General features: G+C 42.6%; 3 protein-coding genes across 5 annotated transcripts; all 3 read right to left on the reverse strand.

The window, feature by feature from the left end:
- Window positions 1–616: 616 nt before the first annotated feature.
- Kng1 (kininogen 1) lies at window positions 617–24,353 on the reverse strand. 3 transcript variants are annotated; one of them, XM_042669052.1, is made up of 11 exons: window positions 23,929–24,344; window positions 20,044–20,150; window positions 16,697–16,781; window positions 14,236–14,408; window positions 12,112–12,219; window positions 9,071–9,155; window positions 7,032–7,201; window positions 5,519–5,626; window positions 5,041–5,127; window positions 2,996–3,073; window positions 617–845 (listed from the first exon to the last, which is right to left on the reverse strand). In XM_042669052.1, the coding sequence occupies exons 1-11, from the start codon at window positions 24,125–24,127 to the stop codon at window positions 735–737; spliced, it is 1,311 nt and encodes a 436-aa protein (XP_042524986.1). In that variant the 5' UTR covers window positions 24,128–24,344; the 3' UTR covers window positions 617–734. The 3 variants fall into 3 exon arrangements, with proteins under 3 accessions (XP_042524986.1, XP_042524970.1, XP_042524979.1); XM_042669036.1 differs by lacking the exon at window positions 617–845 and having other exon boundaries at window positions 1,574–3,073; window positions 20,044–20,154; window positions 23,933–24,353; XM_042669045.1 differs by lacking the exon at window positions 617–845 and having other exon boundaries at window positions 1,574–3,073; window positions 23,929–24,352.
- A 12,782-nt stretch (window positions 24,354–37,135) lies between these two features.
- On the reverse strand, window positions 37,136–50,480 carry Hrg (histidine rich glycoprotein). The gene is made up of 7 exons (XM_042668822.1): window positions 50,298–50,480; window positions 46,618–46,731; window positions 45,482–45,572; window positions 44,879–45,045; window positions 43,600–43,680; window positions 41,131–41,232; window positions 37,136–38,148 (listed from the first exon to the last, which is right to left on the reverse strand). The coding sequence occupies exons 1-7, from the start codon at window positions 50,478–50,480 to the stop codon at window positions 37,354–37,356; spliced, it is 1,533 nt and encodes a 510-aa protein (XP_042524756.1). The 3' UTR covers window positions 37,136–37,353.
- Window positions 50,481–57,182: 6,702 nt separating this feature from the next.
- Window positions 57,183–68,102, reverse strand: Fetub (fetuin B). Its single transcript, XM_042669001.1, has 7 exons — window positions 67,840–68,102; window positions 67,419–67,529; window positions 65,970–66,057; window positions 62,806–62,969; window positions 61,958–62,056; window positions 59,453–59,536; window positions 57,183–57,668 (listed from the first exon to the last, which is right to left on the reverse strand). Exons 1-7 carry the CDS (start codon window positions 68,086–68,088, stop codon window positions 57,306–57,308), a joined length of 1,158 nt encoding a protein of 385 aa, XP_042524935.1. The 5' UTR covers window positions 68,089–68,102; the 3' UTR covers window positions 57,183–57,305.
- Between the last annotated feature and the right edge of the window lie 2,514 nt (window positions 68,103–70,616).

A 70,616-nucleotide genomic window follows, 5' to 3' on the forward strand; every position in this document is an offset into this window, starting at 1 on the left:
CTTCCCTCCCTCCTTCTTCCTTCCTTCCTCCCTCCCTTCCTTCCTCCCTCCCTCCCTTCCTTCCTCTCTCCTTTCCTTCCTTCCTTCCTTCCTTCCTTCCTTCCTTCCTTCCTTCATTCCCTCCCTCCCTCCCTCCTTCCCTCCTTCCTTCCTTCCTTCCCTCCTTCCTTCCTTCCTTCCTTCCTTCCCTCCTTCCTTCCTTCCTTCTTTCCTTCCTTGTACTAGTACTGGGGCTTGGCTCAGGGCCTTGAACTCTTGTTTGGCTTTTTCACTCAAAGCTGGTACTCCACCACTTGAGTCACAGCTCCACTTTCAGCTATTTGCTGGTTAACTAGAAATAAGAATCTTACAGATTGGTCTGCCTGGGCTGGGCTTCAAACCAGGATCCTTAGATCTCAACCTCTTAAGTGTCCAGGATTACAGGTATGAGCCACCAGCACCTGCCCCCTAACTTTGCATTTGGGTAGTAAGGCAGTCTCATTTAAGGACTTCTGCCCATATTAGAGAATATTCCAGATTAAGGTTGTGAGTTCCAGAGGCATAGCTACGGCTTTGGTGACAAGCTGGAATTTGCTACAGGATGTTGGGCATGGCTGAAAGAAGACACCAGTAAATGAATCAAGTCTAAACTTTATTTTGCCTAGGAGCAGAATGAAAAATGGCATCCTCTATTTAAATTTTATCCCATGTGTCTTCATGTCCTTCTACTCAAAGCTGCTGCAGAGGTTGCTGGGTTATTGCCTGGTAGGAAGATTCTGCTCACTGTTCGAGACCTCACTTTCAGGAGTTGGCTCTGTCCCTGCCTTCGGGGCATGGCCCCTGTACACACAGGGCTGGAGCTGCTTCTGTAAGTATAGTAAAACTCCATTAATCTGATGTTACTGTGCAATTTTTAAATAAAAAGTAATGCAGTCCCAGTTGACAAGGTAACTTTATTTCCTCATATAATTGCTTTTTTATTTAAAAGTAGGAACAACATTTGAAATGAAGTACTCAGGGCTAAAATGCATCCAATTAATTGAAATAGAAGAGACTCATGTATCCACAGGTAGGTGAAGGTGTTTAAAGTCCTATCTTTGTTTGCCTCAGTAAAAACACAGCATGGGCTATAAAATCTATGCTTTCCTTATGATAGTATAAATCACATATATTGCCAATATTGCTACTTAAACTCACACTCCCTCAGCTTTCTTTTTCAGGGGCTGGCACTCTACTATTTGAACCATACCTCTAGTTTAGCTTTTTATTTTTTGCTGGTTAATTGGAGATGGAGTCTTGTAGACCTTTCTGCCTGGGTTGGCTTTGAACCTTGATCTTCCAGGTCTCAGCCTTCTGAGTAGCTAGGATTCCATGTTTGAGACCCCAGTATCTGGCTTATAAATTGTATTTTGCAGAGAGTCAATGGCTTTCAGTATCATAACAAAGAGATGATGTGTCTTTAGCTTGAGGCTACAGAGAAATTTTCCCATAAAGTTTCTGAAGAAAGTTTGCATGACATTCCATGATCTTCCTGTATCAATTTTCTTAAAGATGCTTTGCATAAATCTACTTTGATATTACTTCTTTTTTTAAAAAAATCAGTCTTATCATTAAATGCAGAGTTTCTGGAAATTGAGGACTATTCAATGCAACCTTAGCAAAAAATAAACAGAAACCTATGAAAGCCTGTGGACCAGAGTAATGGGCAAATAGAAATGAAAGACTTAGGAGAAACTCTTGGTCAAGTGAGAGTATGTATAACTAGAAAACAGAAGGTCAAGTAATTTACTTTACCCTTTCCTTCCTTTTGGCTAACCTGTATTTCTTTCTAGTTAGCCAATAATGGAAAGATTTCCTTATTATTTTCACCCCATTTCCAAGTTCAACATGCAGTCTTTAGACTTCCCATATTTTCACACACTGTGGACTAGAGGCTACCATTGGAATGGCTGTATAATCATGAACCATTGGAATCACTGTATGTGTACACTTTAAGGTACACACATTCCTTATCAGAGGGGCTAACTGCAGTAGGTCATGAGGACATTAGGTTAGTTTGTCTGTCTTCTGCTACTTTAGGAAGCTATTGAGAAAGACTCAGGATTTAAAATTCAGGTACAGAGTTTCACACAGGCACAGAGATCACTGATGTCCTCTCTCAGAGGCTCATCACTCTCTAGACTGTTCTAAAACTTCATAATGTTTGGCGCTTTCACATGAGGATATTTGGGCTGATGAAGGGGTAAAGAAACCCCCATGGCTGCATAGGTTAAGAAAGAGCATCAATGAGATCGAAATCATCCAATTCTTTCACTTCCATGGTTGGATTCTTTCCATTAACTGGTTTCCAGGGACGTCCAGGACATTTAGGGGAGGATGTTTCTGGAAAATCAGATATCAGCTTAAATGAAAAGCTATCTGGTTCTATCTGGATATCAGGGATCCAGTCATCATCATTCTCTGTGGGAGCTGTTGGGATGATAGTCGTCCAGGCTTCAAGGAGGTCTGAGTCCTGAAAGCCAGAAGAGGTAACTGCTACCTCTGGCTGGGCCAGAGAAGGAATGGGTGCTGGCCCTTCTGTCTTTTCTGGTGTCTGTGAAGATGTAGTACTATCTTCAGAAGAGCTTGCCAAGGGCTCTGTTTTCCAATCACTGTGCTTCCCATGTTTTTTTCCTTTATGTTTATGTTTTCCATGGTCATGACCATGTTTATGCTTATGTCTATGTCCATTGGCTAGGTCATGTCCAATTTGATGCTCATGGCCAAGGCTATGTCCCCTTTGGTGTTTAAGATTATGCTGGTTAAGTTCATGATCATGGCCATGCTTTCTTTTATGTCCATGGCCAAGGCCATGGTGTGAATGGCCTTGGTCATGCTCATGTTTAGGATCATGACCAGTCTCATGTTTTATCTGTTTTTCAGGGTCCCAGTCATGCCCATGAGTGGGTCCTTGTTCATTTTCTGGATCCTGCTCTTCATCTTGTACAGGTACCATGGAAGTGTAGGGTGGACTTACAGTTGTTTCTTTTCCTGTTTTCTGCACATCTCCTGATCGGAAAGGTGAAAAACCTGGAGGCCTTTTCATCAATGCAATCTAAACAGGAAATATTAAGATGAATGCATTACTGTGAAAACCGCACTATCAATGAAGAAAGAAGAGACTGAGATCTGGCAACACTATGCTGGTTTGCAACGGAGCAGGTATCTGCCAGATTTAAAATACTATATAAATTACTGGTTTTATCTTAAAAGGCTCTGAGGGCCTTAAAACACTGATTCCATAAGAGGCTATAGTCCTGTTGAGCGTTATTCACAAACTTGAAATGCAACTTCTGTGTAATACTATGTTAGACCATATATATACATACACACGATAAGTACCTAGACCAGGAAATGGAGATGTGGTTCAATTGGTAGAGTGCCATCCTTGAACAGAAAAAAGCTAAGGGACAGAGCCCACACCTTGAGTTTCAACCCCTAGTACTGGCACCAACAAAGCCTAAACTAGAAAAGAGGAGCAGAGGTAGCTTGTATTGAAGATTCAGACTCAAAGATTATTTCTATCTATTCTATTCTATTTCTATTCTATTATATCTATCTATTACATGTGAGTCTATGCTGTTCAAAGGTAAAATAATATGGGCTTTGGAGTCAAACCAGCCCTCTCTAATAATCAGCATCATGGTGAAAAGGGTAGACTCTGATATGACCTGCAATTATTCTGAGCACCAGTAGCACCAGCAGAATAATATTAACAGTACCTGTGGGTATTAACAGTACCTGCCTCACAGGGTTTCTAAGTGGATGGATGGAAAATAAGGGCGACTCTTTCTGAGAAGTGCTTGGGACAAAAGGAAGTCCTGAATAATGTTATTATTTTTTCTAGGACTTCAGAGTCTTTATAATTTTTCTATCTCCTCTTTAAAGACAGAGAAAGTATTACTTACCCTCTAGGATTCTTTTCATTTATTTATTTATTTATTTTATTTTTTTGGTCGGTCATGGGGCTTGAACTCTGGGCCTGAGCGCTGTCCCTCAGCTCTACAGCTCAAGCCTAGCGCTCTACCACTTGAGCTACAGTGCCACTTCCGGTTTTCTGGTGGTTTATTGGAGATAAGAGTTTCACAGACTTTCCTGCCTGGGCTGGCTTTGAACTGCGATCCTTAGATCTCAGCCTCCTCAGCTAAGATTACAGGCGTGAGCCACTGGCTCCCAGCTAGGATTCTTTTAAGACTTAAAAAGATGGTAAAAACAAATGCTTTTTGCTGGGTACTGGTAGCTCATGTCTGCAATTGTAACTACTCAGAATGCTGAGATTTGAGGATCACAGTTCAAAGCCCATATGGGTTGACAAATCGGTGACACTCATCTCCAATTAACCACCCAAAGTACAGAGGCTTAAGTAGTAAAGTACCAGATATGAAAAGAAAAAGCCATGCAAGAGCACCTTGAAGTTAAGCCGCAGGCTGGGAGGGATAAAAACCTAAAGCTTTTCAGACAAGAATGATGTGTGTGAGGCGCTGGGAAGGTGGCGCAGTGGTAGAGCGCTTGCCTCGCATGCGTGAAGCCCTGGGTTCGATTCCTCAGCACCACGTAAGCAAAAAAAAAAAAAAGGTCGGAAGTGGCGCTGTGGCCCAAGTGGTATGGCTCTAGCCTTGAGCTGAAGGCTCAAAAAAAAGAATGATGTGTGTGAATCCTTTGGGGATCTTTTAGACATGTAGATTTTGATTCATTAGTGGGGAACTGTTGTGAGTTTGTATCTCTCACTCAGCCCTGTGGACATAAGCATAGCACCAAGAGGTGTTGTTATGTACTCAGGCACAACTTGTAGGGGAATGCCTCACAGTGGAGACTGCCTGGCTACCAGCCCAAAGACGGAGCAAAGACCAGTCCACCTGGTGTATGGTGTACAAAGCAATAAAAGCATTGCTCTGACCTTTCTCTCCATTTAGAAAAGACCTCCCTATTCATTGCAGAAATGGCTTCTTATCAATCCCAACACGAGTCTTTTCAGATTGAGCCGAAATGACCCCCACAAGCTAGCTGCAGTTAGAATTATACCATTCCTAGTGGTTGACAGTTGACGGTGGACTCAATTTTTTTCTCCCAAGGTACCATATAAACTTGAGCATGGCAGCTTAGCTGTTGCTAAAAAGAAAAGGCAAAAGAGACCTGAGTTACTCATGAGACACTTAAACATATGATCATTAAAACATCAAATAGGGAGTCAGGCACTGGTGGCTCATGCCTATAAATCCAAACTACTTAGGAGGCTGATATCTGAAGATCATGGTTCAAAGCCAGTTCGGGCAGGCAAATCCATGAGACTTTATCTCCAATTAACCATCAGAAAACGGAAAGTGGAGCTGTGGCTCAAAGTGGTAGAGCTGTAGCCTTGAGCAACAGAGCTCTGGGATGGTGCCCAGGCCCTGAGGTCAAGCACGCTCCATGACTGATAAAAAACAAAAAAACAATACAACAAAAAGAAAACATCAAACAAGTTTTCAGTTGAAAAGGACAACACTTCATTACTACTCACTCCGATTTTCTTGGGCTCACAGCTTTTGGAGAACGCCTTGCTAGTTTCCTTAGAACATTCAGTTTCCTTGGCCAGGAAATCAATAGAATATGCCATCCCAGCCACCACCTGGAAGAGTGAGCAGCACAAACAAGTACTTAATGAATAATAGTGTCTGATAAACCATACTTTTATTTTTTTTTTGGTCGGTTGTGGGGCCTGAACTCTGGGCCTGGGCACTATCCCCCAGCCCTTCAGCTGTAGACCAGCACTCTACCACTTGAGCCTCAGCCCCACTTCCGGCTTTTTTTGCTTATGTGGTGCTGAGGAATCGAACCCAGGACCTCATGCATGCAAGGCAAGCGCTCTACCACTAAGCCACCTTCGCAGCGCCTAAACCATACTTTTTACTCTATGGTTTTCTGGTGATTAATTGGAGACAAGAGTCTTATGGACTCTCTTCCTGCCTTGGCTGGCTTTGAACTCCAACCTACAGATCTCAGCCTCCTGAGTAGCCAGAATTACAGGCGTGAGTCACCAGCACCTAGAGTCCTTGCCAAACCTTGAATTAGTGAAATACTGAGTTAGCATTACTATAAAGATTATATGGATTAAGTATTTGTATTTCCCATGGTTCCACTAATATTTTGAGTATTAAGTGTTTTATGGTCTGTGCATCTAAATCCATGTCACCCCTGTCACCAGTGTCCCCATCCCTCCCAACCCAATCCCTCCCATTTAACAACAGTTCTAGTCACTATACAAATGCTGTCATCCAGTAAACATTTTCTTAGCTCAATTTGTTGACCAAATTAGCTAGCATTTAATCATAAGATTTAAGTGTCTGTGTATATTTGTAATATCATGTAGCTATTTTGGGGGGGGAGGGTCCGGTTGTGGGGCCTGAACTCTGGGCGCTGTCCCTCAGCTCTTCAGCTCAAGGCTAATGCTCTACCACTTGAGTCACAGCACCACTTCGGGCTTTTTTCTTTTTTCTTATGTGGTGCTGAGGAATCGAACCCAGGGCCTCATGCATGCAAGGCAAGCGCTCTACCACTGAGCCACCTTCCCAGCCCCTCATGTAGCTATTAAAAGCAATGTATGACATGTATACCTAATGACCTAGAAGAAGAGTCATTATTGAAACAAAATGAGTTACAAGATGATAGTGTAACTCCACTTTTGAAAATACAAACTATAGTCATCTCCATCTCCTTATGCATCTTAAAAACATGGAGAAGAGCCAGGAACCAGTGGTTTGCTCTTGCAGTCTACTCACACCTAATCACACCTGTAGTCTGATCACACTTAACCTACTTACATCTAATCACACCTGTAAGCTACCCAGGAGGCAGACATCTGAGGATCGCAGTCCAAAGCCAGCCTGTGCAAAAAAGTCTGAGAGACATTTATTTCCAATTAACCATCAAAAACCCAGAAATGGAACTGTGTCTCAAGTGGTAAAGTGTTAGCTTGAAGCAGAAAGATGACAATAAACAGACTATTCTTCCACTACTTAAAGTTATTTCCAGACCTGTGATGTAGCTCTTTTAACAGTTTCAATCGTGAAATAGAAAGTTGCATTGTTTTCTGCATTAAGCTTTTCAATGGAATGAGTCAGCGCCTCCTCCAGCTCTGGGCTGTCCACAGGTATCTCCTTGGGGCAGCCAAGACATCTCAGGGGAACTTGTGATTCGTCCTCCGCTGAAAGAATCAGATTTCCAATCAACATGTGCACTGCACACAGTGCTGTGTATAGCCCTGGTCCAATGCTGAACAACAGACAAGATTCACTTCCTACTTCTCTTCAGAGCTCAGTGGGTAACATTCAAACAGAGGCAACTGACTCAATCAGTATGCTACACTTCTTCTGAATTCCTTCATTTGTATATGTATGCCAAAACTGGATCTTGAACTCAAAGCCTTGCACTCTCACTTAGCATTTTTGCTCAAGACTGGCACTCTCCCATTTGAGCCACACCTCCACTTTGGCTTTTTTGCTGGTTAATTGAAGATAAGAGTCTCTTGGATTTGTTGGGCTGGCTTCAAAATTGAGCCTTAGATCTCAGCTTCCTGAGTAGCTAGGATTAGAGGAATGAACCACAGTACCCGGCAACTTTCTATGCTTTTGGTGCAAACTGTAAAAAGCAATGTTTAATGGAATGAGTCTCTTAATGAGAGAATTTTAAAGTCTGTAGTTCTGGGGAACATATAGTTTTAGTAAAGCTGCTCACTGTGCAGCATAAAACAATTTTCAAGTATAAAGAAAGTCAACTTTTAAAAATAAAATACTGATTTGTATTGACTGAATAAACCATATTAAATTTACAAAAATGAAATAATGATATTTTTGGTCAGTTGTGGGGCTTGAACTCTGGGACTGGGTGCTGTCCCTCAATTCTTCAGCTCAAGGCGAGTGCTCTACCATTTGAGCCACAGCACCACCTCTGGTTTTTGAGTGGTTAATTGGAGATAAGAGTCTCTGGGGGGACTTTCTTTCCCAGGATAGCTTTGAACCATGATCCTCAGATCTCAGCCTCCTGAGTAGCTAGGATTACAGGTGTGAGCCACTGCTGCCTTGTTTACACCACCAAATTTTAAGAACAATTTGAATATAAAGACCAGCTGGCTAGGTGCTGGTGGGTCATGCCTGGAACCCAACTGCTCAGGAAGATCATGGTTCAAAGCCAGCCCAGGCAAGGAAGTTCATGAGACTTTTTTTTCCCGTCAGTCCCAGGGCTTGAACTCAGGGCCTGGGCACTGTCCCAGAGCTCTTCTGCTCAAAGCTAGTATTCTGCTGCTTTACTTCCAGCTTTTGTTGGGTTAATTAGAGATAAGAGTCTCAGACTTCCCTGCTGGGACTGGCTTCAAACCACAATCTTTAGATCTTAGTCTCCTAAGTAGTTAGGATTATGGGCATGAGCCACTGGCGGCACGTATCTTGTGCTTTATCTCCAATTAAGCGCCAAAAAAGCCAGAAGTAAAGGTGTAGCTCAAGCAATGGAATGCTAAACTTGAGCAAAATAGTCCAGGGACAGTGCCTAGGCTGTAAGTTCAAGCCCCGGGACTGGAAAAAACCCACCAGTGGCATTGTACCCAAAAGTTATCTTTACTCAAAATCACAAATGGTCCTTTCTGTCACAGTATTGCCTGTGGCCACTTACAATCAATACCAGTTGCAGCTGTTACAGCGTAATCAGGTATGGGAAGATATCTTCAGACCAGCTTATAGGACCCGGATGCCAGTGGCTCATACCTATAATCCTAGCTACTCAGGAGGCTGAGATCTCAGGATGGAGGTTCAAAGGAAAAGGAAAGACCATTAGACTCATCTCTAACTAGCCAGCAAAATGCCAGAAATAGAGGTGTGGCTCAAGTGGTAATGTGTCAGCCTTAAGCAAAATAGCTTAGGGACAGTGCCAGGCCCTGAGTTCAAGCCTCAGAAACTGTACACACACAAAATATCCTAAAAGTTACATAAACTTAGTGAATGTATCATGGAAACAAAAGCATAGCTTCTATGAAAAGATTTGCTCACTATCCACAGCTAGGGCATAGGGTGCTATCTCTCACCTGGATGAAGTTCACAATTCTGTTGGAATGAAGCAATTCTCTGATGAATATTCACAAATGCACGGTCTGTACACTCACCAGCATCCTAGTTTTTAAAATGGAAACATTAAAATCATTTTAGAGAATATTTTAAATACTAATAAACTTAAGAGATACAACATTTACTTTCCAAATCACTGCATAGAAAAAAATGAAAAAAAACATAGGTTAATTATAAAAGAAAAATAAGAAACATGTAATAGAATCAATAAGAAAAACACACAAGTATAAACACACACAGAAAACAAGAAATGACAAGAATTCCTTGGATAGAAATAATGACTATGTAATTACATGTCTAACAGTTCACTGTTTATATATAGAGATAAAAAGTCTGAGCTCTCCCAAGGTTAAGATAAAAGAAAACAGTAAAAATAAGAATTGTATATATGTTGCCAAAACACCATAGAAGCCTAATCTATGCTTTTATGATTTCATAATTTAAAAAGATGGGGTAAATAAATCAAACTACCCTCCTATCTCAAATCTAAATGTTTAACTTAGGAATTAAAATAGCATAACAGGCACCAGTGGCTCACACCTGTAATTCTAGCTACTCAAGGCTGAGATCAATCACAGTTCGAATCCAGCCTGAGCATTAAACCTTGTGAGATTCTTATCTCCAATTAACTACAAAATATCCCAACAAACATACAAAAAAACTGGAAGTGAAGCTATGGCTCAAGTGATAGAACACTAGACTTGAACACAAAAGCTCAGAGACAGTGCCCAGGGCTTGAAGTCAAGCCCCGGGACTAGCACCAAAAACAAAAACAAAAAATATTAACAAAAAACATTCAACTGATCCTTTTGAACAAAGAAAAATACCGAATGTGTAAAAACAACATAACAAACATACAGAGAAATATAAAAATATGAGAATATTATCAACAAGTACACGTTATTTAAATCCCTGTGAAATGGATACTATCCTGGAAAAGTATTCATGATAGACATTGACTGAAAATCAGTAAGAAAACTTGACTGAAACAAAAAAACTGTTATAGAATCAGAGAATTTTTTTTTATGTTTTTTATGTTTTACTCTCAAATTTCATCCCAACTCACACATCTTGGCTGCATGGTGTTGGTTTGTTTGTTTGGTTTTTGGTGGTCATGGGGCTTGAACTCCTGGGCGCTGTCCCTGAGCTCTTCAGCTCAAAGTGAGCACTCTATCACTTGTGCCACAGCGCCACTTCCAGTTTTCTGTAGGTTAATTAGAGATAAGAATCTCATGGATTTTCCTGCCTCTGCTGGCTTTGAACTGTAATCCTCAAATCTCAGCCTCCTGAGTAGCTAGGATTACAGGCTTGAGCCACGGGTGCCCAGCTGCAAGTATTTTTAAAGTAAATGCCTTTTTAAGAATTAGAGAAGGCTGGGAAGTTGGCTCAGTGGTAGAGCGCTTGCCTTGCATGCATGAGGCCCTGGGTTCGATTCCTCAGCACCACATAAGCAAAAGGAAAAAAGCCGGAAGTGGTGCTGTGGCTCAAGTGGTGGAGCGCTAGCCTTGAGCTGAAGAGCTGAGGGACAGCGCCCAGGCCCAGAGCCAGGCCCAGAGTTCAGGCCCCATGACTGGACCCCCCCCCAAAAGAAAAAAAAAAAAGAATTAGAGATACATTTCTATACCATGTGAATTATTTAGAAATATAAAAAATAATAGCATTTATTTATTTAATTTTTTTTTTTGGGGGGGGGCGCGTTGGTCGTGGGGCTTGAACTCTGGGCCTGGGCGCTGTCCCTGCATTCCTCAGCTCAAGGCTAGCACTCTACCGCTTGAGCCACAGCACCACTTCTGGTTTTCTAGTGGTTTATTGGAGATAAGAGTCTCATACAGTGTCCTGCCTGGTCTGGCTTTGAACCTCGATCCTCAGATCTCAGCCTCCTGAGTAGCTAGGATTACAAGCATGAGCCACCGGTGCCTGGCTAGCATTCTTTTATAAAAATGTATTTGCTTGCCTAGCAAGTATAAGGCCCTTAATTTATGCACAAACAAAACAAAACTGAACACTGTAACTACCCTGAGAGATACCATCTAACATAATTGTGGTTAGGAAGATACAATATCCTCCTAGGAAGAGTCACAAAGAGGCAAAATGTGTTTATTTTATTATTTATTTATTTATTATTTTTTGTGCCTGTCCTGGGGCTTGAATTTGGGGCCTAGATACTGTTCCTAAGATTCTTTGTCTCAAGGCTAGTACTCTACAAATTGAGCCACAGTGCCACTTTCAGCTTTTTCTGAGTAGTTTATTGGTGATAAGAGTCTCACAGACTTGCCTAGGTTGGCTTTGAACTGTAATCCTCAGATCTCAGTTTCTTGGGCAGCTAGGATTATATAGGCATGAGCCACCAACACCTGGATTTTTGTTTGTTTGTTTTTTTGTTTTAAAGAAAAAAAACCTAGCCCAGGGAAACTAGAAGTGAAAAGCTGTCTTGAGTAGAGCTGTAGAATACTGCAAGACATGGTGCTATTGGGAAGAAGAGGAGAATTCAAAGTATGAAGACACAAGCCAAAGATAAGCCGTTCTTTGCTTCATCTTTGCTCAGGCCATAGGCTCTGCTCTACTCTGACAACACTTACGGCTAGCTGTGCAGCAATATGAACTTCAGGATTCCAAGCAAATGTAAATTTTCATTTCCATGTGATTTTTGCATCAAATTTGAGTTGCTAATGTCATCTAAATTTTTCTTTTTTTTTGCCAGTCCTGGGGCTTGAACTCAGGGCCTGGGCGCTGTCCCTGAGCTTCTCTGTGTTCAAGGCTAGCACTTTACCACTCAAGTAACAGCACCACTTCCAGATTTTTCTGTTTATATGGTACTGAGGAATCAAACCCAGGGCTTCATGCATGCTAGGCAAGCACTCTACCACTAAGCCACACTCCCAGCCATGTCATCTAAATTTTAGCAATGGTTTTCCTACACAGTTTGATAGTTCCTGTGCTTGTGAAAACTAAACAAAAGGCTAGGAGCTTTATTATTAACGATTAAATTTTGGCTACTTACACCATTTGAAAGGGTCTTGCAGTCTTCAGTTAAGAACAGAAAATTCTCCTTGGAACAATTAGTTTGCAAAATGGTGTACGTAATCTCGAAGTTCAACCCGGCCACCACCTGAAACAAATTTAGATTGCTTATTAAAAGTACAGTTTAAACAGTATTTACAATGAAACATGAACATTATGTTGTATTTAAAACATTGAAGGACATATAAATACTCAAGCAATACAAACTATTATTATTATTATTAGACATTAGTCACCACTAAATAAAAATTGAGGCTCTTGCCAGCCCCTCCACATCTATCCATCTTCAAATGAAAAGCAATAGTATAGGTGGAGTTATTCTATTTTCCATATAAGACCAAGCAAAAGTTGTTCTTCTGGGCTGCAGAGAGAAAAGCGTTTGCTGAACTTAGTGAATTACAATGGTCTAGATAAGAAGACTTCCAGCTGGAGTGACCTTGCCTAGTAAGTCCTCAAATTCTCACATCACTAGTTAGTGAGATTTCTTGCCTTATCCTAAGCAGGCCCCATCCTGAATACTATACTTGGTCATAATGGAGTAATACACATGTCTTACATGGAAGCAATAGAAGGGTGCTAGCCAAAGTAGATCACCCACAAAAAGGCTGAAATACAGGGACCCACTAGGCTATTAGAAAAGTCTGGATAAGCTGGGCAGCAGTGGCTCACACCTGACATCTAGCTACTCAGGAGACTAAGATGTGAGGATTACCATTCGAAGCCAGCCTAGCAGGAGAGTCGGTAAGACTATTACCTCAAAAAGTAAAGCTGTGGGGGCTGAGAATGTGGCTTATTGGTAGAGGGCTTGCCTAGCATGCATGAAGCCTTGGGTTTGATTCCTCAGTACCACAAAAACAGAAAAAGCCACAAAGTGGGGCAGGGGCTCAAGAAAAACAAACAAACAAACAAACAAAAAACAGCTCAGGGATAGTGCCCAGACCCAGAGTTCAATCCCCAGGGACTGTCAAAAAAAAAAAGTGTTTTGTTTTGTTTTGCTGGTTAATTGGAGATTAGGCCACAAAGTGGTTAGAGTACTATCCTTAGAAGAACACCCAGGGCCTGAGTTGAAATCCTAGTACTAGCAGGTGCATGCGTGCATGCGTGCACATATGCACCATACACACACAAGCATACATCCATATACCATACAAAGATTGGATGAACTGAGTCAATAAAAAGACAAAGTGATTAATGATGATGATAATGATGATGATTGGTGCCAGTTTGGGGCTATTCATATTCTCATTTAGCCTTTTCAATCAAGGCTAGCCTTCTATCACTTGAGCCACACCTCAATTTCTAGCTTTTTGCTGGTTAAGTTGGAAATAAAAGTCTCATAGACTTTTCTGCCTGGATTGGCTTTGAGCCTAGATCCCCAGATCTCAGCCCCTTGAGTAGCTAGAATTATAGGTATGAGCCACTAACACTTAGCTAAAATGAAATTATTAAGTATTTATTTCCCCTCACCCCAGATGACATGGGAACTGTACTTTAGAGTGTACCCAGAAAGTAATTTCCACCTTTCCTTTTGGATGGTGGTAGGGCTTGAACTCTGGGCCTGGCTGCTGTCCCTGAGCTCTTCAGCTCAAGGCAAGCACTCTACCACTTGAGCCACAGCGCCACTTCCAATTTTCTGGTGGTTAAGTGGAGATAAGAGTTCCTATCTGGGCTGACTTTGAACTGCGATCTTCAGATCTCAGCCTCTTGAGTAGATAGGATTATAGGTGTGAGCCACCAGCACCCAGCAGTTTCAACCTTTTTGAAATAGTTTGATGTTTTGGGGGCCATATTTAGTAAGAGGGTGATGTCAATTTCTTTAACCCCAAGACCAGAATAACTTTTCCATTTCCTCATCTGTGGGAAGAACACTAATACTGATTACTGGTTCATGAAAAACAAACTTCAAGGGAAGGGAGTATGATTAATCATCACAGGTTGAAGAATCTATTCACCTTCTGTACTAGTTACATAAAAATAATACGAGCTCCCCCCTACAGCATGTGAACATTTGCTTTCTTTCTTTTATTGTAGGTGATGAAACTCTTAATGTAAAGAGTAAATGGAAATGTATAATCTTATCATATGAAAAAGATTTAAAGCAAACCTGTCTTTGAGCTCTTTTTACTTCTCCAAGAGCAAAGAGATGGGAATGCTGGGTGTTGTTATTAAAATGTTCGATGGCATGTTTCAAAACAGGATCCAGATCCGGGTTATTTGTTGATATGGGGTGCACACACCCACGGCAATTGTACTGGGCCATCATCACAGGGCCATTGGCTGAAAGAAGAGCAGGCAAAGAAGTAGCATTAACAGTGGAAAGCAGCATTCCAATACATGGTCCTAAATCAAGATCATTTGGAAGACCTCAATAAGCAAACTTTCCAGTAAACCCTATGCACATTAGAAAAAAATGAGAGCACATCCGGGTGCTGGTGGCTCATGCCTGTAATCCTAGCTACTCAGGAGGCTGAGATCTAAGAATTGTAGTTCAAAGCTAGGCCAGGCAGAAAACTCTCTGTGAGACTTTTATCTCCACAGATCAAAGTGGTAGAGCACTAACCTTGAGCAAAAAGGGTCTAGAGATAGTGCCAGGCCCCATGACTGACACACTAAAAAAAAATTAAGAAAAAAGAAACAGAAAAAATAAAACACACACACGTGTGTGTGTGTGTGTGTGTGTGTGTGTGTGTGTATGTGTGTGTGTGTGTGTAGCGGGGGGGGGGGGTGGCACACATATGTGATTCTGGAGCTTGAATTCAGAGCTTCACACTCTCACTTGGCTTTTTTTTTTTGGGTCCGGTCGTGGAGCCTGAACTCTGGGCCTGGGTGCTGTCCCTCAGCTCTTCAGCTCAAGGCTAGCGCTCTACCACTTGAGCCACAGCACCACTCTGGCTTTTTTCTTTTTGCTTATGTGGTGCTGAGGAATCGAACCCAGGGCCTCAGGCATGCAAGGCAAGCTCTCTACCACTGAGCCATCTTCCCAGCCCATCTCACTTGGCTTTTTCACTCAGAGTTGGTGTGCTCTACCACTTGAGCCACATTTAGGGCTTAGGGATTTTTGCTGATTAATCTGCCTGGGTTGGCTTTGCAGTAGGATCCTCAGATCTCAGCCTCCTGAGGAGCTAAGATCATAGGTGTGAGGCATCAGCCCCTGACTAGTGGAGCTATTCACGTGTTAGAATGATCACTTGTGTGAAGAAAATGACCATCAAGTTGGAAAGAACCAGAGGCCAATCATTTCAGTATGATTTAGCAGCATGGGTATAAGAAGACAGGTCCAACATGAGGCCAAGGAAGACTTTAACAATAAGATGCCTGGACTGGGAAGGGTGAAGGTGACAAGAGGTTTGAACATGGGGTGTGACGGCTTGGGGACAAGAAACAGATGGCTCCTGAGAAAGGGGGATGTGGTGTAGGATGTGGCAGACACATTTCACCAGATCTCCACACACAATGCTGACAGGGGTAACTAGAGGAGGACAGTGGATAGAGAAATTCTATGCTCTCAAGTTTGTTCCTCGCTCTTTAGCACAGGGGCACTGACTTTATTCAGAGGTCATATGCTCTATTTGAAAGGTCATGGTGAATCTGATCAAAGCAATGGACCCTCCCCAGGGAAGTACATGGATGCCAGGCTAGTCACCATATAAACCTTCAGAAGTGCTGTGGGAATGAGCACCTCTGAGGGGAAGCGATGAACTGGTATAAAATATTACAGAAGCAACTGCGCTGTTAAGTCATGTTCATAGCCGATCTTCTGACCTGCATCAGTAAGTCCCATGTCTCAGAGAGGACAGGTAGATCACTTACAGGTGAGGGTGTATATGGAAAGGACCCCGCGTGAGAGTCTGAGACTTCCTCACCAAACAGATCACACTGCCTGCACACACACTGTAGTTGGATCTTAAATGCCTCCCGAAAGATATGTGTTATAAAGTTTCCAAGATGGCTCTTCTGGGAAAGGGCAGAGGTGGGAAGTCGCTTCAAGTTTTACATCCTGAAAGGGATGTGTGAGACGCCTTTTTTCCCTCCCTCCCATTCCCTGCTCCATCCTCTCTCTTCCTTTTTCTTTCTCTCCCTCTCCCTCTTTCTCTTGCCCTCCCACACTCTCAGGGCCAGTTGTCATGAAGTGAGCTGCCCGGTCACATGCTTCCTGCCATGATGTACCACCCCGCCACAGGTCAAAAAGCAAAGGGGTCACTATATGATAGATGACAGCCTTCTAAACGATGACCTAAAACAAGCCTGCTTTTCTTTCTTTTCTTCCTTCCTTTCTTTTTTGAGTTGATTATCCCCAGTATTTTCCTGCAGTAACAAAACGAACTTAACAGTATATAATATGGAAACACAATCTGGAGACCATCGGTTTTAGATTATGCCACTTGTCACAGCTCTCCTTGCAACTATTTTGTGGCGTTTCCTCTTTAGACATGTGTCAGAACTGTAGAGACATATGCATAGCTTCCTCCCCCTGGCAGAAGATGGTGATCAGGAGAGTGAACTGGCCCAGTCTCGATTCTGTAAATTCCCTCCCCACTCCCATTGTCACTCAATATATTTGCTACCTGGAGTGATCTGGCAGGTCTGGGTAGCTACAGAGAATTTCTCATTTTCTCTCTTTCCCACAGTCGCTGAGCATTCTCCCGTGGCCTGAAAGAAAAGAAACAAAGATGCATCCTAAACTTCCCAATGGAGAAGTCTTCCTGGTACTGTCACTAAAGGAAGAAAAAGTGAGCAGTGTTTCCTAACAAAGTTTGTTTGTTTGCTTGTTTGTTTGTTTCTGGTCCTGGGACTTGAACTCAGGGTCTGGACACTGGCCCTAACCTTTTGTGCTTGAGGCTTGCACACTACTACTTGATTCACAGCTCCATTTCTGGCGTTTTTGTGGTTAATTAGAGCTAGGAGTCTCCCAGGTTTTCCTGTCTAGGATGGCTTCAAACTGTGATCCTCAGATCTCAGCTTTCTCAGTAGTTAGAATTATAGACTTGAGCCACCTGCACTTGGCTCCTAACAGAGTTTTGAGATAAGATAATAAATATTTTTGGAGTCAGGTGATTATTTTTACAAGCCATTACTATCCATGTGTCAGAGGAAGGCCAAGCCAGTGGTAAGAACTGTTCATTTCAGTCTTTGCTTAGAATCCTGGAAACAGTTCTTTCTCATTAGGGGTTGATAGTGCCTTAGAAACAGCCTGTGAAGCATCCCTCTTGATTTCCTCCTCAATTTCAGTAGACCAATACTATTTACATAGACGTGGATTTAGCCTGTTAGAAACAAGTTGGTCCTGCAGGACACAGCAGCTAATTAGTTCTACCTATTGGACAAAATCAAGGAGAGGCAGAACCTGGTCTCTGGCTCAGAGTCCAGGGCTCTTTATAACTGCCAAGTGACTGTCATGCTCAAAACACACAGAGGATACTGATGTCCTGACATCAAAGAGAGGAATAAAGTTGGAAGCCAGCCCAGGCAGAAAAGTCTACAAGACTCCATCTCCAATTAAACAGCAAAATGCCAGACTGCAGGGGTAGCTCAAATGGTAGAGCATCAACTGGGAACAAGGAAGTTGGGCAAGAATAAAAAACCCCTGAGTTCAAGCCTTGGTACTGGTAGAAACGAACAATTGTGGACTGGAGAAAGAAAATATGCTACATATACACATTGGAATCCTATTTAGTCACAAAAAAAAAAAAAAAAGGAGAGCTCGAGGGAAGGAAATCCTATCATTTGCAACCATGTGAATGGAACTGGAGGTCATCAAGTGAAATAAAACAAAAACAAAAACAGCCCCATGACCTCATTCCCATAAGGAATCTAATAGAATGGCTCTTATGGAAGTAAAAAGGGAAATGGTAGTTGCCACAGGCTGTAAGAGCTTGCAGAGAGAGGAATGGGAGACTGGCCCCTGAGTTTGTGGTTACAGTAAACTGGGAGGGAAAGTTCTGGCATACTTCTGCACTCTAGAGAAACTGCAGGTAACAATTATGGGCTACATATTTCAGTGTAGTGTAGTGTGTGTGTGTGTGTGTGTGTGTGTGTGTGTGTGCGCACGAGCGTGTGTGTGCGCACACGAGCGCGCGTGTGCGCATGCACGCTTCCACTAGTACTGGGGCTTGAACTCAGGATCTCCATCTATGATGTGGGTTATCACTTAGTTCACAGCTGATGTTCTACTTGGGCCATGCCTCGAGTTTAGCATTTTGCTAGTTAATTGGAGGTAAGTGTCTCTAAGATTTGTCTGCCCAGGCTTGCTACTACCTGTAGTTCTCAGATTTCTTTTTTATTTCTCTTTTTTGTTGGTCATGGGGCTTGAACTTTGGGCCTGGGCACTGTCCCTCAGCTCTTGAGCTCAAGGTGAGTGCTCTACCACTTGAGTCACAGCTTCTGGTTTTCTGGTGGTTAATTGGAGATAAGAGTCTCTTGGACTTTTCTGCCTAGGGCTGGCTTTGAAATTTGATCCTCAGATCTCATCCTCTTGAGTAGCTAGGATTACAGGCTTGAGCCACTGGCACCACACCTCTCAGATTTCTTTTTTCTTTTTTGGTCGGTGGTGGGTCTGAACTCTGGATCTGGGCGCTGTCCCTCAGCTCTTCGGCTCAAGGCAAGTGCTCTACCACTTGAGCCATAGCACCACTTCTGGCTTTTTCTGCTTATGTGATGCTGAAGAATCGAACCCAGAGCCTCATGCATACAAGGCAAGCACTCTACCACTGAGCTACCTTTCCAGCCCCTCTCAGATTTCTTGAGTAACTAAGATTACAGGTATGAACCATTGGTACCTGGCTGTACTACACACTTGAAAAATCCAGAAGAAAGAATTTTGAATGTTGTAACTGTAAGGTCCACTCCTGGATGGGGAGCAGACTCCACCCTCCTCGCAGCAAAGTCTCCACCCAGTACCTGCGTTACCTAGGCAACTGGGACACCTGGAAGAGGTCACATCTGCATCCGCTGAGGTCACATCTGCATCCGCTGAGGTCACATCTGAATTTGATGTGGCCACACCTTTCTCCGCCCATACCCTAGATAAGGGCTAGCGCAGGCGCAGATTCTCTCTCTGTTCTATTCTAACTCTCTCTCTCTGTTCCTCTCTGCTTTCTCTGTTCTATTTTAGCTCTCTCTCTGTTCATTTCTAGCTCTCTGCTCTCTCTCCCTTTTCTAGCTCTTTTCTCTCTCTTTCCTTTCTTTCCTCTTTCCTTTCCCAGCCACGTGGAGTGCCACCCTTGCCTGGTCCCATCAAGGTCTACTGAATAAACTTACCCCTTACCTGAATACCATGTGAGCTGCTGCTGTTCTTACCTCTCTCTCTGCTCTTTTCTAGCTCTTTCCTCTCTTCCCAGCTCTCTCTCATTCCCAAGCCTTTCCCAGCCACGTGGAGTGCCAACCTTGCCTGGTCCCAGCAGGTCTACTGAATAAACCTACCCCTTACCTGAATACCACGTGCGTGCTGGTGCTGTTCTTACTCCGTCACCTCTTTTTAGAAACCTAACAGTCACCATAAAAATTGTTGAGTGAGGAGATTGATTTAACCTGGTTTAAACATTCCACAATGAAGCAAAACATCACATGGGACCCCATGAAAATGTACAGTTTCTGGGTTGGGAATGTGGCTTAGTGGTAGAGTGCTTGCCTAGCATGCATGAAGCCCTTGGTTCAATTCCTCAGTACCACATACACAGAAAAAGCTGAAAGAGGTACCATGGCTCAAGTGGTAGAGTGCTAACCTTGAGCAAGAAACAAGTTCAGGGACAGTGCCCAGGCTCTGAGTTCAAGTTCCAGAACTGGAAAAAAAAAACCCAGAATGTACAATTTCTATGGCTTTCTGTGCCTATTTACAAACTAATTTAAATTCAGTTTTGTCAAGCCCAGCAAAGCTGGATGGGAAAGCGAGGCCTGGGAATCAGCACAGACTTACCGCATTTTCCGCCTCCTGGTACTCACAGTCTTGCCAGGTTTTGCCACTTTCCACGGGACAGTTTCCCTCCTTGATTTCATACTTGACAGAATAAAACAGTTGAGGGCCTACCTGAAAAAGAGCCACCAAAGACATTCAGATTCACTCAGCTGAGCAGCAAATAATTTAAGCAGGTTATTGTCTCTTCATGACTATCAGTCTTAATTTTATTTGATTCAGTGGAAAACAAGCACACATTAAAAATATTTACAGGGACTGGGAAGGTGGCTCAGTGGTAGAGCGCTTGCCTTGCATGCATGAGGCCCTGGGTTCGATTCCTCAGCACCACATAAGCAGAAAAAGCTGGAAGTGGTGCTGTGGCTCAAGTGGTAGAGCACTAGCCTTGAGCTGAAGAGCTGAGGGATAGTGCCCAGACCCAGAGTTCAAGCCCTACAACAGACAAAAAAAATAAATAAATAAAAAAAAGGAAGGCCAGGCGGTGATGGCTCATGTCTGTAATCCTAGCTACTCTGGAGGCTGAGTTCTAGGATCACAATATGAAGCCAACCCTGGTCAGAAAAGTCTGTGAGACTCTAACCTCAAATAAGCTACCAAAAAAAAGCTGAAAATGGAGTTATGGTACAAGTGGTAGAATGCTAGCTTTGAGCAGAAAAGCACAGGGATAGCACCCAGGCCTTGAGTTCAAGCCCTAGGACCCCCCCCCCCCGCCCCCACACACACACACAAAAGTCTGGAAGATATTCAAAAACTTCATTTGTGATGGAATTGTAATTAGCTTTCACTTTAGTCTATAAACAAGCATTTTCTGTAAACAAACATCTTCTTTCCTTCCTTCCTTCCTTCCTTCCTTCCTTCCTTCCTTCCTTCCTTCCTTCCTTCCTTCCTTCCTTTCTTTTCTTGCCTGTACTGGAGCTTGAAGTAAGGGCTGAGCTCAAGTTGGCACTCTCTCATTTGAACCACATTTCTACTTCCAGCTTTTTGGTGATTAATTGGAGATAAAAGTCTTTTAGACTTTCCTGTCCAGGCTAGCTCCTAAACCTAGTCCTCGAATCTCAGCCTTCTTAACATCTAGCATTACAGGCTATGTTTTTCCTAATTAACACATAGTGCTTTTAGAATAAGAAAACCATAAATATGAGAACAGTATTTTTTAAGTTCATTATATATAGTAGAATTAATTATGAATGATTTCATAGTATATTTGCTTTGTCTTGCTTTCTAATTCCTTTCCTCCTTTAGACAGTTTTATTGATTTCAGCACATGTCATATACTTTACTCATATATTGTATATAATAAAATGTTTTTAGCATATTTATAATCATTGCTACAATCTACAATCTATTTTAAGCCATTTAATCACCCCCAAAAGAGGTATCCTTTACATTTTGAAAGGCTCTATCTCAAAAACAGCCAGCAAGGTGGGAATGTATCCCAAAGGGAACTCTACTACACTGTTGGTGGGAATGTAAACTGGTTCAACCACTCTGGAAAGCAGTAGGGAGGTTCCTCAAAAGACTAAACATAGAGATCTTCTATGATCTAACAATCACAATCTTGGGCAAATGCCAAATGATCACAAACAAGGCCACACTAATGCTACCAGCACAACAATGTTCATTGCAGCATTATTTACCATAGCTAAGATACAGAATCAACCCAGATGTCCCTCAGTAGATGAATGGATCAAGAATGTAATTTATGTACACAATGGAATTCTATGCTTCTATCAGAGCGAATGACATCACCCCATTCATAAGGAAATGGAAAGACTTTGAAAAAAATCATACTAAGGGAAGTAAGCCAGACCCAAAGAAACATGGGCTCCATGTTTCCCTCATTTGTAATATTAGTAATATCTAGCATAGTCCTAGCAGAGAATTACAATAGCTCAGTAGCTATGTACCTATGACAATATAAAATGATGCTAATTGAAATGAACTCCAAGATATGGAAACAAAAGGTTTCTTGTTTTTGCTTTTCATTGGTCATAGGGCTTAAACTCTGGGCCTAGACACTGTCCCTCAGCTCTTTAGCTCAAGGTGAATGCTCTACCTCTTGAGCCATAGCACCACTTCCGGTTTTCTGGTGGTTAATTGGAGATAAAAGTCTCACAGACTTTACTGCCCTGGCTGGCTTTGACTGTGATCCTCAAATCTCAGCCTCCTGCGTAGCTAGTATTGCAGGCTTGAGCCACTGGCTCTTGGGTGTTGTTGTTGTTTTTAATGTACTGTGTGAAGTTATTTCTTTTTTCTTTCATTCTCCCACCCATTTGATTTATCCCCTGTCATCACTGTTTTTTGTTTTTTGTTTTTTCTCTCTCTCTTTTTTTTTTCTTCTTCTTCTTCTTCTTTTTTTTTTTTTGTCAGTTGTGGGGCCTGAACTCTGGGCCTGGGCACTGTCCCCCAGCTCTTCAGCTGTAGACCAGCAGTCTACCACCTGAGCCTCAGCCCCACTTCCGGCTTTTTCTGCGTATGTGGTGCTGAGGAATCGAACCCAAGACCTCATGCATGCAAGGCATGCACTCTACCACTGAGCCACCTTCCCAGTCCCTCATCACTGTTTTTGATTCTGATACCCTGTGTCCTGTATATAAGTTTATCTGATTTGGGGAAGGAAGGAGAATAACAAAATGGTGAGACAAAGAACAAAGGGTGAACCAATGCAACAGTGATACCCACAAGACACTATATTGGAAATGAACCATATAACTTGTGAGGCAAGGGAGTTGAGGGGAGAGAAAGTGGGAGGAAAACAAGGGAGGGAGTAATAATGTTCGATAAGAAATGCTCTCATTGCCTTACTTATGTAACTGTAACCCCTTTGTACATCACGTTTACAAAAAAATTTAAATTTAAAAAAAATTGAAAAAACCCAGCCAGCAAAAATAGAGCTAGAAATGTGGCTCATGTGTTAGAGTGCCAGCCTAGCAAGCATGAGGTCCTGAATTCAAATTCCAGTACCACCAAAAGAAAAAAGCTCAAAACAAATTTATTCATTCATTTATTAATTTAGGTGAACAAATTTTTAAAAATAGTAAGCATTTGGGCAATGGCTAGGCAGTAGAGTGCCTGTCTAATAAGGATAAGGCCTTGCCTTTCAAACTCCAGTACTCCTGCGTGGGAATGTGGGCACCAAAATAGTAACAAAAAACTTCTGTGTGTGTGTGTCAGTGGCTCAGACCTTGTTAATCCTGTCTATTTGGGAGGCTGAGACTAGGAGGATATAGGTTTCAGGCAAGCTGGGGCAGAAAAGCCCATATGATTCCCTTTTCAACTGAAAGCTGGGCATGATGGTGCACACAGATGATCCTAGCTATGACAGGAATCCTAAAATAGGTGAATCGCAGCCCAGACCCATCTTAACAATAACCAGCACAAAACAAGGCTGGGGATGGGGGCACAGAACACCTGGTTAGCAAGCACAAGTTTCCAAGTTCAAGTTCAAGTACTGCCAACAAACAAACCAAAAGAATAAAAGGAAAACAGCTAAAATGTGGTATTGGACTTGATTCATTTGGTAGACAGACTTTATGGTAGATATTAAGTCTAATGCAATAGAACCAAGCTAATCTCATTTCTGACTCCTCTTAGACGTACACCACATACAAACTCCCTCTCATTTAAAGTTGGGAGTTCTTTATATCTTAGGCTAGAGACCCATTAAATCCTCTTGCTGTAGACTGGCTGAGTTCCTGGATAAAGAAAGGAAAATAAAAGGGAGGAGGAAAAAGAGGAGCAGGAGGGGGAGGAGGAGGAGGAGGAAAAGGAGAAGAAGAAAAAAAGAAAGAGGAGGAGGAAGAACAGGAGAAGAAGAAGGGAAGAGAAAAGTCCTGGGTGCTAAGCCCAAGCAAAAGTCCCAGGTGACTTCAAGGTTAAAGAGCTCACTCACCGTCTTATTGACCTCAGTTACGCGGTACAACAGGAACTGGTTGCCGGTTTGGTTCCTTTTGTTATAGTTCTGCAGAGCAGCATCCACCGCCTTAAATACATCTCCATCATTGCAGTCAGTTTCCTGGAAGACTGCATCCTGGGTTAAACTTGGCAGCAGCCTGGAACAGAGAAGAAGGATGGTAAGTAATTTCATGATTTAACACTCCCCGTCTAGAATCTGGGGAATGCTTTTGCCAAGTTTCAGGAGCCAACTTGGATTCAGATTTTTACAATCCCTATTCTCTTGTCTCCTGTGTTCTCTCCACTCTGTCCTCAGCACTTAGAACCTTATTTGAATTCCTTCTGTTTGTCTTCTTCTAAAAAGATTGTGCAAGCAGAGTTCCAGCAAGAATATTACAACATTAGGTTTGTTGACCTGACCATTTGCTTTTGGAAAGCACGTGGGAGCCTAGAGCATATTTCCAAGTGATTGCACAACTTTGTACAGGGAATTGGAGCAGAATCCAATCAAGAGTGGTGAAAAAACCACCAGCTAGCTTTATTATTCCCGGTGACTTCCCCAAAGCTAATTATGAAGGCCATTAATGTATAAACATTAAATGTGCAGACCCTGTTCACAGACATCTATGGAATGTTTATCTGCACATAAGAAGGCCGCTTTCAAGTCTAATTGCATACCTAGGCAGCCAGAGCCATCAAGTGAATAGTGTGAGGTCCACAATTGAAAATAAACTATGGGTAGCCTCTCTGGTCTCTGGCAAAGCTGACTTCTTTTGCCCAATTATAAATTCTATAAAGGAAAATGAATGTTCACTAGGATGTAGTAAACAGGAAAAACTTAAGAAGAGCTGGAATGAGTGAGATCCTGTCTCTGTTTCTTGTTGCTGGTTGGGTGGGTATCTGTTACTGACTGAGCCTACGCAACTTTTTAGACAAAGGTAGACTATTTGAGCACAGGAGATCTAATAGCAGGTTAAAGACATTCTTAGACCTCAAGTCAAGGAAGGAGGAAGGAAAGAAAGGGAAAGAGAGAAGGAGGAGGAGGAGAAGGAAGGAGAGGAAGAGGAGGAGGTGGAGGAGGAGGAGAAAAAAAGAGGAGGAGGAAGAAGAGGAAGAAGAGGAGGATGGAGAGGAAGAGGAAAAGGAAGAAGAAGAAGAAGAAGAAGAAGAAGGAGGAGGAGGAGGAGGAGGAGGAGGAAGAGGAGGAGCAGGAGCAGGAAGAGGAGGAGCAGGAGCAGGAAGAGGAGGAGCAGGAGCAGGAGGAGCAGGAGCAGGAGGAGCAGCAGGAGCAGCAGGAGCAGGAGGAGGAGGAGGAGCAGGAGGAGGAGCAGGAGGAGGAGCAGGAGAAGAAGGAGGAGAAGAAGAAGAAGAAGAAGAAGAAGAAGAAGAAGAAGAAGAAGAAGAAGAAGAAGAAGAAGAAGAAGAAGAAGAAGAAGAAGAAGAAGAAGAAGAAGAAGAAGAAGAAGAAGAAGAAGAAGAAGAAGAAGAAGAAGGGAAGGAAGAAGGAGAAGGAGAAGAAAGGAAGGAAGAAAGAGAGGAGGAAGAGAGGAAAACAAGAAGGAAGGAGAGAGGCAGAAAAAAGGTGAAGAAACAGAAAACCAAGAAAAAAGGTTGAATTCTTTATTTTTGTTGATAAGATCTCTAGTTTGACCATGAAGTCTCTCTGATGGCTTTTGGAAGTGAGGTCAGACCTTGACATGGAAGGATCAATGTTAGCCACATGGTAGTCTTGAGTGGCAGGGATATGTTCTTGGCTGTAAGTCCTACTTGGAATCTTATCTAGCCCTATATTTTAACTTATGTGGCTCTGCATGTGTATAAGAGTATATGCATGTGTGACCATGTGGATGTGATCATGTGGGCATGGATGTATGCTGTTTTTCTGTGCCTGTGTGTGAATGAGTATAAATGTGTTTGTGTGTGTGCACGTACACATGCTTGCAAGTCACATTCATATAACATTTCTACCTTGTCTTCTTCACTTGTAAAATGCAAATCATAATAATAAAGTTTTTCTTTTGAGAAGTGAATGAGTTGACATATGTTCAAGGCCTAGTAATTAATTCTAATGAATTATATATAGCATTAGTTGGAATGGTTAAGAGTATCTATTTGTGCCGGGCGCTGGTGGCTCACGCCTGTAATCCTAGCTACTCAGGAGGCTGAGATCTGAGGATCGTGGTTCAAAGCCAGCCCGGGCAAGAGGGACTGTGAGACTCTTATCTCCAATAAACCACTAGAAAACCGGAAGTGGCTGTCAGTGGCTCATGCCTATAATCCTACTCAGAAGGCTGCGATCTGAGGATCACAGTTCTAAGCCAGCCCAGGCAGGAAAGTCTGTGAGACGCTTATCTCCAATTAACCACTCAGAAAACTGGAAGTGGTGCTGTGGCACAAGTGGTAGACTTCTAGCCTTGAGTTGAAGAGCTGAGGGACAGCACCCAGGCCCAGAGTTCAAGCCCCACGACCGACAAAAAAAAAGGGGGGGGGGAGAATGCTGGTTTTACATCAGTGTATTAATCTTGACCTTATTTAAATCATATTCAACTTAGTTACATACCAATGCTACTCATAAACTCTATCTTTCAAAACATGCTCATACAATCTGCTACATATCCGAACCTTCTGGGTTTTATCTCCCTCCCTTTTAACAAGCAGCACACTTGATAATTAATTTCTTTAACACAAAGTTCACATGAGTTACAAATTGCAGTTGAAAAGCAAATATATATATATATATTGCCAGTCCTGAGGCCTGAACTCAGGGGCTGAACACTGTCCCTGAGCCTCTCTGTGCTCAAGGCTTACACTCTACCTCTTGAGACACAGTACAGCACCACTTCTGGCTTTTTCTGTTGATGTAGTACTGAGGGATCAAACCCAGGGCTTCCTGTATGCTAGGCAAGGCCTCTACCACTAAGCCACATTCCCAGTCCCCATAAGCTTTACACCATTGTGACAGTTTTCATGCATTATGAGATTACTTTGGACATGTTCACACACATACACACGCACATACTTGTGCACAAAGTTTTAAGGCACCCCTAGGTTTAAAAAAAAAGAAAATTGGCCATCACTTTAGAACTTTAGGTCAACACTAGAAAAACAGGCAACACCGAACAAAATAATGAGAACAGAAAACGTGTGAGACAATTTTGGTAAGGCTCAGTGGGAGAGTGGTCACATGAAAACCTACCACTTGGCCTTTGTCTCTTCCAAGGTAGTTATCAAGCTCCGGGGCCTGCAGAGAATTGGGAGAGGGAGGGGCTCCTATAGCCACCTCTTAGAGGAGATTTACCTCAAGGAAGAAATAAAAAATCCAGGTTCTGAAGTGAGTAGACTCAGGAAAGAGAAAAGGAGCAGATTAGTGTCTGAGTCCTAAAGACAAAAAAAGGGTAGTTTGTTTTGGATATGCTGTCTGTCTAACTGCTCCCATTATGGGATTTGGGGAGTGGGAAAAGGAGAGAAAAGTAAGAGAGAAATCTCGCCCTAGTGTGTTTGCTGGCCAGCCACTGTCAGTGATGGAGTTCAAGCAAGGCTGTTAGCTTTTGGCTGTGACTACATTTACAAGACAAGAAAGTCCCTTTACCTTTGGAGATTTTTCAGTTAGGTCCAGAGTGGAATGTCCTGCTTGGAGTGATGAAGACTTTCACTGAGCCTAGGTCTTAGTGATCTGCCTGTGGCCAACCTGTGAGCATGCACACCTGGTGCTTTGCTTTACCTGAGGGATAAGACAGGAGTCATTCTTTCAAGAGGCTTATGTAATGATGGTAGAGATATGTTTATCGTGTAATAAATCCTTCTTGAATTGGAACAGTTGAGGCTTTAAATATACACAAATATTTCCACCAAATGAATGTTCATCTTACATCCAAATAGACTTAAGCAGTTAAATGTAAGTGCTATTAGCTATGTATTAACTTAAAAACCACATAGAAACCAAAAAATATGGAGAGAAAGAGGATAAAAGGAGAAAGGCTGAAGGACAGGAAGATGTAAAAGAGTTGGAAACAAAGCCTATCACCGTTTATTACTAACAGCCCCAATCCATTTAAATGTCAGTCAGTTAGACAGGTAGGTAGTTAGACAGGTAGGTAGGTAGTTAAATCTGGTTTGTCATTGTCAGGAAAATGGAGGAGAACAGAAAAGGAACAGACAAGACTTGATTCTTAACAGGCTAGGACTGTTTATTGCCAGCAAGGGGCATAGACCTCTCCATGGGAATGGAGGTATGTGAGGGACTGGACTTCGGGATGGGCCAATCTGGGTCTTAACAAGTAAGAAGAGCATAAAAAATAGGCTATGGTTTTTTGGGGGCAAGGGTAGTGTCCTTGGCCAGGCTCAGAGTGGAATACTCTACCTGGGATGAGGAGCTTTCAGCTAAGCCAAGGTTGAAATTGAAAACACCCATGCCAGAAGACCACACAGACACAGTCATGTACAGGAAAAGGAGGTTTATCAGAGGGGCTGGCAAGGCCATTTCTCTCAAGGGAGGGGGAGCAAAAATGGCACTTGTCCCTATCCAGGGGGATAACATTGGGGCTAAAAGTGGGAGATACTCTGCATGCACAGCTAGGTCTGGGTGGAGAGTAGGAATGCTGGCCTATCCTGGATAAACTGGCTGGAGCCTTGGGAGTCTTTGTGAAGAGCAGGATGGAGTTTAGGTTTGAGTGGAGGGCATTCCACTAACGCAGCTGGTATGTGTGTGGGTGCTCTGGGAAGTGAAGTGGGAGGAGCTAAGGACCTGAGATGGAGGGCATGCAAACATTCCCCGCTTTGTTGTTTAATAAGTATGAGTACCAGGCTGGGAGGTGGTTTCTTCTGAAGCTACTTCCTGCTGTATAAGGGCAAAGTAGTCATGGGTCCCTGATTTGTTGTTTGGGTATTGTCCAAGAAGTATCTGCTTGACAATTTGATTGGTAAAGGCCCTCATCTTTTCCATGAGAATAGTTATCCAAAATGCAAGGCACAGTTAGCAGAAAACAAAAAATTACTGCTAGCAGATCCAAGAGAGGAATAAGCCAAGGAGGGATTGATTCCCAGAAGGGGCTGTTATAAGATTTTAGGCAAGGAAAGAACACACAGGAGGAGGTAAGGGTGAAGAAAGGAAAAGTTTAATGGGGTACGCTCCCAGGCGACTCCCTGGTCAGGATCAGAGAGGTCACCCAGAATCTGGTTGTAGCAGGGTTTCTATGGCTAGGGTCAGCAGGAACTTTTAGCATGTAACTTGTTTTGCAAGTTTGAGCGGTTTCAGGCTAGTGCCCCCAAAGAATAATTGGGACAGGTGGTGTACAAGGAAGCGGATTTTCTCACTGCCTCTGCTCTCCAGCAGCCTGTCAGCTATCAAAGACCAGAGATTGCCTTCCCCATCTTGGAGACATATTGCATGGTACCTGAGCACCCATATCTTAGGATCACAGGAGCCTGATGGAGAGGTAGCAGAAATATTTAAAGGTACCAGAGCCAAAGGGAATCGTAGTCTTTTCTGGCTACTTCCTGGACTGGGGGCATCCAGGAGTCACTGGGGCTGGGTCTTCAGGGACCAGGTCTGCACTGGTCAGGACAGGGCAGGGCAGTGTAAGTAAAGCCTCTAGTTGCCTGTAGTAACAGGATAGCCTTGACTTGTTCCCAGGTGGTATCCTGAGTGACAACTCCTGTTAAAGAGAAACTTTTGAAAAGGTGAGATCAGGCAAAGGCTGATGAGGTGGCAGGACCAATTAACATGAATGACACAGGGGAACACACCCTGGCCACAAGCTTGAAAAGTTCCATTTGGAGCATAAGCATAACTGGCAACTGGTAGTGGAGAGAGCATAGTGGATTGGTTGAGAATAACTAGTCAGAGCCTAGGGATGGATTGCAGTGGTTAAGGGCCCAACAGGAGGCGTTGATAGATGTCTGGATTATAGACTATCTATGGGAAGCTGCCAAGGCTAATAGTCCTAAGTCCAAGACTTAGCAGTTAACTAAGGCAAGAATGTAGGTTCCTGTCCAGTTCGAAGGTAGACAGGTATGGACATCAATGGGCAAGGTTATTAACTATTTTTCTTGATCTCCTGGCTCTGATTGATTTGAAAGTACAAGTTTAAAGTGACTCCATTTAGGATGTGACATTGTCTCCTCTTACTGCTCTCCATGGCTCCTCATTGTGAGGACTGGCCTCATCCTGGGGGTCTAGATGCTCATGGCTGGAATGGCTCATCTCAGTTGGCATCTCTTTCACTGAGTTTGAACTCAAAGCCTGGGCACTGTCCCTGAGCACTCCTGTTCAAGGCTAGCACTCTACCACTTAGAGTCACAGCACCACTTCCAGTATTTGACTGGTTAATTAGAGTCTCAAGCCATGCTTCCAGTCTGGGTTTTTTCTGGTTAGTGGGGAGATGGAGTTTCAGAGGGATTTTTCTGGCTGGGATGGCTTTGAACTGCAATCCTCAGATCAAAGGAGTTCGTCACAAAACCCCCTTTTTTAAAATTTCCAATTAAAGCAACAAGGAGAGCAGTAGAAATAATAAGCAGAGCTCACCTGTAACTTAAGAATTGACTAACAAATACTGGTTCTTCAATGACAAAACTCAGTAGATATTATGAGTCTTCAAACAGCAACTGATTAACTATAGCACTTTAGGATTCCTTGGGCTATAGCATAGCCTGTTTAGAACTTTGTAAAAGTGTTTTCCTAGCTTCCTGGGGAACCTGATTTCTGGTAACCCTAGCAATGCCTAAGGTAACTGAGTCACTTTGACCAAAGTTCACAAGAGGGTCTCCTGGCCTACACCTGTTTCACCAGCATAACAAAATGACCAGCCTTTTCCCACAATAGTGTTAGTCCTTGCAAATCCAAAGCAGTATTTCACCAGGAATCAGTTGCATGTGATGGAGTTGTGCAAGAGTCCTGTTTACTTTTACCACTGGGCATGCAGGTGGTCCGGATGACAAAGTAGAGTCCCCTCCAGATGACTGTCAGGATGCCCTTGGACTTTGCCCAAACAGAATCTTTAGGTTGGAAAGAATAGGCAGGATCTGGGTTAGGCTACAGTAGCATCTCCCAGTATCCTTTGGATGAATTGTCACACCTACTGCTAGGTTGCCTGCAAACTTCTGCAGAGACTGGTTAAAGACATTTGGAATCTCCCAGTATTTTCCAGATTGCTTTCTTTGAGAACACTGGCTTTAGCAGTCTGGTGCTCCACAGGTTTAGGCAGTGGCCCTTCATTAACCAGATATTTTTCCCAATAAGGCTAAGATTTTCTAGGCAGACATAGAAGGCTTGAGCCTGTAGTCAACCCTCACAAGTGCATCTCTATACTTGGACATTTGTTACCACTGTTTCCCATGCTTTTGCCTTTAAGTTATCCTGCCTTATTTTTTAAAAAATGACTCTGGTCCCTTGATCTTAAGGGGAGTTAATGGGCAAAGATCCATCTTCTGTGATTTCTTCAAGCCGAGTCAGGGACACTGACCCTGCCTAGCCAGGGCCCTAAAATCTTAGCCTGTTTTACCAAGAAGTTACCAGGATCAGATGTCATTAGAAGTAATATTTACTCCAAACTGGAAAGTAAATACAACATTTAACTTTTAGAATAAATGGACATAAAGAATGACACGCTGAAAAAAAAAGAATGACATGCTGGTTTTATATCAGTGTATTAGTCTTGGTCTTATTTAAATTACAGTAAACTTAAATTTATACTGTTATAAGGTAAATCATCCCAGAAGCCACATTTTAAAACATAGAATATTGGAGTCTTTATTATACAGTTAACAGGCTGCAGGCCACCAGTTGTTACAAAGGCCTGAAGCATGCAAATACACATAACACAGCTAGGAAACATGCTAAAGAAGAAAGAAATAACAAAAACAATACCAACAAGCCAATTCAGCTGCAATGGAGAGCTGAATTGGGACTCCATGATGAATGGAGACAAGCCAGGAGACTGGACACATAACATGATCAGGGAGACACAACGTGGCATGGGCCCTGGCAGCTAGGCTGGTCCAGGCCTAAATAGGTTGGCGCAGGGGGCAGATCCTCAGGAAATTCCCAGTCCCAGGCATTGGACTGACAGACTCAGTAACCTATCAGCCAAATGCCTGCCCCTGCCTCCAGGGGCCCAGGTATGCCATTACCTGGGAGGCAGGTGATGGCAGGAGGTTCCTTCCCCTAGCATGCAAGATGCCAGACCCTACCATCCACCATGTGGCCAATATGGCTATGGCCAGACCTGACTTTCTTACTTCAATACCAACTTTACTCATAAGCGCTGTCTTTTAAGATATACTTATACCACCTGCTTACACCACCTGAACCTTTCTGTTCAACTATGGTTTGGGTGTTTGTAAGACCATTTTTACTTTCCAAATCCTTTCTTATCCAAAGGAAACCATTTATTTTTTTGTTGTTTCCCAAGGCCTTTTTTTCTTTTAACTTTTCTCCTTTTTTTACATTTACTTTCTATTTTTTCCCTAATTTATGCTTTGTATTAACTCGGACACATTTACTTGCACCCACATCTGATGAGCTTCTTTGTGGTTTGAGTTTGGAATTACCTGCTTTTTTCCTTGGTCTGCCCCAATCCATTAACTGTGACTCCACCCACAGTCAAGCTGCAGGGGGCAGAGTAGTTTGCTATAATAGGCTCCTATCACAGCTTCCATTGATAAAGATCTTCTAGCAAGCATTATACTTGGTAGTTAACCTAACACAAGGCTTACATTAGTTACAATTGTAGTCAAAAAGCAAGTAATTTTGACACCATGATGACAGTTTTTACATGTTACAAGATTACTTTGAACACGTTTACACACACATTTGTGCACAAGCTTTAAGGCATGCTTAGATTTTTGAAAAAAGAAAATCGGCCATGTAAGTTCTCTCTCCAGCAGCAAAATGACATTATTTTGCCTAATATGATGGAACCACGTGGCCAGTTAGAAAAAACAAAACACTTTGCCAACAAACAAAAATTGTCACAGATTACCCAAACCTAGCCAGCCAAGAAAGTTATACAGCAAGAAAACAGAGAGCCACATTGTAAGAGGTTGAATCTTGGAGACTTTATTAAAAGGTCAGCAACTGCATGGTGGACTCCTGTCTCAAAGACCAGCAGCCATCAAAAACATTTAATATTGTTAGGAAATTGAGCCATGAAGGCCAGAGAGGAAAGAAAGAATAAAAACAACAAACCAATTTGGCTCCAATGGAGAGCTGAAATGGGATGCCATGGTGATCAGAGAAGATCCAGGAGATGGAACATGAACATAGAGACATTGTGGCATGGCATAAATAGCATCTGAGCTGATCCAGGCCTAAATGGGGTCAGATCATGGGGCAGAGTCACAGGAAACTCCCAGTCCCAAGCACTGGAGTGCCAGGTTTAGTAGCCTACCATGCAAGTCCTCAGCCCTGTCTCCAGGGATTCAGGTAAGAGGTGGGGCTTAGCAAGACACTTTGACCTTTGAATAATTGAAACATCAGGCATGATGCAAAATGGCAGCTGAGCTGCTTGGGGCACAGAGTTCAGGGGGTAGGGTTACAGGAATCTGGAGTTTATGGAATCTCCTGAGCTCACAGTCTAGTCCAGTAACCTATTATTATATCCCTACCCCTGTCTCTAGGAATTCAGGCACACCTATCATCTGGGAGGGGGTGTGGGACTCCACTTCCAAGAGTTTTTGGAGGGCTGGGAAGGTGGCTCAGTGGTAGAGCGCTTGTCTTGCATGCATGAGGCTCTGGGTTCGATTCCTCAGCACCACATAAGCAAAAAGAAAAAAGCCAGAAGTGGTGCTGTGGCTCAAGTGGTAGAGCGCTAGCCTTAAGCTGAAGAGCTGAGGGACAGCGCCCAGGCCCATAGTTCGGGCCCCACGACCGGACCAAAACAAACAAACAACAAAATGACCAAGAGTTTTTGGAAATTTACCATGTTGCTGAAGTGGTATCTGTTAAACCCAATTCTCTATTATCCACCATGGTCAATGCTAGAAAAACTTAAGATTTAGCCAACAACAAGCAGAATTTAACATAATCTCCATGCTTAAACAAATAATTGATAACAAGAACAGAAAACCTTCCTTTATCTCTAGGACCAGTAGAGAGAAGTTACAAGACAAAGAAAGTTGCTATACCTTTGGAAGCTTGTACCCACCCCTCCCTGTATCAACCACACAGGGAGGCAGGCACAGAGGAGTTTAAGACTGGATGGCTAGCCTTGAGAGGGAACCCCACCTGTGTAGAGAGGAAGAGAGAGAGACAGGAGGGAGGGGTGTGCAGAGGCAAACTTTTCCATTTGCTTGAATGCTCACAAAAATTATGTTAAGTCCTTTAAAATATTGGGGGTCTAGAATCTCATGGAGGAGCCACATGGAGTTATTGTCCAGTGAATTGGGGCCAAATTTGACAGCATAAGCATACGTTTATGAGGCTTAAGATTGGGCTCAAACTTGAGTGGTTTTAGATTGTGTTCTGAAGAATGTTAGACTGTGTCCACCTGAAAGGATCCATCACATCTACCTATGCTGAGGCAGGCAGGCACAGGAGAAAGATTATTACAAGGTTTATTAGAGGAGCCATATTTCCCCCTGGAGAAAAGCACATTGTGGCCTCCACTATCTAGGTAGCTGCAAGGTCTGAGAGGTAGGAAGTGAGGTAGATGGGAGTTTAGGTGGGTCTGTGGGGAGAGAGGGAGGGGCCAGCTGTTTGGTGAGAACTCCAGGACAGGGAGGAGTTCAGGTCTGGGTGGAGCTGAGGATCAAAGGTGGGCCTAAAGCTTACACCACCCGTGATGAGTGATCAACAGAGCTGAAGCTAGAGCTACCGTGAGTGTCCTCAGTAGCAAGAGGAGTCATCACCTGCAATTGCTGAGTCCCTTGGCCTATCGCCTGGTGGTCTATGGACACTGGAGTAGAACTCAGAATCTTGGTGCCAAGATTTTTCTCTCTGAATTGGACCAGTGGCCTTACGGTAAATGGTCTCCAAACCCCTGGCCTACTGTAATGGTCATTCACCCAGGAAGAGGTGTAAATTGGCTGCTGTTGTGGTGGATGGAAATAAAGCACTCAGTCAGGAGAACGTTACCTCTGCAGTGCTCTGGGTGGGCCTGGGCTAGCACAAGGTCTCTGGGGCAGCTTAAATTTCTAGGAGGGAAGAGCAAACTCATCAGGGAAGCCTTGTCTGAGTCATGGCACCAAATGAAAGCACCCATCCCAGAAGACCACGCAGACAGTCACATATAGGAGAAGGAGATTTATCAGAGGTGCTGTCAAGGCCATCTCCATCATGGGAGGGGGATCAAAAATGGTGCCTGTCCCTATCCAGGGGGATAACATTGGGGCTAGGGATGGGAGGAACACTGTGAGCAAGAAAAATGGTCCCATCCACATTAAATTAAATTAAATTTAGTGGAAGTGCCCTATGACTCAAAGTGGTAAAGCAATAGCTAAGTATGAAAGGGCAGTACCCAGGACCTGAGTCAAGCTCCTTGACCAGCAAAAAGAGTCTTTTGGTTTCATAAATAAATAAAGCAAATTAATCCTGAGTCCTTATCTTAAAAGAAGAGATGAGGGCTGGGAAGGTGGCTCAGTGGTAGAGCACTTGCCTTGCATGCCTGAGGCCCTGGGTTCGATTTCTCAGCACCACATAAGAAAAAAGCCGGAAGTGGCGCTGTGGCTCAAGTGGTAGAGTGCTAGCCTTGAGCTGAAGAGCTGAGGAACAGCGCCCAGGCCCAGAGTTCAGGCCCCACGACCGGACCAAAAAAAAAAAGAAGAGATGAATAGCTCAATGGAGTCCAAAATAGAGCTGGAGTTAGAGAATTCTACTCTGCTTTCTGGAAATGCAGTGTGGAAGGCAACAAGATCCCTGGGAGGAAAGAGCTATGTGGTGCATGGCAATAGTCACTTCTTTGGTGGTCTTAAAGAGTTATTCCTATTTAATACCATTAGGAAAATGAAGGAGAAAGGAGAAGAGGAAACAGGCCAGACTCGATCTTCCACAGGTGAAGGATAGCAATGAAGGACACAACCAGCTCCCGGGAATGGAGGTTGCATAAGGGACTGGATTTGGGGTCCCACTGATAATGGGTCTTGACAAGAAAAGAAAGGAGTAAAAATCAAGCTGTAATTACTCAGGGGCTAGGGATGGATACTTTTGGTTAGGTCCAGAATGGAATGTCCATCCTGGGGTGACTGGAACTTTCCGCCAGGCCTAGGTTGAAATAATCTACCTGCGGACAGGCATGTGGTCAAGCCTGTGCATGTAAACCTGGTGTCTTGCTTGACCTGGGGAAATAAGGAAGGCGTCAGTCCTTCAAACACAAAAGTAGTGAGTAAACTAGCCTCAGAGAAAGAGATGAATAGGTAGTGGATATCTCTCATAGGGAATCTAGTAAGTCAATGTTTAAGGATCAGACCACTTCCTGTGTCCACCTAAACACTTGGTACTATTTGTGGGATGTTGCTGGCAGAGGGCCTCCAAGAAGGACTGGATTCATTTCTCATTAGCCCCATAGGATGGCAATCTGAAATAGAAAAGTAGTTGTTCTGAAAAAAAAAAAAAGTGGTATTTCAGCTGGACGCTGGTGATTCACTTCTGTATACTTAGGTCCTTAGGAGGCTGAGATCTGAAGGTCATGGTTTGAAGCCAGCCAGAGAAGACAAATCCATTGCTTCCAATTACCTAGCAAGAAATGAAGTAGAAGTGTGGTTCAAGTGGTAGAGCACCAGTTTTGAACAAAATAGCTAAGTGAGTGTGAGGCCCTGAGTTCAAGTTCCAGTACCAGCACAAACATAGACACAAAAGGGAAAAACAGCAAAGAAGAAAGGAAGAGAAAAAGAGTGATATTTCTTGGGCATCATGGTTAAGATGCAGGCCTGCAACTTAAAAAAAAAATGTGTAGCCAGAGTTTCATTTGCTTCCTAATTGAATTGAGAGGTTTTTTTTTTTTTTCCTTGAAAAAGAACTTTAGACAACTAAAAATAACCATGAGGAAACAATTTGGTCACTTTTGTAATAGTCCTTTAGATAATAATACATGCTTTCTTGGCATGCCTAACGTGTGAGAAGAGACTCTTAATACTTAGAGGAGTTAGATTCATGAAAGAAGGAAATTCTGAAGAGCAGAGATTTGCCTCAGAGGATAGTATGGCAGTTAAAGACCTCCTTTCCCATCCACATTTTGCCCTTATGCTTAGTATGAAAACATGGACAAAATAACTGCAGTTTTCATTTATTACAGCTCACTTTTTTTCTTGATTTAAAATATTGTTATTATACAGGTGATATACAGATGGGTCACAGGTACATACGTCAGATAATGAGTACATTGCTTTTCACATAATTATGGCTCATTTTTATCTATGGTTCTAATTCAGAACATTTTTCATTTTTTTTCTCATCAGGGAATGAGATTTTATTTTGAGGATGCGTATTCAAAAAAACTTAGCAATGTGTGAAAACTCGCTCTTGAAGTTCCCTGGACACGATTCAGAGGCTAACTGAGGGAAAGGTTGGATCTTGGGCTGTGAGTGACATGTGCAGTTTGAGGGTGAGAAATTGGGGAAATTGGCTTCAGGAGAAGGAAGAACTTCATTGATGTTCAGTGGAGGGAGTCGGTAGACATATCCAATTTGTGGCCGATGAAAAGGAAGGTTTCCTTTACCCTCACTTCTTTCTCCTGAGTGACCGTCTAGTGGGCCATGGCCGTGGCAACGGTGCCCATGGAAACCTTGCCTATGGGGTGGTGGATCACAGGGCTCATGGTCATGGAAATCATCAGAGCCATGAGGATGGTGTCCATGGGGATGGCGTCCATGGGGACCGTGCCTGTGGGGACCATGTCCGTGGGGACCATGTTCATGGGGACCATGTCTGTGGGGACCGTGTCCGTGGGGGTGGTGTCCATGAGGATTTTGTTCATGGAGTTTACTGGAACTCTGATTATGAGGGGGTATATGGGTGTCATTGGTGTCAAAAGGAAAGTGATGACATTTTGACCCTCTAGGTGGCCATGGTGGAGGAGTTCCTTCTTGAAGTGCTGATCCATTTGAGTTATGGTGTTCTTCTGAGGGAGTCAGGTATCCATGTTTATGTGGCCTAGGGGGATGATGATGTTCTCTGGATCCACTGGACTTAAATGAATGTTTGCCAGCATGAGGATGGTTATGCCCACCAAAGTGGTGAGGGTGGCCTGGATGGGGTCCCACATCACTGACATTTGCATGCTCCTGGTAAAGGACAGAGAGGTGAATACCACCATGTAACACAAAAGGAAAAGTCAGATGTTTAGTTTGATTAATCAATGGCTCCTAGACTTTTGGGTTTCACAAGTCAATTTAAAAAGCAAGATACTGGGGCAAGGAATATGGCTTAGTGGTAGAGTGCTTGCCTAGCATGTCCAAGGCCCTGGGTTCAATTCCTTGGTACCACATAAACAATAAGTACAATTAAAAAGTAAGACACCAAACAGGATCACAAGTTTTATCTGCCTAATGTAATATTTCAAATATATTTAAAAAAAACTTTCATTATTTTGCAAGAGGAATAACATTTTGACAAGACTCAGGAAGTTGGTTGGCAATGTGGCTTAGTGGTAGAGCGCTTGCCTTGCATTCATGAAGTCCTAGGTTCTATTCCTCAATACCACATAAACAGAAAAAGCCAGAAGTGGTGCCATGCCTGGCTCAAGGGGTAGAGTACTGGCCTTGAGCAAAAGAAGCTCAGAGACAGTGCCCAGGCTCTGAGTTCAAGCCCCAGGATAGGCAAAAAAAGAGTCAGGAGGTTAATATCAGAATAAAGATTTATCCTTTGGATGGAATATATGTTGCACTATGAATTTTTTTTGGGGGGGTCCAGTCATGGGGCCTGAACTCTGGGCCTGGGCGCTGTCCCTCAGCTCTTCAGCTCAAGGCTAGCGCTCTACCACTTGAGCTACAGTACCACTTCTGGCTTTTTTCTTTTTGCTTATGTGGTGCTGAGGAATCGAATCCAGAACCTCATGCATGCAAGGCAAGCACTCTACCGTTGAGCCACCTTCCCAGCCCCTATGAAAATTTTAATTATGCTGAGTTTTTTTCATTTCAACAAAAGCAGGTGAAATTATAATCTGCAATGATACCTATCTGAAGACTTGCATTTGCTAAACTACTGTCTTATATTGTACATTTCCCATAGAATCCTGAGGCTTACTGATTAAACGTGTGTGTGTGTGTGTGTGTGTGTGTGTGTGTGTGTGTGTGTGTGTGTTTGTGTGCGTGTGTGTGTGTTCTGGGGCTTGAACGAAGGGTCTGGGTACTATGGCTTAGGTTTTCACCCATGACTGCTACTCTACTACTTGAACCACAACTCTGCTTTGTTGCTTTTTTTGGAATAACTAGAGATAAAAATCTCATGGACCTGACTATTAAGTATGATTCTTAGATTTTAGCCTACTGAGTACCTAGAGTTATTGGCATGAGCGACTGGCACTCAGCAACATTCCTTATTGCTAAAAGATGATCTTCTAGAAGAGCCTCTTCTCTCTCCTTATTCAGACTTCAACCTTTTTTTTTTTTGAGATAGAGTCTCCCTATGTAGCCCAGGCTGGTCTCAAACTCACAAGCCTTCTATCTCAGCTTCTTGAGTACTGGCATTATAGGTGTGCATCACCATGCTCAACAGATTTAACTAAAACAAATCTATGTTCATGGTGACAAAGCCTGTCTCTTCTCTTTTTTTCTGATATAAAAAATTGAAGACTATCTTTTGCTCACTTATAAAGTAGCATAAAGATTTCTTGGATAGATGTAAAATATTGGTTTACATCTTATTTTATATAACTTTGCATGATAAATGTGAGGCAAATTCATTCTCTCCAGCTCCAGATCTACTAATGAAAGCTAAGAAGAAATCTTAGCACTGGAGGAGCTGGGAAGGTGGCTCAGTGGTAGAGTGCTTGCCTTGCATGCATGAGGACCTGGGTTCGATTCCTCAGCACCACATAAGCAGAAAAGGCTGGAAGTAGTGCTGTGGCTCAAGTGGTAGAGCACTAGTCTTGAGCTGAAGAGCTGAGGGACAGCGCCCAGGCCCAGAGTTCAGGCACCATGACTGGACACCCCCGCCCCCCAAAAAAAAGAAATCTTAGCACTGGAGTTCTGATTACAAGGATAACTTGTAATCAGATAACTAACTTTTCATGGTTTTACTTTTTCTGTAGCATTTTAGGCTGGGCTGGCTTTGAACCACAGCCTTCAGATTTCAGTCTCTTGAGTAACTAGGATTACACAGTCATAAACAACTTGAGCCTAGCATTTATTTCTCTCAAATCTCACTCCTTCCTAAGTTTTGGAAAGAGTTCATTACTTTCTGGTGCCAAACTAGTAATTGCACTTCTTTCCCCAGGACTCTGTTCTCTCTCCCTCCCTCCCTGCCTCTGTCTCTCACTGTCTCTCTTCCCACACACACATACTATATACACATGATGTATGTGAACATATTATTTAGTGTGACATTGTTCATAAGAAAGAATACTCAAGCTGGGCACCAGTGGCTCATGTTTATAATCCTAGCGACTCAAGGGACTGAGATCTGAGGATCATGGTTCAAAGCTAACCCAGGCAGGAATGTCTGTGATACTCTTATTTCCAATAAACGATTCAGGAAAAGCTGGGAGTGGTGCTATGGCTCAAGTGGTAGAGTGCTAGCCTTGAACACAAAGAGGCTCAGGCTCAGGCCCTGAATTCAAGCCCCAAGATGGAGAAAGGAAGGTAGAAGGAAGGAAGGGAAGGAGGGAGGGAGGGAAGGAAGAAAGAAAGGGAAGGGAAGGGAAAGGAAGAGAAGGGAAGGGAAGAGAAGGGAAGGGAAGAGAAGGGAAGGGAAGAAAGGAAGGAAGGGAGGAAGGGAAGGAGGGAGGGAGGGAAGGAGAGAGGGAAGGAGGGAAGGAAGGAAAAGGAAGGGAAGGAAGGAAGAAAGAAAGAAAGAAAGAAAAAAGGAAAGAAAGAAAAGAAAGAAAAGGAAGGAAGAAAGAAAGAAAGAAAGAAAAAAGGAAAGAAAGAAAAGAAAGAAAAGGAAGGAAGAAGGAAGGAAGGAAGGAAGGAAGGAAGGAAGGAAGGAAAAGAAAGGGAAGGAAGGAAGGAAGAAGGAAAGAAAGAAAAAAGAAAGAAAGAAAGAAAGAACAGAAGGTCGGAAGGACGGAAGGAGGGAAGGAAGGAAAGAATACTTAGGTAACTCACCTCAAAGCTGAAGACTTCACAGTTCACATCAAGGTGTTCTGGGGTTTCCAAGTCAGAGGCTTCTACATTATAGGAAAAAACTGTTCTGCAGAAACCAAAGACCTACAAGGGAGAGAGAAGCCTATTACTCTGTGTGTGTCTGTGTGTGTGCGCGCGTGTGCGTGTGCACGCACACGTGCGTGCATGCATGTATTTGTGTATGTATTTTTGCGATGATGGTTCTTAGCCAGAGTCATGAGCTTCTAGACATTCTGGAAAGGAAATACCATAGGCTACTGTGGTTCCATAACTAGCGGTGCTGGTGCACTAGGCTTTCCCATGTGAAGTGAGGAGGAACACTGTGCCATTGCTGCTTTGACCTAGAAAGAAAATGCTTCTACACTGAAGTCCTGGGTTGCCAAGACTGGAGAGAATGTAGAATTTTAACTGATCCCTTGCGAGTGTTGGAAAGAAAGAGCTAGTATGAACATGAGTTTGCATGAACCCTGTCAGTGTATCAGCCTAAGTATAAAGGCTACAATGGGCTGCCATTCCTGTGTTCCAGAGGCCCCAATTCCATCTGTCAAAGGACAGGAACACAACTGTTCTCGAGAAAAAGAAATGAACAAAACAAAAACAAAAACTGATCAGGATTGAAGTTCTGAGTGAAATTTCAGAGCCAGACAGACCAATGTTAATCCTGCTTCACCATTTACTAATAGTATGGGTTTAGAGGAGTTATACTGAATTCCTGAAATTCAGCCTTTGCATAGTATGTATAATACTATCTATCCCCAGATTGTGAGGGGGCTTAATTCAATAAGCTAAAGTTGGAAAACATAGCCACAAGCCTTCTCTTCTCTGGCTGTCCCAGTTCTACCATAGGTCTGGATGGAAACAAACCATGATTTCTTCCCTTGCAATGAGGCAGAATTTACTTTTAAACCTCAGAGACTCTTAGACTTGAAATCAGAATTAAAATTCCATGTTCTAATTTTCTAGCTAAAAGTAGTTAAACCTGTTCCAGAGAGGCAGAGCAGGCATTTGCTTTCTCCTTTCTTTCTGTCTTTTTATCTTCTTTCTTTATATTTGTGTCTATCCTGGGGATTGAACTCAGGGCTTGGGAGCTGTTATGAGCTTTTTTCTCTCTCTCTCTCAAGGCTAGCACTCCACCCTTGAGCCACAGCTCCACTTCCAACTTTTTGGTAGTTAATTGGAGATAAGAGTCTTATGGGCTTTCCTGCCAGGGCAGGCTCTGAATTATTATCCTCAGATCTCAGCCTCCTAAGTAGCTAGGATTATAGGTATGAGCCATCAACAGCTAGCTTACTTCTCCCTCTGAGTGAGGTTGTTATTAGGCTCTTTCTAGACAATAGTTTATTAGGCTCTTTCTAGACAATAGTTTATGTAGAGGTATGGTTTCTAAATTGTAAGTCACCATGTAACATGTCAGGGATTGTTAATAAGATCTTCCAGTAGGTGTGTGGATCAATTTTAAGTGATTAGAAGAGCAGTCCTGCTGGATTTGGTTTTGAACATTGGCAAGACCTTTCCTCTGCTGGACCTCAGTTATTTCCTCACTGGTAACCAGGTGTCCCTGCAGGTGTCAATGTGAAGGAATCGATGAGAGCTGCTTGGCATCTAAGGTCTGCATACGATGCTTAGTTTTAGTAAGCCTTTGATCCTAATAGATTACAAACTCAAATTAAAGTGTATCTATATATCTGTATCTACTCTAAATAGATATATATCAATATAGCTATCTCTATATATATACATATATGTATATAGTGTAAAATTGTATTTATATGATTTGTTGAACTTTTCTGTGCCTAGTTTCCTGATCTGTAAATCAGATATGGAAAGGTAGTTTTACATGGATATTAACTTAGTAGCACAGTAAGGTACTAATATCCATGTAAAACAGAAAAGCACTAGCAAGTAGTAAACACTTTTCTAGATGATACTTTGTATTTCACAGGTGTGTGTGTGTGTGTGTGTGTGTGTGTGTGTGTGTGTGTGTGCGCGCGCGCGCGTGCGCACCAGTGCCTGAGCACTGTCCCTTAGCTCTTTTGCTCAGTGCTGGCAGTCTACTACTAAAGCTGCAACTCCACTTCCATTTTTTGGTGATTAATTGGAAATAAGAATATCAAGGACCTTCCTGGGCTTACTTTGAACTTCAATCTCAGCTTCCTGGGTAGCTAGGATGCCCTAGCACTCAGCTTTCCTAGCCTTTTTTTTTTTTTTTTTTTGGTTGTGGGGCTTGAACTCTGGGCCTGGGTGCTGTCCCTCAGCTCTTCAGTTCAAGGAGAGCACTCTACCATTTGAGCCACAGCACCACTTCTGGTTTTATGGTGGTTTATTGGAGATAAGAGTCTCACGGACTTTCCTGCCCAGGCTGGCTTTGAACCATGATCTTCAAATCTCAGCCTCCTTGGTAGCTAGGATTATAGACGTGAGCCACCAGCTGTAGCCATTTCTTATACTCACATTAGGTTGTCTGGGGAAATGGTGTGTGGAGCAGGTCCTCACAGAGAAGTCCACATAATAATTGGTTCTTTCCCCTCCTCTCTAGAAGAGATGAGATCAACAGAATTTCAGGAGCAGCAAACACATGAAGGAAAAGCAATGTCTATCTGTACCATCCAATTTATTATAAAGTATTTTGAGATTAATAATCAATGCATGCCATTTTATCCAGTTTCTGACTTTTAAAAATGTGTCACATAGTGATGCAGGGAATATCATTTCATTAAACAGTTCCACTATCCAGACACGCTCAAATATAATGTAAACCATCACCCTTTCTCTATCCTACCTCTTCTCAGAGGAGTAACTATCTGGCATGTGATGTTTCTCCTTTAGCCTTTTCTTACATGTAGAACCACACAGATTTAAGTATTTCATATAAATGGCCTCAGATGGTAATTATTATTCTATTATCTGATTTTTCTCTTAGCTATAGTCCAATGTGTATAGTTTCCAGATATTCTTTCTTTCTTTTTATTTTTTGTCAGTCATGGGGCTTGAACTCTGGGCCTGGGTGCTGTCCCTGAGCTCTTCAGCTCAAGGTGAGTGCTCTGTCACTAGAGTCACAGTGCCACTTCCAGTTTTCTGGTGGTTAATTAGAGTTAAGAGTCTCACAGACTTTCCTGCCTGTGCTGGCTTTGAACTGTGATCCTCAGATCTCAGTCTCCTGAGTAGCTAGGATTATAGGCATGAGCCACTGGTACCTGGCTCTAGATATTCTTTATAGTAACTATGCTGTAAGCATTCCATTGCTTTCATGCACCAGAATCGATTTAACTTTTCTATTTTCAAACTGGATAGCAAGCATCAATGAGCTACCCTACAAAACACCTCTGGAAGGGCGGGAGGCCCTGGAGTCCTGGGACTGTGAGGCAGGAAACTAGCTCCAGCGGCACCAATGTGTGTGGTGAGGTCCTTTCTCCAAGCCTCTATTTTGTATCAGACATAACAAGGTCAAAGTTAGATGGGTTTAAATAACTCATATAAGCCTAGTAGCCTCTCGTCTTTCCCTTTAGATTTTCTCCCTCTCTGTGAGATATCCACTCCCTCCTCAATGCCTCTTCCAACTCTTCAAAAATTAAAAATTTGTAAAGACAAGTTCTTTGGACTAGTTTGTACATCTATGAAGCTTCAAAGGAATTTCACTTGTATTGCAGATGAAGAGCGCATGCCACTCAGTTCATGGCTTCCCAGTTAGAACCTGGGTCTCTGTCACCAATGGACATGAATGGAGTCTCACCACTCTTGCAACTCTTTCTACTTGGTCCACTCTGAAAGAGGAAAAGTCATGGTTCTGCTTTTGGTACTCATCAAGGGCTTTCTCAGCTTGTTTTCTGTAGACTTCAGTATCTTCAAAGAAATCGATGAGTACGGGACTGTCTTTGTTATTGCTCAGTGCTGAAGCAACTAGAGAGAGAAGATGGTGATGTCATGGATACAAGGTCAGAAATGGCCATATCAATGTTGAGACTTAATACAGCCATGCAAGCCTTGAGGCTATGGAATGAGATTATCCACAACACATATCAATGTAATATACACATATAACTTGTCTTCAAACCACACAACTAGCACATGATTATTGAGATTTAAGCTCAAGCAAGTCTGACCCCAGAACTGTCTCCACACTGCCTCTTATAATATTGAATTGATTTAAAGAAATCTAGACACCTAGCAGGGAAAAGTTTCCTCCTAATCTCTCTCAGGACAATGAATAATAATGGAGCTCATGAGGGAATGGATGCTGTCTGATGTACATCATGGTATTATAAGATGAATATCACTATATCACTGGGTTTTATGTTAATCAGAAGGTAATTTACAATTTTACAGATTACCATACCTGAACTTATAGTGCAGTTATAGTCATTCACTTGTAGTTCCTGAGATTCATTTGAGTGTTTTGTAGCTTTTACCTTACATCGTCCAATCACCTGCAAAGAAGTAGATTTTGTGTTATCACATTATGGTCTTCCTCAGGTTGCATATGAAGAATCATAAAAAGGAAGCAAAATCATATTGGTGGCTCCTGCCTGTCATCCTAACTATTCAGGAGCCTGAAATCTGAAAATCATGGTTTGAAACCAGTGTGAGCAGGAAAATCCAAGTGAGATAAGTGAGGTTCCTATCTCCAATTAATCACCAAAGAGCGGAAAGTGGAGCTGTGGCTCAAGTGGTAGTCACCAACCTCGAGCAAAAAAGCTAAAGGACAGTACCCAGGTCCTAAGTTCAAGTCCCAATATGCCCCCCCCAAATACTCCAACCTATAATACACTTGGGGTTTCTTTAATCAAATCTTGTCTCAAACTGCATTTCCTTAGTCTGTTTCTATGTGCCAGCAGCACAGCCTAAGCACTCAAAGCCCTCATGAGCCTAGGGAGAAATTCTTCAAGTGGATCAGATATCCCAAACATTTTCCAGGGTTAAAGCACTAAGACTCCTTGTGTGCAAACCTCTCATGTTTTGTGAAGGAGATGTTAGATGTTGTATCTGTGCTTTGGCCTTTTTGTGTTCTCTACCTGTGGCAGACAAGTTGGCATCTCATATTCAACATGTACAGCAAGACACGATTTCTCACTGCAACAAATCCCTTTGGCTATCCTTGCTGCTGGAACCCGTCTTCATGGGACACAACTATGAGGTCATACATTATGGGGGCTTTGAAGGACCTTAGAATCCATCTATTCCAATTCCTCCTATTATTTTATGATTTACACAGAGGAGACTGAAATCTAGGAGTGGCTGGTAATTTGTGCAAGGATTCACGCTATGGACCAAAAGTACTTGCTGATCTATCCTGAACTGGATTCCTAGGAATGGCTCTTCAGACAATATTAAGGTCAACATTATCTTCATGAATATTAAGGCATACATTGCTGTTACTCTTCTTCTGGGTTAGTTCAGACATGTAGTTCCCCAAGTGAGTAGAGCCATTGCAAGGTAAGAATAAGAGGAAAAGAAGGGTATCCAGTTACTTACAATATCAGATGGACTTCTTGAAGCTGGGACACAGTCATCCCAGTGTTTCCTGAATAGGACCCAACAGTCAGATTCTTTCACATCTAAGACCAAGTAATAGACAGTTGCAGATCCCTGAGGAATACCAAGGAAGCAACAGGTGAATAGGATGTAGGAGACCAGATTTTTTTTTGTGTGTGTGTGCCAGTCTTGAGGCTTGAACTCAGCCTGGGCACTGTCTCTGAGCATCTTTTGCTCAAAGCTAGCACTCTACCAATTGAGCCACAGTACCACATCTGGCTTTTTCTGAGTAGTGTATTAGAGATAAGAGTCTCAAAAGCTGGGGCCGGTGGCTGATGCCTGTAATCCTAGCTACTCAGGAGGCTGAGATCTGAGGGTCACAGTTCAAAGCCAGCCCAGGCAGGAAACTCTATGAGACTCTTATCTCCAAAAAACCACCATAAAACCAGAAGTGGCACTATGGCTCAAGTGGTAGAACGCTCACCTTGAGCTGAAGAGCTGAGGGACAGCGCCCAGGCCCAGAGTCTCATAGACTTTCTAGCCTAGGCTGGCTTTGAACCACAATCCTCAGATTTTAGCTCCATGAGTACCTAGGATTACAGATGTGAGTCAGTGGTACCCAGTTAGAACAGTTTTTTTTTAAAAGTGAAAGTAATTCCTCCCTTCTTCCCTTCCTCCCTCCATCCCCTCATTGTTTCCTTACTTTTCTTTTTTTTCTTCTCTTCCTCCCTTCCTTCTTCATCTTTTGTAGCTTAGGCTGGCCTTGGACTTCTGCCTCAGCCTGTGAGCGCTGGGACTATGGACATATACCATCATACCTGGCAGCAAGATATTTCCTAAACACAATTCCTACTCATTTGGTCTGTCAGTCTGTTAGTCATGGGGCTTGATCTCTGGGCCTGGGAGCTGTCCTTGAGCTCTTCAGCTCAAGGCTAGTGCTCTACCACTTGAGCTACATACAGCGCCACTTCTAGTTTTCTAGTGGTTACTTGGAAATAAGAGTCTCACAGACTTTCCTGCCCAGACAGGCTGGCTTTGAACTGCGATCCTCAGATCTCAGCCTCCTGAATAGCTAGCATTACACGTGTGAACCACCTGTGCCCTGATTGGTCTATTTTTTAAAAAAAATAAATAGTTTCAATAATGATTTCCAAATGTTCTTTTTAAGTGGCCATGATGTTTCTTCTGCCTGTGAACTTTAAAAGGCCATCAGTAAATGGCAGTGTTTGGTTTTGGTGGAGGTGTTGAAGGCACGGCAAATGCAACTGATGCTAGTCACATCACACTTTCCAATAGGTGTTTGTGGTTGTAAGCTCTCGCCATTTCTGTTCCTGAATTTGTATTTCCTACCATGATTTCAACTTGCTCGACTCTAAATCTACTCTCTTCTCAGCTGTCTTTCAACTTCCCTTATTTTGTCAGTGGTGCTTACTTAATTATTGCTTTGGGTTCTGGCTTAAAAATGTAAATAAACATTGACTTCTTCCTTTGACTATCCAGAAACCAGGCTATGGAATCCATCCGTCTTTGAAATGTTTCTCACATGTATTTTCCATTCTCATGGCTTGAATTTCCACTGCTGGGTCTGGCTCTCATTTTTTCATTTTCAGATTAATGGAGTAGCTTCCTAGGTTGTGTCCTTGCCACTAGCCTTCATCTCTCCATATTTCCCCAGGCCCACTCTTCCTTTCTCAGGTCCCTAACCCATGCTCTATATTGCCATTCAGTATTACTAGCACCATACCTATTTTGTTTTGTGTTCTACACATAAGAGAGTCTATTGATCAGTAAAATGTTCATTGAGTTTCAAATTTCTGCTCTCCTGTTCTCTGGATTCTGCAGTGCATCTATTTTTAATACTTTAGAGAGTAAACTGCTTTGCTTGTCCTTTCCAGCAATCCATGATCTAGCCCCCTCATTTCATCATTGCACCGAAAAGAAAGTCGATGATGAGATGATGATGATGATGATGATGATGATGATGATGTTGAGGAAGCTGAGGTTTTCTTTGGCATTCTTCCATGATCTCCAGCAGTCCATCAAATCCACTCTAAATATGTATGCATTCTGCTGGGCTCCAGTGGCTCATGCCTGTAATCCTAGTTACTTAGGAGTCTGAGATCTGAGGATTGTAATTGTAAGCCAGCCCAACCAGATTCTTCTTTCTTTCTTTCTTTCTTTCTTTCTTCCTTCCTTCCTTCCTTCCTTCTTTCCTTCCTTCCTTCCTTCCTTCCTTCCTTCCTTCCTTCCTTCCTTCCTTCCTTCCTTCCTTCCTTCCTTTCTTTCTTCCTTCCTTCCTTCCTTCCTTCCTTTCTTTCTTTCTTTCTTTCTTTCTTTCTTTCTTTCTTTCTTTCTTTCTTTCTTTCTTTCTTTCTTTCTCTTTCTTCCTTTCTCTTTCTTTCTCTCTCTGTCTCTCTGTCTCTGCATCTGTCTCTGTCTCTGTCTCTCTCTCTCTCTCTTTTTGTCAGTTGTAGGGCTTGAACTCTGGGCCTGGCCACTGTCCTTGAGCTCTTCAGCTCAAGGCAAGTGCTCTGCCACTTGAGCCACAGCGCCGCTTCCGGTTTTCTGGTGGTGTATTTCTGGTGGTGTATTGGAGATAATAGTCTCACAGACGTTCCTGCCTAGGCTGGCTTAAAACCACAATCCTCAAATTTCAGCCTACTGAATAGCTAGGATTACAGGGTGAGCCACTGGTGCTCGGCTGTCCATGAGACTCTTATGTCCAATAAAAAAAGGTAAGGACAAAAAACCGCTGAAAGTGGGAGAGCACCAACTTGAGCAAAGGAAGCTCAGGGACAGTAAGCTCCCAGGTCCTGAGTTCAAGCCCCAGGATTAGCACACAAAAAAGTAAATAAGTAATTAAGTAAGTAAATAAAAAAAATAAATATGTGATCTAAGTGAAGAAAAATTAGGCTTGCCTGGCTTGAAGATAAGCTCATTATATGCATAAATTGTTGAATTGAAACCCCTTTGTAACTTAAAAGATTTAAAAAAAAATACCCCTGTAATAAAGACAAGCCCTCATTTTTTCTTACAACATCACATTGAACTGTGGCCTTTCCAGGGCCAACAGTGAACTTCAGAACCCTGCCCCCTCTCATGTGCTTATTCAGTTTCTCCCCCAAACCACCTGCCTTTCTTACTTCCTGCCCGCCTAGGTATATGTGGCTAGAATTTACCTTGAATGCCTTTCTCCAGGCCTCCTTCCATTTTTTTCAAAACCTAATTGACGCGTTCTCTCCTCCAGTCTTAACAAATTGTCTTTCACTAAGTTGCTCCAATATCTAGCCTATGTACTAAGTCACTGAATTTTTCTATCCGATCTTACAGTTTGCCTATGTGTGTCAGCAGCCTATTACTTTTTTTGAGAACAGTTCCCCCCCCCCATTAATTCTAGTTTTTCATTTAAAATAGTTAGCATTCAAGTAGGTTCAGCATAAGTACTGTCCAAAGCTAAATACTTACACATTGGTTTATAGTTAAGAACATGCCAATAGCAAACTAATTTGAAGAAAGGAAGAAAAAAGAAGAGCAGTCTTCAAAACTAAATAACAACAACAACAACAAAAACCCAGTCCGAAGCTATTCATGGTGAGAAGAGGTCAGTTTGGGGCCTGGAATCCCTTTTGTCCCTGGTAACATGGCGTCCCAACTCAGCTCAGCCATGGGTGATTTCTCACCTCTCTGTCCAAGTAGGCATCAGCAACCCGCAGCAATTGGAAAAGATAGCCTTTCCAGCGATCTTTATTGATCAAGTCTAGCACTTTCTCTGCCACAGGCTCAGTGTCATTGCAGTTGATGGGATTCACAGCACATGAACACTGTAGTATGGTGAGAAGCAATGCTATGGTGAGCACCTTCATTGTGTTGCACCAAGCAAAGGACTATCATACCAGAGAATTTTATACAGATGTTCCTCAACACACTCACACCCACACCCACACACACACACACACACACACACACATGCATACACACACGATATTGACAAAACAAAGTCTTTGTACATTTCTGTTTTGTAACTGGGTATGTTCACCTTGACCTCAGGTTCAAATAGCCACCTTGTAGGCTGTCAATGATTAGTCAGCCCTGAGGACAAAAAGTTTAGACACACCATTGGTGTGTGAGTGAAACCAGGATAGGTACAAATATGATTATTTCTATTAAGTGGCAGATCCAGAGTATGGTTTCGATCCTAGGCTGCCTATGGGGGCTGCAGTAATTTGCCCCTATCTGCCTGTCTTGGTTGGAAATCTGGAGCACTCTTTGGATTATGACTCTAGAATTCCTCAATTGAATGTAACTGCATCATGTAAGAGATGTGACATGTCCAACAGTTAACATAAAAAGAATTAACTTCAGGAAGAATTGGATGATGAAAAGGCTGCAACCCTGCAGATATTTAATTTCTAATCCTGGATGTTACTTCTTTATTGTGTGATTGTTGGGTGTGGAGTCAAGTTGGGAACAAAACACTAGTTAGTGTCAGGGAATGACGGAAGCAATGATGAAACTTGAGGTATACTGGAATGAGGATATAGGGGACTACAAGTCTGTGTAGTATTCCTGCATGCAATTTGAACCATGCACCAAAGAAAACACATGCAATCAGCAAGAAAGAAGAATTAGCCAACCCCCCAGTAACCCATCCAATATAGCAGTAGTAAAACCCTCCTTTCCGATCTTGATTTCATACTGGAAGCACTGCAAGATCTTTTAAAAATAAATTCTAGTAGCCAAGAAATGGTGTCTCACACCTGTAATACTACTCAGGAGGCTGAGATCTGAGGGGTTAGCATATGAAGCCAGGCCAGACAGAAAAATCTGAGAGATTCCTATCCCCAACAAACCAGCAAAAAGCCGTCAGTGGAGGTGTGGCTCCAATGGTAGAGCACCAGCCTTGATTAAAAAAAAAAACCCAAGGAAGACTGAAAGGCCATGAGTTCAAGACCCAGTTCTGGCACAACAGCAGCAAAACAAAAATCCTGGTTTTGTGCTAGAGCTATAACTTAGTGGTAGAGCATTTCTCATAGCACATGCAAGGTACTGGGTTCAAGTGCCATCACTTAAAAAATTATGTGAAAAAGAATCAATCTTGGTGGTTAAGACCCTACAATTAAACTTAGAAAGTCTGGGAAGTGGACCTAGATATTAATATTGGTGATTTTAAAATACCTGAGCCTCTAGACAGAACTGTAGGAAGGGAAAGAAGGAAGGGAAAGGATTTGGAGAATGAAAAGGTTGGCATTACATACAATCTTTTCCAAAAGGCCCTGAAAGTGTCTTATATTAAAGGTGGAAGAAAGTGGCTCACACCTGTAACCCTAGCTACTCAGGAGACTAAGATTTGCTGACTGCAGTTCAAAGCCAGCCTAGCAAAAAAGTGTGTGAGACTATTTTTTTTCTACTCCTGGGGCTTGAACTCAGGGCCTGGGCACTGTCCCTGAGCTTCTTTTACTCAAGGCTAGCATTCTACCACTTCAGCACAGCACCACTTCTGGGTTTTTCTGTTTATGTGGTACTGAAAAATCAGCCCAGGGCTTCGTGCATGCTAGGCAAGCACTCTACCACTAAGCCACATTCCCAGCCCACTTGTGAGATTTGTATCTCTAATTAACTACAAAAAAGAGTCAGAAGTGCAGTTGTGGTTCAAGTGCAGGAGTACTATACTTGGGCAATAAAGCTCAGGGATGGTGACCAGGCCCTGAGTTTAAAAAAAAAGTAGAAGAAAGAAGCCAGATATTGGTGGCTCTCACCTATAATCCTAGCAACCACGAGACTGGGATTGGAGGATCACAACTAGAAACTAACCCTGACAGACAAATCCAAGAGACTCTTATTTTTAATTAATCCTTCCCCCTTCCCTCGCGGCCCCCCACCTTCCCACCCACTCCCCCCCCCCCCCCCCCCCCGCTGCCAAAAATGCTGGATGTGGAAGTGTGGCTCAAGTAAGGCATCAGCTTTGAGCAAAAGGAAAAGCTAAGGGAGAGAGCCTAGGCCCTAAATTTAAGCCCCAGAATCAACACATGCGCGTGCGCACACACACACACACACACACACACACACACACACACACACACACACACACACACACACACAAACACACAGAGAAACACATTAAAATAATACTTGAGAACGAAATATTAGAATCAGCAATTTGGCTTCTAAACCCTTAAAGGGAATGATACCACCATATAAACTGCTTGTGCTATAAAATATTTATTCTGGTAACAAGTGCTTTTCAAGTTGCTTTTGCTGAATAGCACTGACTACTTACTTGGGCTCAAGAATTAAGTAAAATAAGAGAAAATCTTGCCATCTCAGCCTTGGTTTTGTATCTGTGTCCTTTGTTCTAAACCACCCACTTTGCCATCATCTTGGAATCCAGGAAAGGACAAGACTGATCAGTGACATTGTTCTGACAAGAAGCTGAAACTATCTCTAAGGAAGAGCAGATCGCTCCCTAAGTGAGGGTAAGTACCTGCAATGATGAGGCTGTTCCCTGGAGCCAGAGATGTCAGCCACGGCTACCAGATTGTTCCTGTAAAGTGATGACAGTGAAAACTTCTCCAGAATTTCGGTAGTGACCAGCCAGCCGGGCCACATCCATAACTTCCAATTCCTTCCCCCAGTTCTTTGTCTATCTAAACCTCTAGCTCACGTCCATGCTCCAAAGATGGCTGAAAGTCTGCAGAAGATCTTTGCAAGGTAAGCCCATCCTATGTAATAAACCTCCTTTCTGCTCTCTTCACCATGGCTCTTCCTTTGACAGACCTGACGTAGAAGCCCCTGACTCAGGCCTGGAGTATAAAATTCCACTTTGATTCCCACTTCACTGGAAGACAAAAATATAGAAGGGCTGAGTTGACAATTTTTCTTTTCTTTTCTTCTTTCTTTCTTTCTCTCTCTTTCTTTCTTTCTTTTTCTTCCTTTCCTACCTCCTTTCTTCATTCCTTCTTTCCTTCCTTCTTTTTCTTTCTCTCTTTTTCTTTCCTTCCTTCCTTCTTTCCCTTCCTTCCTTCCTTCCTTCCTTCTATCCTTCCTTTGTTTCTTCCTGTCCTTGTCCTAGGTCTCAAACTCAGGACCTGGTCACCAACCCTGAACATTTTTGCTCAAAGCTAGTGCTCTACTACTTGAACCAATGTTCTACCTTTGGCTTTTTGGTGGACAATTGGGGATAAGAGTCTCGTGGACTTTTCTGCTTGAAGTTGGTTTTGAACTGCAGTCTTCAGATCCCAGCTTCTTGAGTAGCTACAATTACAGTTGTGAGCCACAGGTGCTCAACTCTTTCTCTATTTAAACTGAACACTCCTGTTAGAATCCCAAAGATGAAATGAAATGCTTACTTTCCCTCTTCCTGGGTACATCTGCTATGTTAATAAATCTACTTCCTCCAATCTTCTTTGATAGGTGTATTGGGGCAAGTAGTGGAACCCAGCATATTGGAATCCGCAGAGTCAGGCCTTTGGCCTAGGATTATGGTTAGGGCAACTCAGAATGACCATGGACTATGCCCCAGATATTGTTAAAAGGCTCCAAACCCGAAAGACAGGGAGGAAAATTATTGATTAAAACAAAACTTGTTTGATGTTCCAATGAACTGAACTCTTAAGCCTTCGAATTATTGCTATATTGGCTGCACACAATATAGAGTGCCTGGTGAACCAAACACTAAGATAGGTGAAGGGATTAGAATACTAGGGTGTGGGAGGATGAGGTGTCAAAGTTGAGAATACATTTTTCCTACAGTACTTTTTTTTTCCCTCTGAGACTTAGATTTCTTAGCTCTTTTGTTTTGTGCTGATCATGGGGCCTGAACTCTGGGCCTGGACGCTGTCCCTCAGCTCTTCAGCTCAAGGCTAGCACTCTACCACTTGAGCCATGAGCCACAGCACCACTTCCGGCTTTTTCTGCTTATGTGGTGCTGAGGAATCGAACCCAGGGCCTCATGCATGTGAGGCAAGGACTCTACCACTGAACCACCTTCCCAGCCCCTCCTCTGAGACTTAGAAGTGTATATAGCAGCCAGGCATCCTCTTACCTTTACTATCTTGACACACACCCATGTATTTTTGAATAAGTAAGGTAATGAAATACATTCAATGCTTTTAAAGAATAAAGGAACAAAAATCTTGAATGATATAACATTCTATCAACTGACCCAGTGAATTTCAATGAAATAATTAAAGACTTACAAGGGTATCTTTTGTAACATTATGGATAAAAACAGTACTGGCCTCAAATTTGGGACCTGGGTACTGCCCCTTAGCTACTTTACTTGAGGCTGGCATTCTACCACTTGGTCCATAGTTCTACATCCAGCTTTTTAGTGGTTAATTTGAGATAAGATTCTCACAGACTTTCCTAACTGTACTGGCTTTGAACCTTGATCCTTAGATCTCAGCCTCCTGAGTAGCTCAGATTACAGGTATGAGCCACCAGAGCTCAGCAGAATATACATACATATATATACATATACATATATATACATACACACACATACATATTATAGCTATTTTAGAAGCAGGGAAAACTTGAGTGGGAAGAAACAGCAAGTTCTTAGGTACTTCTTACCTATTCTTTTCCTATTCATAGCCTTCCCCACTATAAATATTTGAACCTGAAAAGGTACATTTGTTATAATTGATCAACTTTCAATGACACATCATTATCATCCAAAGTTCATAGTGTACATTACACTCTTCTCCCATGAGAGAACACTCTATGGGTTTTGACAATGTTGTAATAACATGTGTCCACCATTATAACATTATAAAATACCCTCTGAGCTCTACCTACTAATCCTTCCCCCTTTCTAATCTCTGGCAACCACAGATGTTCTTACAGTCTTCATAAATGTGCCTTTTCTAAAATACCCTACAGTGGGATTTAAGCAAACATCAAGTATTTCTGGATCAGGATTGAACATTTTCATGGAAACAACTTCTCTCTGAGGCTTAGAATAAGGTTTCTCTCAAAGGCTTGGGCCATCCAAGCTGGTAGTTCACTGTTTCTGAATATGTCTTCCTTTTTTTGTGTGTACTGGTCCTGGGACTTGAACTCAGGAGATCTAGGATCTATCCTTGAGCTTTTATGTTCATGACTAGCGCTCTAACATTTGAGCCACAGCACTATTTCTGGCTTTTGGGTGGTTAATTGGAGAATAAAAATCTCACAGATTCTCTTGCCCAGTCTGGTTTCAAACTACAACCCTCAGATCTCAGCTTCCTGAGTAGTTAGGATTACAGGTATGAGCCACAGATGCCTCCTGGTTTCCCACACTTTTTTTTTTTTTGCACTGGTTATTTTTTAAATTAGGTCTCTTGTTTCCTGTCCAGGCACATGTCTACACCACAATCCTATTATTTTTCACTTTCCATTGGAGCTGGGATTACAGGTATGTACCACCACACCCAGCTTCTTCTGTTGAGATGGAGTCTCAGAGTTTTCTCTCCAATCTGGTTTTATGACCAGAATCTTAACTTCATACATAGCTAGGTTGACAGGTGTGTACCTCTGTGTCCAGCTATTGGTTGAGAAGAAATCTTGTGTGTATGATTGGACAGTCCTCAAACTGCTATCCTTCTGATCTCAGTTTCTCAAATAGCTAGGTTATATGCAAGATCCACTACCACCCAGCACCACATAGGATTTTTTTGTTTTGTTTTGTTTTTGCTGGCTGTGGGGCTTGAACTCAGGGCCTAGGCACTGTCTCTGAGCTCTTTTACTCAAGGCTAGTGCTTTATCACTTTCAGCCACAGCTCCACTTCCAGTTTTTGAGAGGTAAATTGGAGATAAGAGTTTCATGGAGACTTCTCTGCCCAAACTGGCTTCAAACCAGAATCCTCAGATCTGTCTCCTGAGTAGTTTAGGATTACAGGTGTGAGCCACCGGCACCCAGAACCATATAGTTTTTAAATATTGGAAAAAGGACACTAGGATCCAGGAGTTGGTGGCTCACACCTGTAATCCTAGCTACTCAGGAGGCTAAGATCTGAGGATTATGGTACAAAGCTAGCTCAGATAGAAAAGCCAATGATTAACTACAGAAAAGCTGGAAATAGAACTGTGGCTCAAGTGGCAAAGAGCTAGCCTTGAGTAAAAGATTGAAGGAAAGATCCCAGGCCCCGAGTTCAAGCCCAGTACTAGAACACACACAAACATAAAGACTATTATCGAGCGTCATGTTCTAATAAGCCTGGCAGACACTATGGGCACACTTTGCTTCTATGTGACCTCATTTTACTGAGTGACCCAACTATAGAGATATTTAGGCTGGTGAGAAGAGGTCAAGGGCTGAAAATAGCATGGGCAATATCGAGCTAGACTTGACCTTGTAGGCAAAGGGGAGGTCATGAAGGCAACTCTACTGAGCTTCAACTTCTTCCATCTCTTAGGGAAATTCCTTTGGGCAGCTTATGTCTAAAGAGCTGAGCATAAACAGGATGACCATCTTAATAAACCCTTGCTTGGGAGTGCACGTGTTGGTAGGTGGGTATACAGTGTAGCCCACAAGGGGATTTTAGTCTCATTATGCCCATTCCCAACAACACATTGAAGCCAAGAAGAGTCAAAAGGACATACTTTATTAGCCATTGTCTACATTTGAACCTCTCTCTCTGTCCCATTCCTACCACCTCTCATCTTGTACAAGAAATCACACCCACATGGTACACTCTCTGTGATTCTCAGGGCGGGAGAATAAGAGGACTGGTATGCTTGGCAGGCGATGGGCACTGGGTAGAGTGCTGTTCTTTTTTGGGGAAAGGCAGCACACGCAGCTTCTTTTCCTCAGGTCCCATGAAGAGGAAAGACACGTCCACGGTTGTTCCCTGGGGATCTGTGGTCAGGTCCAACTGCACGGGGAAGGCTTCCTGAGGATCTTTCTCTTGAGGATCTTTGGCCTTTTCATCATCCAAGTCAGGGAGGTGCTGGACAGAGCCCCTTGGTATGGGGAAAGCGGAAAGCTTTTTCTTAGATGGATCCTCTGCCTCAGGGAGGATTGGGGGTCCCTGGGTAGCATCAGTATTTTCACTTGCTGGAACCTGAACCTGAAATTAAAAAAAAAAAAATTAATGAATTTTCTAGGGAAAGCCCTGAAAGGTATCAGGCTCAAGCTGTTTTATTCCTTTCTGGTAGAATCTTATACAGTAAAACCAGCTAAAAGGAGGCTGGGAATGTGGCTTAGTGATAGAGTGCTTGCTTTTATGCCTGCCTAGCATGCATAAAGCCCTGGGCGCAATTCCTCAGCACCACATAAATAGAAAAAGCCAGAAATGGTGCTGTGGCTCAAGTTGTAGAGTGTTGGCTTTGAGTAAAAGAAGCTCAGGGACAGTGCCCAGGCCCTAAGTTCAAGTCCCAGGATTGGCAAAAAAAAAAAAATCAGCTAAGAGGATGGGGCTCCTGGTTCAAGGGGGAAAGTAAATACAGATAAGGAACAGAGAAGACCTAGACTTATAAAAGCTTGGCTTCAAGTCTCACAATTTCAGAGCTGAAAATGATCCAGAAAGTCTTGATGAGGTGTCTCTGTTCCCAGTAGTAGCAGCAGGTGGCATGCAGCAGGTGGTATCTTTTATTATTATTATATTATCTACTTTTAAATTAATTAATTATGCATCTACTAGGCTTGAACTCCTGGCCTCTGGCTGTCCCTTGCATTTTGGCTCAAGGCTGAAGCTCTACTATTTAAGTCACACTTCCACTTCTACCTTTCTATGGGTTGACTGGAAATGAGTCTCTCAGATGGGTGTTGGTGGCTCATACCTCTAATCTACTCAGAAGACCCAGATCTGAAGACCACAGTTCAAAGCCAGCCTGGCCAAGAAAGTCTGTGAGCCGCTGATCTCCAATTAACCCAGCAAAAAGCCAGAGGTGGAGGTGTGGCTCAAGTGACAACATGCCAGCCTTGAGCAAAAAAAGCTAAGGGACAGCCCCCAGGCTTTGAATTGAAGCCCTAGTACTGGAACAACAATAACAACAAAAACACTCTGGGATTTGTCTGCTCAGGCTGGCTTTGAATCATGATCTCAGCCTCTTGAGCAGTAGCTAGGAATTGCAAGCATTTGTCACTCCTACCTGGCACTTTTCATTGTTTATTCTGTATTGGACCTTGCATGGCACCCTCATTTAGCTGCTCTTAGTTTCTTTTGGGGAACTGAGTGAGGTCAAAGAGCTCACAGGTGCAGAGCAGGACTGGAAGCAAAGCAGCCTGTACCAGGCTGACTAATATGGGATGCTTAGTAACTTCCATGATGGGGGAACTGAATGTTTTTTTGGTTCTTTGTTTTTTTGTCAGTTGTGAGGCTTGAACACTGGGCTTGGGGGTTGTCCCTCAGCTCTTCAGTTCAAGGTGAGAGCTCTACCACTTGAGCCACAGTACCACTTCTGGTTTTCTAGTAGTTTATTGGAGATAAGAGTCTCACAGACTTTCCTGCCCGGGCTGGCTTTGAACTGCGATCCTCAGATCTCAGCCTCCTGCGTAGCTAAGATTACAGGCCTGAGCCAGCAATGGAATGTTTTCATAGACGTGACTTCTCCTGAGGCTGGGAGTAAGACTTCTTTGGGACACTGAATTTCATGTCTCAGAAGCTTGGGCCATCCAAGCTGGTTGTTCATTGTTTCTGTAATCTTAAGCCATATTGTAATTAGAGTATGGCAGGGCTCTAGTCAGCTACCATGAATGAGTGTGACTAGCTCCAACCAATAGATGTCCCCTTCGGATAGCTTGAATAAAGTGAGGATCTTGGATCTCAAAAGAGGCTGGTGGGTCATGGTGGGTATACACAAATACAATGCTCTTTTCTTTCACAAAGGACAATTAGATTGAAGAAAATACCTGTGATTCAAAGAAGTCACAAGATACAGTAACAAACTTATCTTCTGGTGTTTTAGTCAGAGAACCTTCGCAAAGACCAACAGACTGAAAATAAAGAAAAATACAAGGTCATGTCAGTGTTAAGATTACTATAAGCGGAAATCAGCTCACTTTCTGCTTCCATTGGCACAGAACCAATCAACATTTTTAAGTTGTTGTTTATGATAGACAGGCTCTGGCCCATTCCCTGCAAATCATCTCTACCAAGAAATCATACAAACTAGGCTAAATTGCCTCCCGTAATAGAAAACTCCCTATATCTTGAGGAACAAAACTCAACTATTAGAAATGTATTTGCATTGAGCAGAAACCAGTATCTATATAACTTCTACCTGTTGGCTTTAGTTCTATTCTTCTGTCAATTTGAAAACTTGTTTTTGTCTTTTTTTTTAAATGGCATCCCTTCCAAGTATTGAATTTTTTCTTCTTAGACGAAATAACTGTTTCATCACCTTACTGTTATTTTAATATAAAATAAAGATTTTCTTATTACAAATGTAATAAATAGTTCTTTATTTAATATTTAAACAAGAGGAAGATAAAACAATCTGGAATTGATAGAAGACAGTTATTATTTATAATAATTCATTTTCTTCTAATGATTTTCCTGTGTACATATTGTTTTCTAAACATTGGAGCATATTATTATATATCTATTATGTTACTAAGTAATATATTGAGCAAATTCTCTTACCATATTGGATAAGCTTCTATAATTATCTTCATAATAGCTTCCTAGTAGTGTTCTGTATTATTTGTGTGGTGTGAGTGTGAGTGTGTGTGTTTGTATGTGTGTGTTTGTATGTGTGTATGTGTATGTGACAGTCCGGAGGTTTGAACTCAGAGTCTGGGTGCTATCCCAGAGCTTTTGTGCCAAGCATAGCACTCTGCCATGTGAGCAACAGCTCCACTTGTAGCTTTTTGGTGGAGATAAGAGTCTGGGTTTTAGGGGCTGGGAAGGTGGCTCAGTGGCAGAGCGCTTGCCTTGCATGCATGAGGCCCTGGGTTCGATTACTCAGCACCACATAAGCAAAAAGAAAAAAGCCAGAAGTGGCACTGTGGCTCAAGTGGTAGAGCGCTAGCCTTGAGCTGAAGAGCTGAGGTACAGCCCCCAGGCCCAGAGTTCAGGCCCCACAACGGGACCCCCCCCCCCCAAAAAAAAAAGAGTCTGGGTTTTTCTCCCCAGCCTGGCTTGAAACCATGATAATCAGATCTCGGCCTCTTGAGTACTTAGAATTATAGGCATGAGCCACCAACACCTAGCCTTGCTCCTTATTATTTTATAAGCTGTTTTTTGGTTAAACAACTAAAGTGAATCTGATTTTTTTCTTTATTTGTGGGTCTTACGGTTACAGTCCATGAATTATAATACAGTACATAAATGATATGTTAGTAAAGCAGTTACTGTCAATAAATGAGAAATATTTCTGGTACCTTTTGTTCATTGTGCCATAATACATTATAGCCATTTACATTCCCACTAGGTGTTCTTAAAGTGACCCTTTCATTATGGATGTTATTATGGAGCTGCTATTTGACTGTTTCTCTTGTAAAAAGTAGTTCAAGGGCCGGGCGCTGGTGGCTCACGCCTGTAATCCTAGCTACTCAGGAGGCTGAGATCTGAGGATAGCGGTTCAAAGCCAGCCCGGGCAGGAAAGACCGTGAGACTCCTATCTCCAATAAACCACCAGAAAACCGGAAGTGGCGCTGTAGCTCAAATGGTAGAGCACTGGCCTTGAGCTGAAGAGCTGAGGGACAGCGCCCAGGCCCAGAGTTCAAGCCCCACGACCGACAAAAAAAAAAAAAAAAAGTGGTTCAAGGAATGGAACACCATGTTAATGGTCTCTTCTTTCTTTCCTTCCTTTCTTCCTTCCTTCTTTCATTTTCTCTCTCTCTCTTCCTTCCTTCTTTCCTTTGTTCCCTGCCCTCTCTTTCTACTATAGTGCATTTCAAATGTAACCCAATCCAAGTAGGATCACCATCAACCATGAGGAGATTCATCTACATTTTACCATTTTTTGTAGTTGCATCATGTTGCTAATGTAAAGTATAGTTACGGTTGAATAAGGGTTTTTGTCATCGCCTCTGGGCCTGCATAATTTTTTTTATTTTTAAATTTTATGCCAGCAATAGGGCTTGAACTCAGTGGTTGGGCACCATTCCTTAACTTTTCATGCAAGGTTGGTGTTCTACCACTTGAGCCACAGTTCCACTTCTGACTTTTTGCTAGTTAATTGGAGAGAAGAGTTATATGGACTTTTCTTCCTGGGCTGGCTTCAAAAATCAATGATCACATCTCATATTAGCTAGAATTGCATCCATGAAGCCACTGGCCCCCATCTTTGGGTCTGCCTAATTTCTAAATAGGTAATTACTTCTTGAGGGGAAGAGGAGTATCTCATACTTTCTGTAATTTAGTGATCATCTAAATTATGACAATAAGCAAGAATATTCAAATGTACTCACCACAGAGTTTAGAGATTGCAGTGAGCAGCTCTCCTGGGACTTGGTACATGGTGACTCCTTGATTAAATATTCCACAAAGTAAGCAGGGCCAACCACCCACTGTTATGAGACAGGGTTGAGATGTTAAAGTCAAGCCTTTTACTTGGCAGCATTAGATTTACAGAAACAATTCCAATGCCCAGACACAGTGTTACCACACAAACATATTGCCCCACAAGACACAAATCCACTGTCCCTGCAAGACCCCCACAGGAGTCCAACATGCCCCATGATTTGTGTATTTAGAAAACACAATCACTACACCTTCATTGAATTCTTAAATTCTAAACATTTTCCCTTAGTGGGTGAGCTTATTTTTCTTCATAAATAGCTGTCTTTTAGTGTATGTAAATACATGCTCTATATATAAGAGAGAAAATATATATCATATGAGAGTTAGCAACATAATCCAAAATATGAATGAGTCTCCATTATCTCTAACCCAGAAAATTCAGTACCTGCCCCAGGCCCTAACATGGAATAAAAGTCATCTTGCTAAGTCAGATCTGAGCACATAGCAGTAAATAGTGAATCTACACAGACCCCTCTATTGAAGACAATGAATCCATTTCACATCTTAACACCAATGAAGTAAAATCAGGTCATGGGATATGCACAGACGTGCCATGGGATAACAAAGATGAAAACATGACAGTGTCCAACAGATTACCAGAGGAGGAAATATAGAGAAAGGTTCTGGAGTTCTTAAGAAATGGAGAACCAGGATATTTTCTGCTGACCTTAGGAAATTATAGCAACAGTGATGAGATCCATTGTTTGCATAACTGACCTGGTCATTTTAGCCTTACCTGGCTAGAGGCCTTGGTGATTTTTATGAGAGAGTACTGCTTCGAGGGACTCTCACTGTTGAATTTTGCAAGAGACTCAGTCACAGCTTCCAGAACCTCGGGGTCTGACAAGTTGGTGGGGCTGGGGCAATCAGGGCACATAGTATGAATCTTTCTCCGAGAAACTGTTGATGCCAACAAGAGGAATTTATTTTCATAAGTCATGAAAATAACAGAGGCCAAGACTGAACAAACTAGATACTATTCAGTGTTAGTGAGGATGGAGTGGAAAGATCTTTTCAGGGATGAAGATGTGCCTTACAGAGTAAGGCACTTGTCTAAGAAGCACAAGGCCCGAGTTCAAAATCTAGTACTACCAAAAGAAATATTTTTTTTGAGTCCAGTTGGGGGGCCTAAACTCTGGGCCTGGGTGCTGTCCCTCAGCTCTTCAGCTCAAGGCTAGCGCTCTACCACTTGAGCCACAGCGCCACTTCCGGCTTTTTTCTTTTTGCTTATGTGGTGCTGAGGAATCAAACCCAGGGCCTCAGGCATGCAAGGCAAGCACTCTACCACTGAGCCACCTTCCCAGCCCCAGCCAAAAGAAATATTTTTTTTAAAAAAACAAGAGAAAGACAAGCTGGACACGGGTAGCACATTCTTGTAATCCTAGCTACTCAGGAGGCTGAGATCTGAGGATTATGGTTTGAAGCCAGTTCTGGCAGAAAAGTCCAGGAAACTCTAATCTCTTAATTAACCACAAAAAAAAAAAATCCAGAAGTAGAACTGTAGCTCAAGTGCCAGGCTTGAGTGATAAAGCTAAGGAACAGTATCCAGGGCCTCCCCCCCCCCCCCCGCCACATACCCACACACAGAATAATAATAATAAAAGGAGAAAAATATTTTCTGGAACAGAATCTCTTGGCAATGAGTATTCTCTAATGAGCTTTATTTCTTTCATAATAACAAAAGAAATCAAAGCAAGACAGATTTCACCTACCGCAAATGTATATATTCTAGAAATTTTGTTTTAACATGCATAATACAGTATAATCTGACACACCTCCTTCCCAGTTCAGTGTAATTTCTCACCATTGCCTCTATATACTGGGTGCCTTTGAAAGGTTGGGACTTTATTGTTGCCATGTCTTATTTGTTAGTTGGTGCTTAAAACATACTATAACTTTTAACACATAATGTTCAGTAAATGCTTATAGAATAAGAAGATGATAAAAATGAAGGTAGAAGCCTTTCCCTTTGGTTAGAAAATGCAGGTGAGACAGAAACAAATTGGTTGAACCACTGTGACTGGAAAGAATGATCACATTGATGAATAACCCTAGTGTCTGGGAAGAGCTGGAGATGGAAGACAATTTGCTAGTATATCAGGCTATGGATTTTACCTGTAAGCTTTTCACAGGAAAACACATTGTTCAAGCTGGGCACAGGTAGCTCATACCTGTAATCCTATCTACTCAAGAGGCTGAGATCTGAAGATCACAGTTCAAAGCCAGTTTGAGTAGGAAAATTTGTGAGACTGTTATCTCCAAAAAGCCAAGAGTAGAGCTGTGGCTCAAGTGGTAGATCACTAGCCTTGAGCAAAAAAAAAAAGCACAGAAACAATGCTCTGGCCTTGGGTCAAGCCCCAAGACTGGCACAGGAAGAAAGGAAGGAAAGTAGGAAGGAAGGGAAAGGAAAGAAAAGGATTATATATTGGCTGTATTTTGGGAGACTATGAAAGATTATGAAGAGTTAGATCCACAGCTTGTCATTCCTACATTATCACCCATCATTTCCTGACTCTCATAGCGCTGATAACTATGACCATCATACAAGTACTGAGACTGTAAGTTGTTCTCTAATTCATTTTAAGTTAGTCTTCTCTTCAAAGCCAGGAACCTTCAGCTGTGGCTAATGAAAGGTTTGCTCTTTTGCCTTGTCAAGGAAACCAGCTGCATCATTATCACCCGGAGCTGGGTAAAAATGCAGAATCTCAGGCCCTGCCAAGCATACAGAATCAGAATGTGCATTTTAATAAGATCTGCAAGGAATCTCTCTCTCTTTCTCTCTCTCTGTCACACATACCCATAGACACACACACACATACACACGGAGGTTTGATAAGTGTCTACATCCTATTTCCCCATACTATGAATGCTTACATTCACGGACTTTCCCTTTGCAAGAAAAGAAAAGATCCAAAATGAATGTATATGTATATTTCGAATGTCATTCATTTCAAGCTTATTCTTAGCTTATTTAAATATTCAACAATGCTAATGATTCCTTAAACCTGAAAGGAATGAGTGATAGCAAGGAGAAAGAGGGATAATAGAGGATACAAGACTCTACATCAAGGTAGTGCATTATCTATGTTTCATTAGTGGTTTAACCAAGGTTTCATAAGCATGTGTAACAAGGGAGCCCTGACACATTCTTGACTAGAAAGCATTATGGAGAAATGGGGGGAAAAAGTGTTGATGGTATTCCTCAAAGAAGAGAATGAGTTCCAAGGGCAGGAGTCATCAAGGATATGCTCAGTTGGGGGAGAGGCACAGGCAAAATACAGATTAGAAAATGCAATGTGTATTCAGATAATAATGTTTCCAATTGAATGGGATGTCAGGGAAATGATGGCAAAGATGGCTAAAAAGGAGCCTGAGGACAAATTGTAAGATGATGTGCCAGTTATGTTAAGATTGAAAAGGTAGGATTTTATGCAGGAAATAAATATGGAGAAAGTGAAGATGATTTAGGAAGATTCACTGTGGGAAGAGGAGCATTACACATTGAATTTCACTAGCAAGGCAAATACTGGAAGTATTGAATAACTGGGGTTGGAAAAAATAGAAAGCAGGTATTGGTTGGGTGCCAGTGGCTCACACCTGTAATCTTTACTCAAGAAGATGAGATCCGCAGATCCCAGCTCGAAGCTAGCATGGACAGAAAAAAAAATCAAGCAATTTTTATCTCCAATTAACGGCATAAAACAGAAGTAGAGGTATGGCTCAAATGGTAGAGCATCAGACCTGAGCAAGAGCTTAAAGCCCCAAGTTCAAGCCTCAGTACTGACATGCAAAAAAAAAAAAATTGCAAGGGAGGAGAAAGCCTATATATTGTCAACAAAGTTCTGGTTAAGCTCTTTTCTTCTTTTATTAAAATTAACAAAAATCATCACAATCTCTTACCTGGACGAAGAGTACAGTTATAGGCAGGTGTATAGAGAACTCTTCCTGGCTTATTAATATAAAACATCGCTTTGCATTGGCCATAAACCTGGAACCAACAAATACATTTTATGATATTGTAGATGGAAACACGAGGTTTTAAAATACACTTCCCTCCAACCTCAAGTGGAATTTGGAGATTTCATTTTAAAGTAATGAGAAACTTCACAAACAAAACAGTGTGTTGACCAGAGAATTGCGGAACCATTTCCCAACAGTTCTTCACCAGGCTCTCTAGCATCCCTCTCTAGTAAGTGTGAACCACTGAGTTCTAGCCACCAGAAGGCAAACAGACCTGGGAAGGAAACTGTGCTACCACTTCCAGGTCCAGCCCATTTTCCTTGTTCTCTCATGCTCTTCCTTTGTCAGTGACTTGATGCTGGTGAGCATGGGGGACTCTGAAAGCCACAAGTTAATGATAGCGTTGTCTGTGCCATGGCATTGAAGAGGGATCTCCAGATCATCCTACAATAAAACCCCTTCTGAACATGAGCTTCTGTTTTGAACTCTACCTGGGTGAGAACTCAACTACTATCATGTCAGAGTCAGTACACTCTTACTCAGAGTTGTCAGTATGAGGCATTTTAGCAAAGAGAGCCAAATTTTTTTTACTTCTAAACACAATCCTGTGCTCATGCCACTCATTTCGTATCCATCCATGGAAATAATTCCAGGATAGTTCAAAATCAAATGGAAACGGACTATTTTAAGATTTTTTTTTTTTTTGGGTCCAGTTGTGGGGCCTGAACTGTGGGCCTGGGCGCTGTCCCTCAGCTCTTCAGCTCAAGGCTAGTGCTCTACCACTTGAACCACAGCGCCACTTCCGGCTTTTTTCTTATGTGGTGCTGAGGAATCAAACCCAGGGCCTCATGCATTGCAAGGCAAGCGCTCTACCACTGAGCCACTTTCCCAGCCCCTATTTTAAGATTCTTCAATGTCACCATTGGAAGGGTCGATTCTGAGTGCTCTAGGTTCCATGATTCCAGGAAAGCTATCCATGGCGTCTCTGAGAGACCACTCCCATGGTAAACCATCCCTTTTCCTCTTCTCCAACCTCATTATTAATGTTTATTAAACAAAACAAAATGAGTTTAAAATCTCTCCCTCTCCCTCCCTCTTCGTCCCTCTCTCTCCTGATGTTGACCTTAATCCCACATCCAGATTCCTTATCTCAGGTCTTCTCACAACTCAAACACTGGTTCAGAGCCCACAGGAGGTAGAAGACAATCTGGGGGACAGCTTTTATACTCTGCACAGTATTACGCTAATTTGACTTCTCACAAATTCCTCTGATTAAAGTTGGTTCTGTCTACAGCCTTAGAATAAGCACACCGACACTTTGCCCAGATGATTATAAAGAAGAACATTGAAACTCTTCATCCTATTGAGCCCCTAACAACAAACACTTACCGAGGTATGAAGGGTCCTCACATCACAGTCCTTCCATGCTTTCTTGCTAAGCACATGACAGCCAGTCTCTAACACATCCAGTGTGAGGTAGAACAGAGTTCCAATGTCGTCCTATGAGAAGGATAAACACACCACACTCCACATGAGACAGAAATCCACCAAGAATGGATCCTTTATAAGTTGTAAAAAAAAAGAAAAAAACCTTCACTAGGCGTCAGAGGAGCAGAACTGTTACATTTGTTCCTAGCAACAAGGAGAATATTGTAGCACATTCTGGCAGAGGTAGACAGAACAAGTTTAGCAGGGTTTCCAACTTGGTAAGCATCTGCCAACTTGTATTTCTTGGTTCCCACTCCATGACTAGACACTAAAGCCTGCTCAATGCCTGCCATAGAAATGGGGGAGGGAGGCTATTATTTACCTGATACTCTTCCCAAACATCATGCACTCGGTTGAGGCTCAGCACATAGCCATCCTTTTGTTCTCTGTTGATGTCCTGCAGGGCAAAGCCTGCAAAGGTCAGCACATTCGAGTCATTGCAGCCCCGGGAAACCAAAGGTGAGGGGTTCTGGGCCTGCTGGGGTAAGGGGTTCAGGAACGGCTGGGGTGGAGACCTAGCCACACAGCATGCAGCCAGGGTGCAGAGCACCAGAGACTGAAGCCATCCCATTCTGTATGGAACAAGATGCAGACTGGTCAGTTTGTGAAACTTCAGGGACCGGCAGTCTTATGGGGCTCTTCAGGTCAGACTTGAGCTGCTTTATGATAGTTATCTGAATGGCTAACTAGGATTTGAAACACTGTGTTCTAACTTGTAACCTTGAATTTGAAATGTGTTTTTTTTTTTTTTTCTGAATCAATACTTTGGATAAGATTTGTCAATCTTCTAACCTTAGACCCTGGGAGAAATTTCATACCCGTGTTCAGGTAAACAAATCTGTTTCCTAACTCTTCCCCCCAAATCAAGGTTCTTAGGAAGTCATCGCTAGATTCTGGCTTGTGTATTCACCTGAGTCAGAACATGGGGACTCTTCTCTTCTTTACTCCTCCGCCCTGCAGCTGGTCTCCTTGGCTACCCTGAATACTGCAGGTAAACACCATCCTAGGTCCCAACAGGGCTGAGGCAGTGAGTCCAGACTCCCCAGCTAACTTCTTGTGTTCCCTGCTCGAGAGCAGGGAATTTGAAGGATTTAAACAGCTTAACCTCCCAGTCACTTGACAGAAGCACAGCTGAGATTGCTAATGCACCTTGAGAATCCGGCTAGAGAATATTCTCCTTAGTCTCATATAGGTTATTTTAAGTCAAAGACTGTATTTAAGGGTGAGAAAAAGCTAAGAAGATATCAAATGTCCTCCCATTGTACTCCCAAGTTATTCTTTCTTCAGTGGATCTGAATGAAAGTAGATTCATTAAGGGAATTAAACCTACTACTATTGTTAGAGAAAGATAATGAGGGTCAGGTGGATTGGAACACTATCAAAACATTAGTTAGGACTCTTTCTCAGGTCCTGTATGGAGTTCAGAAAGGTTCTATTTATTGGGACGATTTAAAATACATCTTTGGGGGCTGGGAAGGTGGCTCAGTGGTAGAGCACTTGCCTTGCATGCCTGAGGCCCTGGGTCCAATTCCTCAGCACCACATAAAGAAAAAAGCTGGAAGTGGCGCTATGGCTCAAGTGGTAGAGCGTTAGCCTTGAGCTGAAGAGCTGAGGGACAGCGCCCAGGCCCAGAGTTCAGGCCCCACGACTGGACTCAAAAAAATAAATAAATAAAATTAAAAAAAATAAAATACATCTTTGTTGTTATTTGTGGCATTTTTTGTTTTGTTTTGCATCAGTCCTGGGGCTTGAACTGGAAGCCTGGGTGCTGTCCTCAAGCAATTTTACTCAAGGCTAGTGCTCTACCACTTTGAGCCACAGGGCCACTTCTGGTTTTCTGGTGGTCAAGTGGAGGTAAAAGTCTTAAGGACTTTCTTTCTTGGGCTGGCTTTGAACTGTGATCCTCAGATCTCAGCCCCCTGAGGATTACAGGCATGAGCCACTGGCACCCAGCTGTCCATTTATTGTTTCAGACAGTCTGGCTATATAGCCAGAGCCCGGATTGGCCTTGAATTTGAGATCCTTCTGCTTCAGCCTTCTGAGTGCTGGAATTATGGGGATGAACCACCATGCCTGGCTGAAAGACAAGTGTCTTAATTTTTTTTTCTATTTTACACACACACACACACACACACACACACACACTCACACACACACACACAGTAGTTTGTCACAAAAGATCCAAAATAGGAAGGAAGTCTCTGGATTACATTATCTCAGAAGACATTTTCTGGAACCCTCATCTTTTGTTTTGTTTTGTTTTTGTTTTTTTGGGTCCGGTTGTGGGGCCTGAACTCTGGACCTGGGCGCTGTCCCTCAGCTCTTCAGCTCAAGACTAGCGCTCTACCACTTGAGCCACAGCGCCACTTCTGGCTTTTTTTTTTCTTTTTGCTTATGTGGTACTGAGGAATCGAACCCAGGGCCTCAGGCATGCAAGGCAAGCGCTCTACCACTGAGCCACCTTCCCAGCCCTGGAACCCTCATCTTTAATATACACATCCTCACTCACTTTTACTCCATCCCTGGTCAATGGTTTTGCGTTCAAATAAATTTAGGACCAACTTCATCCATATATTCTGAGTCTTATAGAGCCTCCACTCACAGAGTATGTTAAAGACTCTGAAGCTTTGGGATGAAGAAAAATATCTAAGCCACATTTCTCTCACTAGACTGTCAGAGAGCTGCTTTTTGTGTGTGTGTGTGTGTGTGTGTGTGTGTGTGTGTGTGTCCGGTCGTGGGGTCTGAACTCTGAGCTTGGGTGCTGTCCCTCAGCTCTTCAGCTCAAGACTAGCGCTCTACCACTTGAGCCACAGTGCCACTTCCGGTTTTTTTTCTGCTTATGTGGTGCTGAGGAATCGAACCCAGGGCCTCATGCATGCAAAGCAAGCACTCTACCACTGAGCCACCTTCCCAGCCCATGTCAGAGAGCTTTTTGTGGTGATGTTTATTGTTAATCCATAGATACATCTTCAGGAAATCTGAACTAGTACATAAAGATAGCTAGGTTTGAGAGTTTTGTGATGAGCAACTGGTCATAGGGACAGAAGACTTTGAATAGAAATGGAGATATTCCAAATGGATTGAACAAAATGTCCCTCT

This window comes from Dipodomys spectabilis, unplaced genomic scaffold (assembly GCF_019054845.1).
Source record: "Dipodomys spectabilis isolate Male_0828 unplaced genomic scaffold, ASM1905484v1 ptg000017l, whole genome shotgun sequence".
NCBI classification, from domain to species: Eukaryota; Metazoa; Chordata; class Mammalia; order Rodentia; family Heteromyidae; genus Dipodomys; species Dipodomys spectabilis.

Bases quoted from the DNA above. Each gene is read 5' to 3' on its own strand.
- Kng1 (XM_042669036.1), bottom strand. From the start codon at position 24,127: ATGAAATTACTTACCATCCTTCTTCTCTGTTCCAGGCTGCTGCCAAGT. The intron at 9,156-12,111 runs GTAAGTAGCCAA...TTTAAAAACTAG, and splicing joins GCAAGACCCTTTCAAATGGT to GATGCTGGTGAGTGTACAGA. The intron at 5,627-7,031 runs GTCTGGAAATAA...TCACTCTTCCAG, and splicing joins TTAAAAGAGCTACATCACAG to GTGGTGGCTGGGATGGCATA.
- Hrg (XM_042668822.1), bottom strand. From the start codon at position 50,480: ATGAAGGTGCTCACCATAGCATTGCTTCTCACCATACTACAGTGTTCA. The intron at 45,046-45,481 runs GTATGGTAATCT...TTCTCTCTCTAG, and splicing joins TAACTGCACTATAAGTTCAG to TTGCTTCAGCACTGAGCAAT. The intron at 38,149-41,130 runs GTGAGTTACCTA...GTCCTTTACCAG, and splicing joins GTGAAGTCTTCAGCTTTGAG to GAGCATGCAAATGTCAGTGA.
- Fetub (XM_042669001.1), bottom strand. From the start codon at position 68,088: ATGGGATGGCTTCAGTCTCTGGTGCTCTGCACCCTGGCTGCATGCTGT. The intron at 67,530-67,839 runs GTAAATAATAGC...TCCTTCTCATAG, and splicing joins ATGTTTGGGAAGAGTATCAG to GACGACATTGGAACTCTGTT. The intron at 66,058-67,418 runs GTAAGTGTTTGT...TGTTGGTTCCAG, and splicing joins TGAGGACCCTTCATACCTCG to GTTTATGGCCAATGCAAAGC.